General features: G+C 30.3%; 2 protein-coding genes across 5 annotated transcripts; one reads left to right on the top strand and one right to left on the bottom strand.

Moving 5' to 3' along the window:
• Window positions 1-11409: 11409 nt before the first annotated feature.
• Syx5 (syntaxin 5) lies at window positions 11410-33075 on the bottom strand. Of its 4 annotated transcripts, none has more exons than XM_075369498.1 (7): window positions 32954-33075; window positions 24584-24810; window positions 22011-22234; window positions 21133-21383; window positions 18653-18853; window positions 17746-17867; window positions 11410-11992 (listed from the first exon to the last, which is right to left on the bottom strand). In XM_075369498.1, exons 2-7 carry the CDS (start codon window positions 24781-24783, stop codon window positions 11833-11835), a joined length of 1158 nt encoding a protein of 385 aa, XP_075225613.1. In that variant the 5' UTR covers window positions 24784-24810; window positions 32954-33075; the 3' UTR covers window positions 11410-11832. The 4 variants fall into 4 exon arrangements, with proteins under 4 accessions (XP_075225613.1, XP_075225615.1, XP_075225614.1 ...); XM_075369500.1 differs by having other exon boundaries at window positions 32933-32954; XM_075369499.1 differs by lacking the exon at window positions 32954-33075 and adding an exon at window positions 32785-32807.
• A 500-nt stretch (window positions 33076-33575) lies between these two features.
• On the top strand, window positions 33576-47291 carry IFT57 (intraflagellar transport 57). Its single transcript, XM_075369183.1, has 8 exons — window positions 33576-33742; window positions 33955-34117; window positions 35862-35980; window positions 38083-38248; window positions 41607-41721; window positions 41952-42148; window positions 45831-45975; window positions 47070-47291. Exons 1-8 carry the CDS (start codon window positions 33576-33578, stop codon window positions 47213-47215), a joined length of 1218 nt encoding a protein of 405 aa, XP_075225298.1. The 3' UTR covers window positions 47216-47291.
• Window positions 47292-53570: the final 6279 nt, after the last annotated feature.

Raw genomic sequence — 53570 nt, forward strand, 5'->3', positions numbered from 1 at the left:
TTAAATTATAAATTTAACTTAATTTATATATTATTAGAGAATGAAAGGAATTATTAAATAGGGTAAACAAACTTTTCAGTTAAAAGCTTTAAAAAAAGCATCATAACAATTAATATCATAAAGTAACCTCTCATTAACTTTGTTCTCAGATAAGTTGGCAGATGCTTCAGTAATATCTTGTTCATTTTTTGTAAATCTTTTTCCAGCAAGCCATATTTTTGTATTTGGAAATAATAATAGTTCAAATGAATAGTCTGGTAGGTTGGAAAAGTAGAATTTTGTAGCATAATTTGAACAATTTTGCTGTTGTAATTGCAGAACAGTGAGCTGGTGAATATCTTAGTGAATACGTATTTTCTTTTTTATTAAATATAGTCATTATTTTTTTATATCTTCATTTAGATGATCCAGCAAATATGCTTATTGTCAATTACTGTTTTACCCGTCTCCAGAAAGTCAATGAACATTCCAGAAGACACTGGCCATCACCTTTCTTGGTGAGGTTTTCACCTTCTTAGAGCAAGTTCTTAGACTACAAACCATTGCCGTGACTGAAAAAATTTCTCTTGATTACATTGAAACAGTTTCAAACCGTACCTAAAAATATTTACTCATTCACACTTTTGATTATTTGTGAGCAAATGTGGAAGCTACCTTGCAAACAATTGTTGCATATGTAAAATATGTGATGTTTCCATTAATTTGAGTTACCTGCCTAAATAATGTCATACACCTTAGTCTTCTATCTTTCATCACTACATCATAGTTTTTTCAATATTCTCTGCAGTTGTAACCTCAACTGGTGTCCTGAACATTCAGTTTGAGTTAATATGACCACTTTGAACATTTTAAAACCACTTGTATGGTAAGGGGCATGAAATCTGAAGCTTGTTGTCAAGCAGCTAATATGCTTCAGATTCTACAAACATCTACATATTAGCAGCTAATATGCTGTACCGATATACGATAAATCGTATATCAACGATTCTACAAACATTTCAAATATTGGTGTTTACAAAACAGAAAACTAAATCTATTCATGATTCAATCTCAATCATTATACAATTTCCATTAAAAGTAAAAATTATTTAACAAATAAACTATAATCTCAAATCAATGTTAAATATAATTTAACTGATAATATTAATTACAGTTAAAATAAAATTATCCTGAATTATTTCACTTGTAATTGTTTGAGTTTAAATGTACGGTATTTCTAAATTTAAATTTTGACAATTTATGGCCCAGCAATTAAAAATTATAAATGATGCATAGGTTGACAAAATTTATAAATGTAAAGTCAGCACTTTCTTTTAAATGAAACAATTTTGCAAGAACAAATTATTGTAATAAATGAATCATTAAAATTAGCTCACTAGCAGTAAAAATATACACCGATAGAAAGCATCATATAAAAAAATAAAAACAAGTATTATATTTATAGAATACATTAAAGTTGAAAGCTTTATGTAATAATAACGATCAGTCATTTTTGATCATCTGTTGAATCCTTTTGGACAGTGCCATATTTTGCTTTACTTGATTTATAGTATAGGTTAAATTTTTATTTGATTTGTAGTTGCAAGCAGAATGAATGAACCTAAACCACTGTGACTTCTAAGAAATTAAGTCGGCAAGCTCGGAAGTTAATCAATAATGTGTACAAATCATTTAAAAAGAAGCAAATAAAAATTTGGAAAGTAGGGAAATTACAACAAGCATTATAATTCCATTGTATATCTTGATGAAATATATTTTGTCAAATCATATCTAAACAAATTCATGGGGGAATGCTTCAGGGCGAGGACTTCTAATTCTAAAGGCGCTGACAATTTTTATTGACATTTTCTAAAGGTAATAGATTGATTATTATGCATGGTGGGGGTGAAATGAATTTATTTCGGACACATTATTAATCTAGAAAGCAAATGCAACAACTGGTTACCATGATTCTATGAATGCAAATAATTACTTAAAATGGGCTGAAGAAAAATCTTCCTAAAAATTCTGTAATAACTTTAGACAATGCATCTTATCACAGAACATTACAAGAAAAATTACCCACATCCAATACAAGAACTGCAGGACTTGTTACGTAATTATTGCATTCTGCTCTCATCTACTATGTTGAAACCTCAACTATATGAGATAATTAAAAGGAACACAGAAAAATACAAAGTGTTTAATGTTTCATGAATTTGGCAAGAAAAACGAACATGAAGTGTTATCATAACACTTCATGGATAATGATTATCCCTGACACCCAGACTTAAACCCTATTGAAATGCTTTGGTCTGAAGTATAATGATACACTGGCCACACCATAATGGATCACTTTAGTTCATTTTTTTGGCAAGTTCTTTCTTTTCTTGCCGATTTGTTGTTTTTAAGCTTTTCTTTTTTGCCAGTAATTTCTAAGGGTTTCAGACCTTCTTGCCCTTTCTTGTTCAGAGTACACCCGGCTTATTGTTTTCTTGGGTTTTGATAGGAATCTTGTTTCTTTATTTTTTAATTTCTCATAGTTTCCGGTTTTCACGGGTTATGTCTAATTCCTACATGTCTTTCTGTACTTCGTATAACCAGTTGTCTGCTTTTCTTGTTCCAGAAAAGCTTGATTATTCGTCTGATAAGTCTGGTCTCTTCCATTCTGAAAATATATCCTAGAAAGGAAATTCTCTTCTTTCTAAATTTATTAGTTATCAGGATGATCGTTTTGTAAATCTCTTTGTATGGAATAATTCTCCAAATCCCGCCTTTTTTAATGTTTTTCCCCGATGCATCATCGTAGAATCTGTCTCAATCTTTTCCAGTTTGTCGATAAACCTTGTCTGGTACGGTCCAAATATGGTTTCGCATCCGTAAAATATTTCTGGTTGGATAACTGAGTTATAATGTCTTATTTTTGTGTTTATGGGCATGTATTTTTTGTTATAGATGTTTTGTGTTTTTATTGTGGCTTTGATGAGTTTATTTATTCTTTCATTCCAGTTTGGATTATCTTGGAGGTTGTGTGTGATGTTTTCTCCCAAATATTTAAAGTTTTCTACTAGTTCTATGTAATTATTGTTTATTTACTTTGCTTATGCATAGTGGGGCTCTCACCATAATTTTTGTTTTTTCGTATGAAATTTTTAGACCAATTTTTCCCGCAATCTCTTCCAATTGTGACAGTTGGTATCTGGCCTCTTCTATATTTTGGACTAGTAGGGCTAAATCGTCCGCAATGCCTAGGCAATTTACTGAAATATCTTTTCCTATTTTAACGTTATCTTTATTTAATTTTTTTCAATCCCGTATTATAAATTCAAGGGTACAGTTGAATAAAAGCGGTGACAGTCCATCTCCTTGGTCTCAGTCCTGTTTTGATGTCGAATGGATCAGATATTTCTCCCCTGAATTTGGTATCAGTTAGTGTTAGTCCGATGATTTTAACTAGTTTTGGGTGAAGCCCAAAATTTCTCAGGATTTTTGGCAGGGATTCTCGATGTACACAATCATATGCTTTCTTGAAATCAATAAAAGTCACTTCCAGTTGTTTATTCCTTAGTTTATGATACCCTATAATTAATTTTAAATTTAGAATTTGGTCTGGGCAGCCTCGCCATGGTCTAAATCCCCCTAGTTGGTCTTTGATTCTGTTGTAAATTATTCTTGATAGAATTTTGTAAGTGCAATCTATTAAGGAAATTCCCCTATAGTTATCAGGGTTGATTTTATCACATTTTTTATGCAAAGGGTGGATTATTGCGGTTTTCCATTCTTCCGGAAATTCCTCTTTGTGCCATATTTTTACCATTTCTTTGTGGAGATTTCTGTGTATTTTTTCTGACGCGTTCTTCCATAATTCTGCAGTCAGGAAATTTTCTCCACTTGCTTTGTTGTTTTTCATTTGCTTCAGATCTATCTTTACTTCTGCTAATGTAGGTGGAAGGATGTTTTCTCTTGGTGTTTTAATCTGAGTATTTGTGTTTATTTCCAGAAGTTCTTTTGGTTCTTCACAATTCAGAAGTTTTCTAAAGCTTTCTCTCATGATGCTGGCATTTTCTTTATCAGTGTGTGCCAGATTTCCTTCTGAATTTCTTAACATTAGTGTTGGGGCATTAAATGTAGTGTTCTTCAATTTAAAGTTTTTGTAGTATTGTCTTGTATTATTTTTATGGAAGTCTTCCTCAATCTGTTCTAGTAATTTCTTGTGATACTCTCTCTTTTGATTTCGGATTATTTTTTGTGCGAGTTTTCTTTGGATTCTTAGTTTTTGTTCATTCTCTTCTGTTTTTCTTGATTGGAAGATCAACCAAGCCTTGTATCTGTTTGCCAGTGCTTGATCACAGGTAATGTTCCACCACTGGTGTTTCCTTTTTTTATCTGGCAGTGCAATTTCTGATGCTATTTCTTTTAGTTTTTCCACCAGGGCTTCTAGTTTGTTTTCAGTCGCTAGTTGGTCTGTTTTTTCGGTGTATGTGACATTTCCTGTAATTTTATTCTGGTCATATTGCTTTTTACATCTTCTGTACTTTGCAGATTTTTTCCATGGTGTCATTTTGATTAAGTAATGATCCGAGTCTACTTCCAAACCTCTCATCACTTTTACATTGTAGATCTCTTTGTGTAAATTTTTTTCCATACAGACATGGTCGAGTTGAAACTCTCCTAGTTTCCAGTTGGGACTTTTCCAGGTTTTCATTCTTTTGGCTTTTCTGGGTAGTCTGGTGAATTTAGATAAAAGGTTTGATTTCTACATCAATCCACCAGTCTTTGGCCGTTTGCATTTGTTCTTTTCTGTTCAGGCCATTTACCAATGATATCTTGGTATCTTTTTTCCTTTCCCAACTGTGCATTGAAATCCCCTAATAGAATTTTGGTGTGCCTTTTGTTTATTTTGGTAGTTTACCAATGATATCTTGGTATCTTTTTTCCTTTCCCAACTGTGCATTGAAATCCCCTAATAGAATTTTGGTGTGCCTTTTGTTTATTTTGGTAGTTATCGGGTCCAATAAGTTCCAGAAGTTTTCCACTTCCTTAGGGTTAGTTCTGTTTTTAATGTTTGTTGGTGCACGTATGATGACTAGTGTGTAGAATTTGTTTGCTGATTTTATCGTTAATGTTGCGATTCAGTCTGAGTACGCCTGAAAATCAATGACTGAATCAAGTATTGTATTTTTGACAATGAAACCTGTTCCAAACTGCGGGACATTTTTTATGACTTTTTTGCCAGGAATTCCTTGGTAGATTCTGAACCCTTGTGATTTGTAGTGTTCTTGTCTGGTATTTCTCATTTCTTGTAATGCTGATATTACTATTTTCTAGTGTTCTAGTATGTTTGTGAGGTTTTTGAGTTTCCCTGTTTTCATTAGTGAATTAATGTTTAATGTCACAAAGTGGTGGAACTGTTTTGATTTAACTGTTTTTTTTTGGGTGTATTCCGATGCTCCGATTCATCTTTAGAAGTTTCTCTTATTTGTCCACCTCCCCAATCCGATGTTGAACTTCTCTGGTTATTACCAGAAGGGATATAGTTAGTAATAAAAGAACTTTCCATACTGTGAACTTCCTAGGATGTTTCTTTCCTGTGTTGTGGGCAAGCCCACGAGTTTACAACTTTGGAGTTTAGCCAAAGAGGTTTGATTTCGATTTAGTTCACCAGTTCTCCAGTTCTCCATGAGCTATCTAGACAAACCACGTGGAGGCCCGAACGATTTTAAGAAAATAAGATTTTGTATTTGGAGGTTTTAAAATCGTTCCGAAATCATTTCGTCCATTTGACTTTATGTTCAGGATTGTTCAACAGATTGCTAAATATAAATTTTCTAAAATGATGCGTTGTATTGGAAACCTTTTCACGAAAAAGTACAAAAAAATGAAGATGGATAAATTAGGCAGTAGCACATAATTGACAACACTACAGAATCTTTTCAAATTTCTTTGGAAGATGATAGTGGTAGTAAAAGTGACTAAATAGGAAATTCAGAATTTAGCGATTTGGATGATGAGGTTCAACCACTTTAGTTTCTAAAGTGTATTTATTTTTGTATATATATTATTTAAATTTGTGTAAAACATGCAGTAGCTTAGTGCATTATTTTTCTAAAGATATAAAACAATTTATGTAACTTCAGTTAATTACACATCATTTAATTCATCACTGGATCAGTATAATTTTAATTGAAAAAAAGATTTTTTTTTATAAGGTAACGGTTATAACTGGTCATATCAGTTAAAAATGAATATTAATCATACTATTTAATATTAATTAAATAATAATATATTATTTAATATTAATTGTTGATATGGTTAATATTAACAGAATTAAATAATAATTATGATTATAATAATAAATATTAATACTGCTAATTTTGCATAGTGTATAAATATACAGGTGGTTCCATAACGAACTGTTATACTAAATGGGTAATAGAATGTCAACTGGAGCAGGTTCAGCTGACACAGTATTAAATTTCAAGATTCGTGCCCTTAATGTACACTTGTAATCTATGGAGCTGAGTCACTATAAATCCAACCGGTTTTTCTTTCAAAAAGTAATGTTTGATCACAGCACAAAATACTCTTTTCATCCATCTTTCACAAATCACAATATTTGATTAACTGGCAACAACAGAGTTATAAATGTATCTGACTGAAACTTGCTTTCTTCTAGCTGAGATGCAGAAAATTAAGAACGATCTCAAAAATGTATTACAAGTACCATCTTTTGACTTTACATGGACTAATCACATCACGGTTTCATTTTATTTATTCATTTTTTTTTGTCTTGTTTCATAAATAATGAAGATCTACATTATTTGATCATAATTATTTGTAGCTAGATTTCTTTTGCAGTATGTCTGCTAACAATTGGGCAAAGCTTTAAGTGATAATAGACACATCATTTGTAAATCTTTTAAAGGTTACAAAGTAGGATTTATTTTAATCTGATTAAATTGCAATGAATGACATAGATTACCTATGTAACTACCCACCTCTCTGATTTATTTACACCAGCCCAGGTTTGTATCAATGTTACAGCAACTGCATAAATTATTACTTTAATTTCTTGTGGCACTGGCTTAAAAATAGTGTTAAACTTGTATTAAAAATAAAGATGGACTTATTGAACTCTGTGGTTCTCCAAATAATACATCAACAAATTGGTATTACTGCTTCTTTTTCTAAATAATTTTTAAAAATAAACCTCTTGAAATGTGTAGAAAACTTTAAACAGTCCTATATGGTTGGAAATAATAACATTTTATAATTGGAGAGTAGTATTTAATTTGATGACTAGGTGCTTACCTAGTCATCAAATTAAATTTAATATTTAGAATTTCTTTTGTTCGTAAATATATATATTTTTTGGTTTTAAAAATTACAAATAATTCATCAGTTGTAAAAAAAAATTGTATTTAATTCATTCAGTCAGTCACTTAAAATTTTTAATAATTTAAAAATATTATGTAGTCATAATTTTCTGAAAAAAATTTTGCCACTTAGTATTGTTATTCATTCACTTCTGGACTTTTTAATTTAAATTTGTTGTTCATTTTGTGATTTTTAATCATATTCATAACATCAAATTTCTTATAGTTTCTAAATGTAATGATGAAAATACTTTTTTCATTAATTAATAACATTTAAAATTACTATTATTTTGTCAAAATGTAGTTCAAACACAGATCTTCTTTATATTTACATAATCAGCATCTATGTTATAGATGGAGGGAGGAAGTTCATGAAATATGGTAGGTTAAGAGTATCGGGAAGTAAAGGTAACATTTTTATGTTCAAACTAGTTGATTAGAAGAATAAAGTTAATGTTGTGTAATGCTAGGTACTAGGCATTCATTCATAGCTTCATGTAGAAATTTGAAAATAAAATAACAAATTCATACATCATACCATTTTCTAATAATTGTTCAGACTCAACAGAGTTCACTAATTCTTTTTTCTTTAACCACTAGAAAGGTTTTGTACAAATAATAATGACCTTTCATTTCAGTTTTACATAAAATCTCATTTAAAAAAATTTTACAATCTATATCTTTATTGTTATTATATAACTAATATAACTAAACTTTGTAACTAACTTTATAACTAAACTTTGTCTCCCCATAGAATTTTTGTTTGATGATTCTGAAATTACTAAGTAAAATATTTAGCAATCAGCAACATAGCCATTAAACATTCTTCAAATAAGAATTTTCCAGAGGCTCTTTTTTCTCCAACTGGTCTTACTACCTGCTTTTGGGCTTCATTTTCAATATTCTTATCTTAATGACACCACAATTAAAAAGAATGAATTCCATTTACTTCCAAAACACATTCATGAATATATTCTAAAAACAAAAATGAAGTGTGTTAGACTAATGAGGTTACAGCAAAAAAGTATACTTGATTCACTTTAACAGCTCTCCTGTTGTAAACAAATCCAATGATGTTGTAATACTGTCTTCAAAGTTTCGCATACCAATTATAAAAGTAAACATGTAAAAAGATAAGAATGATTCATTTACTATTTGGTGTTTTCATTTGGCATCAATTGAATAGTTATTTATTAATCAATTAAATAGAAGCTATATTTAAAGTTATTTCACTGTTGACAAAAAGATGACAGACGATAAAGTATTACAAATACTGGTGAGGACTTAGAAATTGAGTTATCTAGTACATTACTGCACTAACTCAATCACACATGCTGCAGTAAAATCTCACTACTACAACAACTAGGATAGCTTATATGCTGAACACAGTATAACAAGAGTGATGGATATGTATGAAATACTTAAAAACTGTACATAAAGAAAAGTGGGCTGTAGCGAGCTATAAATTGCTGGTAGTGATGTTAAACTGTGTATGCATAACTTCAAGTTTCAGATATTAGTTCTTATTTCCCTGAAGTACTTTATTCTAACCAAGTATAAGAAAAAAAAACTTTTTTCTAGTTTTTGGATCTATAGTTGATATTGTAACTACATTGTGGACAAAACGTTATAATGAATGTGTGCTAGTTGATGAAAGATGTCTACGCGTTCAGCAATTTTCAAGGTAGGTGGGTGGAGCAATCTTTTCGTAATAAAAATTAATTTATCAGTAATTAGTGTTTATTTTAGGAAAAACTGTTTTTTTAGGTTTGCAATATAATAAACTTTAAATGACAAATAAATGCATAAAATTTATTAATAAATAAAACTTATACAGAATTTAATTCTAAAAATATAATGATTAAATAATTCCAATAAAAATCAAATTTTACTGAAGATGAAACAGAACAAAACAAAAATGAAATGATTTATTCTGGAAATTTTTGCAATCCATTCATTTGTTTGTTTAAAAAAGGGAGTTAAAAATAAACAAACAGAGTATAGTATTTAATTAATTAAATATTTACAAAACAATTTTAAAGCATTCTACAAAAAATAGGATTTCAAGAATACTGTAATAATTGAAGTTCTTTATGTTTATTGAAAACCTAAATTTGGCAACACTATTCTTTTCTGAAACAAAATTTGAATTGAAATTATTAAAGCCGTTCCAATTAACTTATTATTAATCATAACTAGTTTTTTATCTGTGATTTGTGTTGTGTACGTAAGCTTTTTATGTTTTGTGTGTACGTGCATTTGAAAAAGCATGAATACTTTTGTGCTTTTTCAAAAAAGGGAGAAGCCACTCCCTTTTTTATTTATTTAAAAAAGATTTATATGACACAACAGCAACAGCATTACAAAGATTAAACTTAACACATTCAAACTTTTATATTATTCTGAATTTAAGAAACTATTCCTCTCTTCTGAAATAGTAATGGTACTACAAGTGTTCTCCCATTCGTTAATGTTGACTTTTAATGAAGTTAAAATCTTTTTTCTAGACAATAACATGTCAATAATAATTTTTATCTATACAAGAAGATAATACAGGGAGTGAATCTTTTAACTTTAAAATATTAAGAAAACATTTTATTATTCAATTTTATATTTTTTTAAGTACAAATGCCTTAATCTAATTCTCCACTCAATCACCTATTAGCATTTGTAATTTCTTTTGTAGTATTAATATTTTTATAACTTTGAGCAAGGTCTGAATTACACAGTGGGTGATTAAAACCTTCAACCCAAAACTGCCCAACAAACAAAGTTTTTCATGTCAGATTTTAGGCAGTTCTCTATTGTCTTTTATCTGTCTCACAATACTGATCAAGTCACCATTTACTGAGAGCCTTTTGGGATAAACTGTACTGTAAAAGAATGCCCTTATGATTTTACAAACTTTTTGCCATGAGTTTTTAACACGAATGTCTTCTTGTGTTTTTATTGAGAGAATTGGATTAAGACATCTGAGCGACTGATGCTTACTCATGGGTGAAATGAGACATTTAAGTCTCACTAGTAAACTATCTGATCAAGAAAATCAATTCAACCTACATGATATTCTTGCAAAAATATCAGAGCTGACCTACCCCATTCTTTTAATTTTATGTAAGTCAGTTAGCTGCCATGGAACCCATCGCATGCAAATTTTGATGTTGCTCATATATTCTGATATATTTTCATCGAGCAAAGAGCAAGAAATGTTTGGGAAAACAATGTGAAATGTGTCAAGTATTAAATGTTTGTCTTCCGAGATTTTGTCATTAATTAAAAGCTTCAATGAAATGATAAGTGGGCATCCTGGTCAATTTTTGTCAAGAACATTTGTTTATATATTATTTAACTTTTCACATTCCATTCATTCATTATTAATATCATCATTATCACTATAAACATGTTTTAATTGACAATAAATACTTGCAGATCTCACTCTGCGAGAGTTAAAAAATTGAATAATTCTGTACTTCCCAGTCAGCAGTATACTGTACATTAGGGTGTGCATTTAATAATATATAATGCTGACGATTAGATATATATATATATATATATCTTGGATACTAAAATAGGTTAGGAAAATGGAACCACTTTAAACTACAAATAAGGAATAATAACTTGCACAGAAACTATGTGCAAATAATCTTTATTTACTGGTTTACACTCATTTTTAATTAATTAGTTATACAATTCTATAACATTTCTTTGTAAATATGTTATGAAAGAAACTTCCTTTAAACAGAATTTTCTATTGAAAAGGCCAAGTTCCAAGCCCCATTAAAACATAGATTAATGAAACTTTTACGAAAATATTTAACAGAAAAAACAAACTAAGAGATATACTGCAGACCACTTCAAAAATATATATTATATTGTTATTAAATTATTTGGTAGTAAAACAAAATAATTAATGAATTTCAGGGTAAATAAAACCATTTATAAGGTGAATAAAAAAAGAAATCAGGGATTGTTTAAACAATATGCTATTATTTTTATTACTTTGGTTGAAAACAACAATGTATTTTTTTTATTGAATAATAAAAAATCTTTGAAATAACTGAAAACAGAATAATTATATTTATTTTAAATAATTACAAATATAAATATTTATATATTTTTTTTTAAAATGAATAAAAAGTACAGCAGTTATAATTAATTAAAAAATGAAAAACAAACAAAATGACAAGTTTCAATTATTAAGATCTGATGAAATTATATTCATCCCCATACCTTTTTATAATACTTACATCACACCATTTTTTATGTTTATTAAAAAATTAATAATATTTTACTTTATGACTACAAACAGTCTTATATCAGAAATTCATCACTAAATAATAGTAATAAAAATAAATTAGGGCAATTAAAATCTGAAATGTATTGGATTTTATACCAACCATTTTAAAGGATGAGTTTGAATAAATGTCAAAATGATAATGTGATGACTTCTGGAATGATTACAAATATTATTTAATTGCTATGCCAAAAAGACAACAAAAAATATAAAGAAAAATATCAACACTGCAAAAACTTTTATCATAAGCCATCTATTTGACGTAACAGACTGGAAATATTTTAAGATTTCTCCATGAGCAGATTCAACATTTATTTCAGTGTCTTGTATGTTAGCATCAATTCTGAAATAAAAATTATTACATACTTGAAATACATTGCAACATTTACTGAGATTATATAAAAAAAAAGAAAGTAAAATATTACTGTCTTCATGAAAGTGAAGAGAAAATATGCAGAATAAAAAGAAATAAGAGATTCAAAACTTTTTTAATTTATAACAAGTAAACTGACCTTCAAGTTCAACTTTTAATCATAAAAAAAAATTGAGGAATATTTAAAATTCAGGAAATTTTAGTCTTAAGTTTGTTATGGTTACCACAGTGGATAGTTTAAAACAGTAATGGACACTTCTGCATAGCACTGCTGTAAGCAATTGCAAATATTTTGCATCAGCAATTACACTAGTGAAGTAAGGATAATCATACAAGTTTGCAGTTAATATTTTTAGAGAGTTGTTATCACAATTATTAATTTTCAATACTTTGTTCTAAAATGTAGTCTTGTTCACAAATACAATACAAGAACTTTATCCTTACATTAACTTATTGCTTTCATTCAATAGGTGTAAATTAATGTTCCACTAATGGTATGTGTATGTAGACAGTCTTCTGATATGTGCTGTTTGAACAATTTTGCATCAATGAGAAATCATATACGTAACCTTTCTATTACTCTAAAGCTAACCTTTCAGAATCTTCAATGCTTTCCTATTCCTCTCAAATGATAGAGGTTAGAAAAAATTTTGACACCAAGCGTTCTGACCTTGATTTTCAATCTCCTATTGCTTGCAAGGATTGCTTTCCCAATTTAAAACTTAATTCTTAATTTGTCAGCCAAAAACATGTAAATTTTTGGCTAACAATTGAGTCTGGAATTATTCCAGCTGAATTATAGGATCTGATGAGAAAATGCTTATTGTCAAAATACTGTTTGTAGTAATCCACTCAATTTAAAAATTTTGATTATTATTATTAATTTTCACCAGGCTACTGAAATTTACATTATAACATTGGCAATTAATCATAATTAAAACCTTCTGCTTTATTCTTTAATAAGAGAAATAAGTTTTGAAAAAAGACTTAAAAAATACTTAAAAGAAATAAAATTCTTGAAAAACAATGAAAAGTCTATGATCCAAAATAGACTGCTCTGTTAAACTGAAAATATAGAGAGATTCATCCTAATAGTGATGAGCCCATTTGGCAGTCTGTTAGTTTTTTCAAGATTACAGGCCATTACCTCGTGTTAAATATACAGCCTTGTATTCCTCTCCTTCAAATCACATGTCCATCCAAGGAAATTAGTTTAAAGTAATTGAAAAATTTTTTGAATTGGATAACTCTTAACTTACAATCATTAGGCTCTGAAATGTAAAGAAATTTCTGGAAGTCTAAAAAGATTTGTCTGGATGTCTTTAACCTTTTGATGTAAGGAAGAGTTTATCAACAGAATTATTTTCAATTGCAATAAAATTATTTCCAATGAATATACAAGACGCCCCACAAAGAAACTTTCAGGACATGTTTTACTGATGAAAATAATGAAAAAAGTTCAAATAAACATAGGTCTCGAAACAACTTGTTTTCAAGTTATGGCTAGTGAGATTCTGCCCGGATTTTAGCTCTTTTATTAAAAAACCCTACTGTAATTAAGGACTCAAATTAAGGAATAACATTGGTGGTTTCTCATGTAATTTGAGCTGGGAAAGAGGATAAAACAGGTCCCAGAACTGTAACTCCAATAGTTTCTAAGATATTTGACATAAAACATAAAATTCAGTGTCAAAAACAATTTTTTTAGTTTGTAGTACAATAGTTGTGTAAAATGACTAACAACAAATGCAGAAAATTTAGTAACAAAACTAGAGAATTTAATTCTGAGAAAATTAATGTAAATACAGCCAATAAAAAGTAAATAAAAACCTTTTTAACATCGGTTTTTTATTGAAGCAAAACAGATGAAAAATAGACAGAAAATCATATATTTTGTACCTAATAAACGTTATTCTTAATACGGCAAAAATAAAAAATAAAAGTAAAATACATGAAATATAAATGGTAAAAGAATAACAATCCTCAGTTACAATAATTGTTTTGAAATTCCTTTCTTCAAAATGTACCAGCACTCTCCCCTGACGTAAAATATTTCCAGTGGTTTTCTGTGTCACCTCAGGAGTGTTTCATATAAATGGTGGCCCACTGGTCCACCATGTCCAATTCAGTTTAAGAAATTACCATTCAAATGATTTCTAGCTTCTAAAGAAAAATGCGGTGTTGCACCATTGTGCTGGAAAATCATTTGCAATCTAGTTTGTAAAGGTACATTCTCCAAAAGAGCCGGCAAATTATTTTCCAAGAAATGAATGTATTAATTTCTTGAAAACCTTACTCCTGTAAGGTTTTCATTGAAAACACATGGTCCCAGAATTTTGTCGTAAACAATGCCAAACCAAATATTAATGTGAAATCTATGTTGGAAACTAGTTTCCACAGTAGTCTGAGTGGATTGTCTTCGATCCATAAATGACTGACTATTTTTAGAACGGAAGACTCTAAAGTTGTAAAATCTTGTAAAAGTTGCTTATCATCAGTAAACAAAACTGAATTTACCTTATCAGTGTTGTCTAGATGCCAAAGACAGAAGTTTAATTGCTGGGGAGGGTAATCTACTGGATGACAATTTTGAAACTTCAGCATGCAGAAAGGATAAAGATTTTTTCCACAAGATGTGACACTTTGATTTTTTACAAATCAGTATGACATGAAATTTGCCTTGTACTAATGCCTGGGCTATGCTGAATATGCTGTATCACATCATCATTAACACAATTATTAACCTGGTGTTCAACAGAAAACGAAAATGTTGGAAATGACTTTTTTTTTTCATAATTGCTGATAAACTGAAGAAAACGTTTTTGTATTTGGAATCCACCTTCAAGGAAATCTCTCCTGATATTCATGTTGAGCAGCTTAAAAATTTACATTACAAAATTCATAAACAAAGATTATATCGGCACATTCGTTGTTAGAAAACTGAAATGGCATTTTTACACTATGATATGATAACACTATACTTCCTTTATCTGTAAAATTTGTAAAAAACAGATTTAAACAAAGTACACAACTTTCATTGTTGACCAGCTGTTAGTATTGCCAACCAATACAATAATTTAAAAAAATATATATTTCTAAAGTAACATAATTTCAATTTAGTTTTTTACATAATTATTTGGTTTTACCTGCGTAAATTATTGAATATACACGACTAAAATATTGTTTTACAAATTTTGTATTTGTTTTACAATTATTTTCAGTTATCAGAGCTTTTTTTTAAAAAAATGTTTTTCAGGTACAGAAACAATAATACAATTTTCTGTCTACTTTTAGTCTGTTTGTCTGTTTTGCTTCAATAAAAAACTGATTTTAAAAGTTTTTATTTACTTCTAATTGGCTGGATTTACATTAATTCTCTCAGAATTAAATTCTCTTCAAGTTTTGTTACTAAATCTTCCGCATTTATTAGTCATTTAACAATGCTAAAACAAACCTAAATAAAACCTGTTTTTCAACGTAGACTTTTGTGTTTCACATTGGATTTCTTAAAAAACTACCAGAGTTACTGTTCTGGAACCTGTATTAACCTATTTCTCAGCTAAAATGACAAGAGAAACCACCAACTTTACTCCTTAATTTGGGTCCCAAAAATTACAGTAGACTTGGAAGAGCTGAAATCTGGGTGAAATCTGTTGCTACCCATAACTCGAAAACAAAGCATTTCAAGAGCTACGTTTATAAGAACTTCTTTCATTACTTTCACCAGTAGAACATGTCCTGAAAGTTTCTCTGTCTCTTTGTGGAACACCCTGCATAAGTAGAAAAGAGCAATTCTTATTTTAATTTACAAGGGTTAATCAATTCATAGATTAGTTTCTGAAAATTTCCAAGATTTTACAAGTGCTGGCAAAGACACTACTTTGAGATGCTAACGATGCTTGCCAAAAATGCTGTGTTTATCTCGCTGTCAGACATACGAGTTATGTACAATTAATTTCTAAATAGAAGGCTTAGTAAAATGATCATTGTTGGACACTGTACATCATTAAACATTGTATTTGGTCTAAATTTACAGCCACCTAGCTTCTATTTATATCTTGGTCAGATTCAATTGAGGTCCTTGCCTTTACAATATTTTCTTTCCAATTGTTCCTAAAACTTGAAAATGGAAGAACTCTCTGCAGTAGAAAGGCGGTTAGTCTATCCTTGGCTCATGCAGTAACAATACATAAGTCTAAAAGACTAAACTTGTCAAAAGTTATTGTACAATTAGGCTCTAGAGAATCTGTGAACAGACTTACTGTGAGAAAACTTACTGACTTACGACTTAGTGTGAGACTTACTGTGTTAGTTAAGCCTAATGGCGAGGACTGATTCGATATTAAAATCTTGCTGGTCAGAACTCATTTCATTCAAAGGTATTAGCATTAAGCATATCCCCTGTCTCTGGTTAATAAATCTTTGTTCTCATTTTCCCCCTTTTTTTTACAGAAGATGTAGTTTTCTCACTTTTTTTCTTTTTACAAGTAATCATAAGATTTGCATTCATCAAAGAAAATTTATAACAATTTAGAGGTTGCTTTGGGCATTGCTATTAGCTCATGCAACATTTACTGCTACTCATTCACTTTGTTCAGTCCCTACATAAAAGGCAATTTCTAGTATTTTCAATGTTCTATGATACAAATACCTACCCAGTTGATTATGATAATACTGCTTTGTTGGGCTTTTCACTTCACTGAACCTGTTCGTCTGCTAATAGAAAAATTTAATTGTCATTGGGGGGGGGGGGGGGAGGTCCGCCTATCTATATGAAATTAGTATATAAAAAATTTGCTAGTCTTTGGTAAATATTAAGAACTTATTTATCATAATAAACATTATATTTTAACTAACACAGATATATACATTCTTGATTAAAATACAATTCATAAAAAAAGAAGCAACACTGTATCACTGCTCATGGGCTTATCAGTAGGCTTATTATAGGAAAATATAATGTCAAAGTAAGCAAGCAGGCATGATTAACACTGGAATGTGCTGGCTTAGTTGTTTTCAGTGAGCTCAAAGAAACAACCAGCCAATTACTGAGTATTATGTTTGTTTACTTCAGTTTCAATCATAAATGGAATAGATTTTAAATGCTTCAAACTCTTATTAAAAAAATATATTTATAAGCTTCCCTGTCTAAGAGATAAAAAATTGCTATACAAATTCAAAACACTGTAATCTACTATGATACAGAGAATAAATTTTCTACACGTGAGTACTTTTCTTTAGTTTTCAGAGACATTGTTTATAAAAAAACCTATTAGCAACTGAAATTTTTCGTAGTGAGTATATTTATTTTTATTATAGCAAAGGAATATGAATTTATTTGCTTATATTGTTCAATTATGTTTGAAAACTTTTTTCATTTTCTTAAAATTTTCATTTACATGCACATCAGAGTTTGATGGGTAGGCTATTGAGACCGTGTAATAGATTAAAATAAAAAAAAGCAATTAATTATCCATGAACGATTGACATACAAAATTAAAGTTCATAGCAATAAATATAACTACAGCACAGTACATTTGTAACATATACTACATATATTTATTTGTAAATGAGGATAATACTAATCAAATTTTTGTGTGACAACTAGAACTTTAAAAACTTTATTTTTTTTTACAAAAAAAAAACCCTAAACAAACCTGAAAAAACTGAAACATCAAGTATGACATTATTCAGTTTGTTCAAAAATGATTTAACAAACTCACCTTTCTACCATTTCTTCTTGTTCCTTAACCATATGAGCCAATTGTTGAAATATTCCACCAAGTTCTACAATAGTGGATTCAATATTTTGCATTGTCTCAGCACGACTGGTCACATATTGATCCTGTAATGAAATATAATTAAAACTGTGAGATTTAGTCAATTATAAGTTATATACTGAATACTAACTGCAAAAAGTGGACCAATTAAAAAATAAAAATAAGTTTTACAGAAAATTAAAAATGGATGAAGAATTTTTCTGAAGTAAGGTCTTTCTTGACAAGGCTGAGAGAACTTGATCAAGCTCAAGTTCCCTCAGCCTAGTTTCTATTTTATACTGTACTCCAAAGGTTTAGGGCTATTTTAGGTTTTGGGCAGCAGCCCAAAACCTAAAATCTGACATTAAAATGTCTATAAAAAAATTCAAAAATAAATAAAAATACTACAAAAACAACTAAAATTTTGCAATAATAATTCTTTTGCAATAACAAAAAAAATATCTTTCTAGCTTTAAAAAAAACTCATATTTGAAATACTACACTATACATGAACATTGAGTGAATATGTGTCTGGTAATCTAGCTAATGTTAAAAATTTGTAATGCTGTTAAATTTTTACTTCCAAAGTAAAAATAACCAGAAAAATGTATACAAATGATACTGGATAATATTCAAATAAGAAACCATAACTCAGAAAACTGAGAGAAGTTTAAAGAACAGTCAATAATAAGGAAATCAGTGCCAGTGGTTTATCACAAGCAAAAGCTTGTTTAAAACATATAATAATTGTTTATTAGTGTTGATTTGTTTCACATAAACAATGTCATTTTATATCAGTGTTTAAAAAATAAATTCAGGCAACAAAAGTTTATTAAATCTAAAGGAAATAATTAAGAAATATACTACATACCATATCATCATATGCAAGAGCCTGTGCTTGCATCTGCATAGGCATCAGCATGTTATTACGTGGTTCCAAGTCAATGCTAACTTGATCATCAGCAACAAGTACAGAACCCTGATGATGTCCAGAAACAGCAGATGGGGGTAGCGTTTGTGATACAGATCCTTGAGAAAACTGATCTCTACGGCTCTTTGCCTGCTTCAAATTCTGTAAATGAAAGACTTTAGATTAAGAGTATTGAATTCAAAAAAAATTTTTTACATTACAGTGCATTAACATCATCTCTTCAAGATGTTACAGGGAAAGGATATTAACACTTAAAGACTATTGGAGTCTGAAAATTTTAGCTGTTCTAGAATGCTCATCTTTTGTACCAATGTTTGAAATTTTATAAATCTAAAACTAACAGCAATTATGAAATGATTTTTACAGGTGGGAAATTAGATATTCTAGTTTTTAGCATTATACAATATTAATTGTATTTAAACAAAAAAAAATACATATTTTATTTCTGAGCAGGTGTTTTAATAAAATCCTTTTTTAGAATTTTTAGAAATATGGGACTGCTCTCATGGTACAGCACTCTAATACAGAATTCAGGTATAGCCAATCCCTGATTATCTGCAAGCAGTTTAATGTGATGCCTCTCAGAAAAAAATATATATTAAAAACTTATAAAGAAGTTAAAAATTTTTAATTTTTTCATCAATCTGTGATAGGTATTTTACTCCTTCACTCATCTGCTACCTGAATGTGTGCTTGTTTTGAATATGATAACGCTGTACTATAATTCATTGTGGATATGATAGGATGATAGTTCATTGTGCAAAACTATTATTCTAAGCAACTACAAAGTTCAATAAAAGAAAGCGTTTTCAGACACTAAAACAACAATCAGTTGCCACTGATCTTATTTTTTAAAAATCGGAAAAAGTAACATGAACAATTTATTAATGTCTATGTATTGTTTTCTCTAATAGCTAAAGAAGTTTTAATAAGTGTTTTTTAATGCATAACAGAGTACACACACTATTGCACATTCAATCTTAGTTACAAATTATTAATTTTAGTGAAAACTTGTTATATGTTAAAACATATTTGGAATAAACTTCTGGATATCATTTTTAAAGGTAGGTCATAGTGTAGTGTACTGTATTTTATTTTATTATTTACCATTATACTGTAATACAGTAATGCATGTAAATACTGTACTGCAATATTAGGTCATTTTAACATATATTACTCAAATAAATATTTTTGGATCAACAGTGATTTTGGATTATCAATGATGGATTAACACTCTTTATGTTAAATAAAAGTAAAAATGAGGTAAATCAATTTCTCATCTCAAATTTTAACAGATATAAGCTTAAAGGTGGAAAAATAAAACTCATTAACAATTTTGATAAAAAGTATCACGTACAAGATTTTACTTAACCATTTTATAGGAGTACAAAGCATAGAGATAAAGAATAGATCCTTTTATACTATGATGTTATGAAAAGGAAATTATTTTACATTACTGGAGTATGGAGCATTCATCAATAGGAACAAGTAACCAGAAAACTGCATTGTAATGAGCAATGAGTAACTGACAATTGGGAGAAAGTTTAGAACATTTGGATAACGTTTAAAAAAGGATGACCAGAAAAATTACTTCACAAGAATAAAATGCTAAGTGAGGCAACACACCACTTTCCCACAACTGAAATTCAACAACTGCAAGTGAAGGCCATTTAGTGATAAACCATCAATCAGGTGTTACTGATGATGTATTGACTTCAAACACACTAAACAAAACAAGGGTGTTTCTTCCAAGTTTTTTTTGTCTTCAGTCATTTGACTGGTTTGATGCAGCTCTCCAAGATTCCCTATCTAGTGCTAGTCGTTTCATTTCAGTATACCCTCTACATCCTACATCCCCAACAATTTGTTTTACATACTCCAAACGTGGCCTGCCTACACAATTTTTCCCTTCTACCTGTCCTTCCAATATTAAAGCGACTATTCCAGGATGCCTTAGTATGTGGCCTATAAGTCTGTCTCTTCTTTTAACTATATTTTTCCAAATGCTTCTTTCTTCATCTATTTGCCGCAATACCTCTTCATTTGTCACTTTATCCACCCATCTGATTTTTAACATTCTCCTATAGCACCACATTTCAAAAGCTTCTATTCTTTTCTTCTCAGATATTCCGATTGTCCAAGTTTCACTTCCATATAAAGCGACACTCCAAACATACACTTTCAAAAATCTTGTAGTTACTACACTGTAGAAATTAAAAATTATTTTTAAAATGAAATATTGAAAAATAATCATAAAAAATAGTATTATTTTAGAAAAGTTATTTCTTAAAGTTTAGATACAAATAAAAACTTCTAAAAATCAATTTTTTTCTGACTTGTAAGTTTCATTTTTAACTGGTACTGAATAGATTAAGTTACTTAAAACCATACAATTATTATTTGATAAAATTAATTAATACCTCTGTTCTAACTTCAAGAACTTGTTTAAATTCTGTTGACATAGCAGCTAACTTTGATTGTAATGCTAAAACAACACTAGAAGAATGTGACAAATGTTGTTTTCCAATTTGAGCAGCTTGCCGTTGGCTTTTAGAAACTTCTTGCAATTTTGCTATTTGTGTATTTAGATTATTTAAGCTTTCTTTAATAATGTATGTTAATTCTTGAATTTCTGCTGGACGATCATTGAATAGAGATTTCCGCTTAGCCACTGTAATAAAAAAAATAAAACAATAAATTCCAGAAAAAAAGTTTTTTTAGAATAAAAATAATTAACCATTATCTGAGCAGATTGGGAAATATTGCTGATTAAGAGTATTTGAACAGGTTTGAAAAAGCAAACACTTAAATGGCAAGATAAATTCTGATCTATGTAAACATTCTAAATTTTCATAAACTAACTGTTTAAATTCTTTTGAATACTAAATTACTTGTATATCATAGACAGACAGAAAGTTATTATTTTTTAAAAACTGTCTGTCCTAGAAAAGAAGTTTCAATGTAGAATAATAAAACTCATTTTTTCCTATCAAAGTGTCTATTATCTACACAAAGTCTATAGTATCTATACAAAGGGACACAAGTCCCAAATCCAAGCTTCTTCTTTCAAAATAAAAGTTGTGGAAAAATTATTACCTCAAAAACAAGAGATTCAATGCAATTTGTAAGAACTCAGATAAATTTTCACCAAAATATTGATAAAGACTACGTGAAAAATTCTTAACAATAACTATCTGGTCAAAACCTATACTACCATTGCTATCAAGTTTTACTTGATTAAATACTTTTACAAGACAATATGCAGTACTATAAAAAAAGAAGAAAAATGTATACTTACATAAAGTTAATTTTTCTAATTTCGCATATGCACTGCTAATGTTTTTGCCAATTGTTCGAGCAATCATCATAAATTCACCATAGCTTTGAATATATTTTGCCTTGTTTGGATTCTGAGCAGCCACAGCTCGGACGATTTGCCTTCCTTGTAATGATCGAATAGCATTGGCAAATTCAACAGTTCTATCCCTTGAAGACATTTTGAAATTATCTGATTCTTTCACTCTGTATAAAAAAAATAAATAAAAAATAAACAGAACAAATAAATAATAAGAATTATAAAATGCAAAATTTACTGTATAATTATTACAGCACAAAAACACAAAACCTGAAATAATTTTTTTAATAATCAATTAGAATAATAATTTTAAAAAATGTCTGGCCAAACAATAAAAGTTTCATAGTTTGGCTACATGAACCGAATATGCTGAATGAATATATTGCATATGTACATTTCACCTGTTAAACCATTAAAACATATAAGCAAATCAACTTTTTCAAGAAGTCAAGGATTAACCAGCAACTGGAACAGGTAAATGCAAGAAGAAGAAGAATCTATCTTAACAGATGCAGCACAAGAACAATTTTTATCCAATCTTTACCCTCTTTCAACTAAAATATACTAATATATATATATGTTAATTGCTTTTTGATTAACTCAATGAATCACCTGAACAGAAAGTAAAAAATTTAATTTAACAATATTTTTTTACGTACTAGAAAAATTATAGTAGTAATATAACTTTTTAACAAAATCTGGGTAATATATATATATTTTTTAAATGACGCGTAAATATAATAAATAATACACAAAAAAAGTTTTATGAAAAAGAAAATATTTTTTAAGTAAAGCAAAATTTTTATTTAAAAAAATAAATATTTATTCTGATCGGAACATAAAAGTACATTATATAGGTCATATCAGTATAAGACAAATTATAAGATAAAAATAAACATGTTTAAAGTAGATATTAATTATTTAAATATAAACACATGAAATAATGTTAAATTAAATATAACAAATTACTATAAAACAATTCACAATTCAGAAGTCGCTACTGAAAACTATTTTTAACATGTATTTATATAATGTTGAACAAACGCAGATAAATGTTTTTTATTCTTAATTATTATTATTTAAAAATTCATTATCTATTATTCAACAGAATAATATTATTTCTGTAAAAGAAAATCTATTAATTGTATTTTAAATAAATTTGTGAGAAGATTTTTCAGATTGTCGACCATTTATTAAATAGCTCAGAAGCATAATAATGCCCTTTCTCGTAAGCTGAAGTTTTTTTCCTTGGTGCATAACGAAGTGTTATCAGCACCCAGACATGATATTTATACAGTAAACAAATAAATATTAAAAAGGGAAATTAAAAATTAACTTAAAAACAAAACAGCAGTAATATAAAAATAGCATAAATGGAAAATGCCTATGAGTCAGACAGAAAATTGTTATATAACTCAGGAATAACATCACCTCAAAACATGAATCACCTGTTACACTATCATAAGGCGAGGCTGGTTTTTTGTGATCCCATACCAAACATGACCTACAGGAACTTTTCTATAAGTATAAAAGTACTTTCATCACTGAAAAATAAACACAATTATGACCATATACAAGGCAATTCAATTTGAAGAATACTTCGCCAGACTATTTCACTGGGGTTACATAAATAAGGATCTGCTACACAACAAATAATTAATTCCTCACAAAGTTTTACCTTTCTGTCATAATTATGTTCATGAAGTATTTTGGCTGATATCATTTAAATCTCAATTCCTTTAATCTTTCGTAAATTTATTCTAGTATTTTCAGCTTATCATAGTCTTGATATTTGAGGACTCTACTAATATCACTATAACAAGTTGTTTGTTTTCTAAAGCGCAGCTATTCCTTCGCCTACCTGATCGTGCAGCACATCCAATACCTCAGGTATTTTTAAATTTTATGTTTGGCTTACCTGAATGTTGAAGGGCCGGTGGGTAATTTCACATAAATTCTTATTACTTTTATATCAACACTGAAGTATAAAAACTGTTTTTTTTGTGCTTGAAAAAAAAAAATATGTATCATTATTCTCAATACAGATACAAAAATTGGATTGAGCAACATAATAGTTTTTACAGTAATTATATCATGTGCTTACTACCAACTGCAAAATCAAAATTTCCCACCTGTTATAGAATTGAAATATACATGGGGAGGAAACTGACACTTAGCCCCATGTGTGTGTCTGTATGTGTGCGCACATGCAGACACACACATACACACACAAACATAAATATATATATATAAAATTATAATAAAATTTACTATAATTACATCTTTAATATAAGAGGAAACATTCAATGTATCATCCTTGTAAATTTGTGGCAGCACTTAATCACTGAATTATATGTTCTTTCTTCTTAGTTTTTGCACGTGCATATGATGATGTTTGTTTATATGATGTGAATATAAATATTTAAAAAGAAAAATATTTTTTAATTTTAATGCAACAATCCATTTTCATATAAATATAAGACGTTGAATTAAAACTAAATTATCCTGAAACTTACTTTGGAATAGCTCCTAATCTTCCGTTCCTATCAGTATGCTCAGGCCCATCATAAAGTCCAGGTTGTGGTATAGAAATAGGAAGGGGCACTGCAACAGGATTCTGGAAAGATGTGGTCCAGGAGTTCTGAGGTCGATCAGTAGTAACAATTAATGGTGCTTGCTCAGACTCTGAACCACCACGTCGTCTACGAGCTGTCATTTGTTCATTAGGCCTCCTGACAAGGCGCTAAAATACAGTTTAATTTAAATTAAATAAAATATCTAACAAAATATCACCAGATTTCACACAATTTTATAAATTTAACATGGCTGTAAAAAAGTAAGCTGACTTCAAATGAAAGTTTAATGAACAGTTTAAAATTATCAAGTAATTTAAAAATAAATTTCAATCTTAAAGAACCAGACTGTAGATAAGCTGGAATGAGTTTAAAGTTGCTCTTAAAATGTCCAATAATCATTACTATGAGCAATTTTCTAGTGCTTTCTTTAAGAGTTGAATGTAATGTTTCACATCAACATGCTGAACTGTTTTGAAATGTATCAAGTGATATAAGCCACAAGAAGTGGCACCTTCACTAGATTTACAGGTATTAGTTGTATAGTAGATATCAATACTACTCTTAAAGAAGCCAAATTATGTTTTACATCCACTTAGGTATAAGAGAGACTGGAAAATAATTTAAAAAATCTAAATGAATTACTTTCTGAAATTGAATGAGCATTTTTATCACTTACTACAAGTGCAAGTTTCTAAATGTGTGTCTGTTAGGTGAATAGAGTATGAAATCATCAGTTATTAATTTAAATAGAAGTGAATAGACAGATTTTAATGAAATCCCTTTTTGAATTAAATAATCACAAATTCCAATTTTATATAATGTTTGCTTGGTTCATTATGTAAAAGCTTTTCAAAAAACCATAACTGTAAATCTGTAAAACTAATAAAATGCAATATAAATAAATACCATAAAATTAAAGCAAACAATGGCTTATTAATTACAAACAAATTGTGAAGCATAATGAGGTCTTTATGGAATCTGTAAAATAGTAAAGAGAAAGTTTTTTTTCTGTGATCAAAAGATATCAGACTTTTTTTTTAGATATGTAGCAGTTACTGTGTTATGACATTTGTGGAATGCAAGCAAATAATGACACAGTATATGCATATTGCAATGATGAACAATTTTTTTTTTTACAGTAAACATTGAATACTCTGAGTTTAATCCATATAAAATACTCTACTGAACATCAAAACAATAGAAGTAGATTAAAAAATGCATAAAATGATTGTATAATCAACAATGAAAATGTTTTAGGCTCAAAAATAGGTTATTCTTATGTATTTCCATCTGCTGAATTTAAAAATCACCATAAAAATGACCGACTAGCTCTTGCTTTGGAGATACAATGTCATGTAATTTTTTACCCGATCTACATTTCTAGTTTGGGGTAATTTTGTTTTTGGAGTTGTCATACCTGTTAAATGAGAAAACACAACGTTCTTCAGCTGTTTGTAGGTTATAAACATTATTACTGTTGCTGTGATTGTAAGTTTCATATTGTTTGTGTTGTAATTAGTGCAGAATTTCTGGTTTTCAAGTGAAAAATTTGTTAAATCAAAATGCCATGAAAATGTGTAAATTCAATGAAAAATCTTTGTTACATTTATGGTGAAATAACATTTTTGTCACATAAACGCAATCTGACACTTCTTGTGAAGACTGCCTATCAATATTATTTTGGTATGAAGGTAGGCAACCAGGATAAGTCATGGGCTGCATGTATATGTTGCAATTCTTGTTCAGTTACACCATGAGAGTGGCTGAAAAATAAAAAACGATCTACGGCTTTTGCTGTGCTTATGATTTGGAGGGAGCCTATAAACCATACATATAACTCCTATTTCTGCTTGAATACCTATAAAGGCAGGATTGTCAATGAAGAAGAGGTACAGTTCAATATCCTCATCTTCCATCTGCAATTTGACATACTCCACATTCAGATAGTTAACCAGTTCCTACTCCTCACCAAATTTATGAACTTGAAGTAGAAAATGAAAACAGTGTGGAAGAAGAACCCAACAAGTCTTCCATATGCCATGACTGATTTTGACGAAAAAGAAGATAAACCACACAGACTGAGTCAAGCAGAATTGAGTGATCTCATTCGAGACCTTGATTTGTCAAAGGAGAAGGCAGAACTTCTAGGGTCAAGACTACAGCAATGGAATGTTCTACAACATGATGTCAGGGTCTCACAGTACAGACATCATCATAGGGATGTGCTTTCTTTTTTTTGAGAAGAAAAACAATATTGTTGTTTTTTGGGACGTTAATGGCTTGATAAAATGTTTGAATCTGAATCATGATCCAATTGATTATAGGCTATTCAGACTCTTCCACGTGTGGTTTGAAAACTGTATTAATTCACAACGGGAAGTGTCTTCCTTCTATTCCTGTTGGTCATGCAGTTCACTTGAAGACTTATCAAACATGGCAATCCTCCTAAACTCAATCAAATATGCTCAACACAAGTGGAAAATCTGTGGCGATCTAAAGTCATTGCTGTACTCTTTAGGAATGCAACTGTGGTACACTAAATACTGCTGCTTTTAATGTATGTGGGACAGTAGGGATAAGAAATCAATTATATTCAAGCAGACTGGCCTGCATGAAATCTTAACTCTAGTGAGAAAAATGTCATTGCTGAGCCTCTTGTGGACCCAAAAAATGTTCTTCTTCCATCCCTTCACATAAAGCTGGGTTTGACGACAAATTTTGTCACAGTATGAACTGAGAAGAACAGGGCTTTAAGTACTTTAGACAAATTTCCTACATTAAGTGATGCAAAAGTTAAGGAAGGTACTTTTGTCGAGCCACAAATTTGACAACTTATAAAGGATCCTGCGTTTGACCGAATTTTTGAGGGGAAAGAAAAGGAAGCTACAGAAGCCTTAAAGGGATTCATGGAGATGAAAACTACAGTCAGTACAGTTGTACAAGTACAGTCAGTACAAGTACAGTTGGTGACAGTACTTCTGCAAAAATACCATCTACTTGGATGCAACATGTTCCTTAAAATCCATTTTCTCCACTCACATCTAGACTTTTTCCTTCCTAGTTGTGGAGCTGTCAATGATGAACACGATGAAAAATTATTTCAGGATGTTTCTGTAATAGAATAAAGATATCAGGACCATTGGAATTAAGCAGATTACTGCTGATCTGTGTGTAGGGATGCTCCAGAACCCACTTACAAGAGGAAACCAAAAGACAACGATCTCATGAAGCCACCACATGATTCTCTTCAGAATCAACCAAATGCCATGTATTCTTTCATAAGTTAAGAACTCTTAGAATATAATTGTCATTAAAAAAATGGCAAATGGACTTTCCATGTTGTTGGTATATGTAATTAAAATGTATCATTTCCTCTTAATCCGTTAAAATAAAATACTTCCACCTATTTTTTATCACAGAAAGAGCTAATAAAAATTTTCCTTTGTCATATTCCTTTTTCTCAACCCAAAATTAGCAAGATTTGACTCATGAAGTGAAGGAAACATTAAAAACAAAAATTTTTGTTAGGCAGTGAATTAGCTAATTTATGATAGTATTTTTGTACAATTTATTTCTTTCAATATAGACATATTATTTTTTGCATTAACAACTGCAGATTATTAACAGCATATTAAGAAATGATGAGAGAAAAGTAACAAAATTAAATACAGCTAAATAAAAAATGGAAAATAAGGTAAAAAGAAAAAAATTAACAAACTATTTGCAAGGAGTAGATCATAATATTCAAGTACTTGAGGAATTACTTTATAAACACCTATGTTTTTCAACTGACATATACATGGAATAACTTCTTAAGATTTCCTATCCAGTCGACAAAATATAAAATTTGTCTTTATACTTCACCTGAATACATCCTGACCACATAGGGGAACCATGTGACTTTCGGTCGCCACACCACCCCCTCTGTACCTAGCCCTGATGGGCTTTACCAGAGGACATCTTCAAAACCTCAGCAAGAGGCATCTCTCAGCCTTGTTCTTGCCTCAGTCAGGATGCCACCAATGCGAATGCAGATGTAACATTCCCATCAGTGTACTACTACCTACTAGATAACTCTAAAAAAAAAAACACAAGTCCAAGTCTTTAACAAGAATGAATAAACAACTACAAATGAAATCACAAATACTTACTGAAATAGTAAAAAGTTGAGTTCAAAACACAATGTTAGTGCAAAACATAACACAAAAACAAGATACAAAATATAAACACAAGAACAACAAAAACATGTAGGATAAGTCAAATCCCAGTGGAACCCTAAACTTCTTCAGCAATCCTTTCCCTAGCAAAGTAAATGATGAAATTCTCAATAATCGCCCACTCAGCCTGATCCCTCCAATTTACATGTAGATCTAACGCCGACCCGATAATATCGAGCTAGCAAATATTCTCAATGCGCATTAGCTAGTATTTAGGGCATATGTAAAGAACATGATAGGCATCATATAACTGTCCACAATGTGAACACATATCAAAGTCCACCAGGCCGAGTCTCTGTTAGTGCCATGCCTGCATCATATAATGCAATGTTAGAGTGTACCCAAGAGGTGCCCTGCAAACCAACAACTGGAAAGAGATCATGCATATAGTGCCCACTCTCTGTTTCATCCCATCTGGCCTGCCACAAAGTACTGACATATTGTTCAATTTCCTGCACTTTCTCTGAAGTCAACACATTGGATTTCTTAGCAACATAATGCTGTTGCTTCTCAGATACAATCAAATCTATTGGTTTCACACTTGCAATCACCAAGAATGCCTCCTGTGAAATCGAACAGTAACCACTCATTACTGTTAACAATATAAGGCGTTGAGCCCTCAATAATATTTCCTGATAGCTTTTGAATTTTAGCCTATCTGTCCAAACAGGTGCCGCATATAGTATAATAACCTCACATACAGGATACTCATGGTCTTGAAGTTAAGACACCAATCAGGATTGACCACACATCATATTCCAAAGAAGGCACTAGAGGCCTTCTCCGTGATGTACTGAAGATGCTTCTTAAACTGCAATTTCTCACCATGAAACACCCCGAGGTACTTCTGAACCTGAAAATACTTGATATGCTGGCCTGACATCAAAAAACATACTTGCTGACTCGCTGCCAAATGGCCTTTGAGTAGCATCATTGTGGTTTTCTGTGGGCTGAACGTTATCTTATATTGATGCCCCCACAGCTCAAGTATCCTGCAAGCTTGAGTGGCTCGGAGTTTAAACTACCTCTGCGAGCATCCTTCAACCAGCAGGAACCCATCGTCAGCATAAGCCACAATACGACACCTGCTGGGCAATCTCAGTAATAGGAGAGAATTAAACTTCATCACCCACAACGAAGGACCTAACACACACAGCCCTGGAGACATCCGTTGGACAGCGTCTTGTCAAGTTCATGGCTGCCCTCGTAGAGCAGCACATCCTGATGACTGAAGAGATTTTGAATAATCTGCAATTCACTCACAGTACACTCCCTCTTCTGGAGTTGGTAAATGGCAGAGGGCCACCACAGATTATTAAATGCCCCAAAAATGTCGAGGAAAATTCCAAGGACATATTCCACCTCACTGGTTGTTACCCACACCCATCACACAAAGTGTGGTGTCCTCAGTACTCTTTCTGGGACAAAACCCATACTGATTCTTCATCAATAAGCCTTGTTAGGTCAACCTCTTGTTTATATGCAGTACAGAACCTTTTCAAAGATCTTGCCAATAACCAGTAGTAATGTCAAGGGTCTATACAACGAACTAAGAGAGGGATCATTATTGCCACCTTTAAACAACAATTTTACAATCTCCTTCTTCCAACACACAGGGAAGTATCCACTAAACAACAATTTATTGAAAACTTGTGTGACCACTCTCACTCCAACTGAGTGAACATGAACCTCCACTGTTATTCCATCAAAGCCTGGGGCCTTACCACTACCTAAACTGCAGACAGCTTGACACAACTTGGCCTCGGTAATCTCCAAGGACACTGCACCCTCGTGAAACTGAGCAACCTCATGCCGCACTTGCAGATGGTATGTGGTCTCTCCAACTTCACTGTCATGGGTAGTAAATCATCAATTAATTTATGTAAAATTTCACACATGTCTGAAATTACACCAAACCTGGTCGAGAGTTAACAGAAGAACATTCTTTCATCGTTTATGTCTCAAGACCCTACGTACTACTTCCCAGGGATCCATGTTCCCCTGCTCATTCACAAACGAATTCCAGGAATCCCTCTTTGCAGTTTGGACTTTATGGAAATATGGAGATCTCCAATCTCTATATTCAGCAACAATGACCGCCCACTGTTCTGGATTACCCTCACGCTGTGATGCTCTCTGTTAATGACACACAGCCCTCTTTAAGGCTGTTTATTCCCTACTCCACCATAGTGGAAACCTTTCTCGACTGGAACTATGGGGAATTTAACACTCGGTGGCGTCAATGAAAGCCGCCGACAAACCCACTACCAGGTTCTCCAAATCCAAGCCATCCAGACTTCAATCCAAAACCCAAAGCCGAAAGAAAGTCAACAAATTTTCTCCAATCTGCATGACTATGTATAAAATGACCCTGCTGAACCAAAACATTACTTGGTAGTACTCACTCAAACCACCAACAATTTCATATACAATCAATTGATGATCACTTGAGAAATCTATTTGTTATTGAGAGGCTTCAGTAACATAAAAGCAGTCTGTTCTAGATCTCAAACTTTTAGCCTGTCAGAATATAAGTATAATTATTTGGTATTTCATTGTAGTGAAAGTGGCAGTGAAAAAAATTCCAAATAATTAGTAATACTACTGATACCTGAAATGAATCACACAGGTGATTCATTTTCTCCTAAACTACTAAAAAAACTTAACCATAGAAAGAAAGCAAACATCAAACATTCTCAATGATAATCAAGGATTTGATTTTTTTTACAACCATAACAATAATATAAAACATTTGTCAAATTAAAATAAGCTGTAGTTAAAATATATATGAAAACTGGGTTCAATATGCAACAGATGTTGCATATATTAAATGGTAAAATAAATATGCCATGTATTTATCAAACGACAAGTTGTATTAAGTCTGACTTAAAAAAAACTTATCACACTTCATGTGGTAAGTGAAAAATGACTACATCCATTTTCATTTATTATTTATAAAACTAAAAACTATCATAACAGAGTCAAACCATGTGAAATCAACAAATCTATAATTAAAAGGTTTGAGATTTTTTGTATATTCATACTTATATTACAAGGGTTCAAAACAATTTTTTTTTTTATTTAATTGTTTGTATGCCCTATGTGTAATTTTACAATGTCCTCCTCACATACCAATTTTTTTTTTTTTAAGCATTTGCAGTCTTTCCAATATTTCAGAAATTAAAACAGTCTCTTTTAATTAGAGACTTAAAAACAAAACCCATTGTATTCTACATAAAAATTACTACTTATAAGTTTAACATTTTCCTATCTTGTTTATTTATATCCTAAAATTAGATCTGAATCAGAGCACTTATAATGAAAACAGTTCATTTTTTGCAAGCATTTCACTGTGAAAGGAAGGAAAATCAGCTGTGAATCTAGCAATTTACACCAATGCAAAACAGTTTTCAGAATTACGTTTTCTTTACACAGATAATAAAGACCCTGCTGATTGCAGTTTCTTATGATAATGAAAATATTAAAGCATCTAAAGATTAATGTACACCAAGAACGCTACCACTTGTGATTCGCTATCTGGATAAGTGTATTATATATAGTGGCAATATACGAATATTTAAGGTTATAATCAAATTATGGTAGATTTAAAATCGTAATAACTTCACAATCTAATACGTCTACTATGACATAATAAAATGATTAAAAGTTTTCACAATAAATTTCATCCATTAAACAAATGACAAAACACATCTACAAAGACCACGTAAATTAAAAAAAATGGTTGGTACCAATACGTAACACATTTGAAATGACGTATTATATATATATATATATATCGACATACGTACGCTGATTTACAGAATTTGTGCTTGTATATTAAAGAATAAATGACAATCATCAGGGCAACTGTCACTTAGCTTAAATATAGGTAATTAAAATTTACACTATAATCAATCATAAAACCTTGGAATCACAAATAAATTAATTCTCCTCACGTTATGAAATCATTATCTAATACTTCTTACAAAATAAATACTAAAAACCACTTTTCTGCAGAATAACTTAATCTCTGACACCGAACACAAGAGTATAATTATTAAAAAATACTTACAAATTACTTTGATTACATTACCTAATTCTCACACGTCGTGTCAACGAATCTCAGCTGACAATTCATCTGTACTTTCGCGAACATTTATAACTAAATTTACCGTTAGAAATTTTTGTGTATAATTTTATTTTCACAATATTCCGACGATTTACTACTAAACAACAAAAACCATAATGCTTCCACATTAGTTAAATTGTTTTTGAATAGCGTTATTTTTAAGTTTGGAATATCTTGTGATGTTACCTTAACGTAATTTATTTGATTTCGGAAATATGTTTTTCAGAGTTAACTAAAGGATTATTTGAGTTCATTTTTTTGCGGAAATTGCAATAGATAATCAGATTTAAGATTTAAATAAATGAATTGAGATATAAGGGATATTTTACAATGAATTTTATTTTGGCAACGCATGGATTCAAACTGTTTAGCGCAAAAACTAATGACAGTATCTGTCTGGTTGTGTTGGTAGTATGTCTGTTGCTATGGTAACAAAGCACTGTCAAAAAATAAACACTAGTTTTAAGAACGATTTCAGTACGAAGATTTACATATCATTCAGTAAAAATCATAATATAGAAAAAGTAGTCTCTTAACAACTACCTTTTACTTTTTTAATCTATTGCTTAAGTTAAATATTGAGAAAATGTTGCTCAGAGAACAACTTTCCTCAAGAGGAAGCACTGCAGATGATACTGCTGATCATCAGACATATCTTCCTTTTCAAATAATGGAAGACCTTATGGATAAACTTAATGTTTTGAATTATGATGAAGAATTTCTTAAGGATTTAAAAATGAGACCATTAAATAAGTATGAATTTTACAAACCTATATTATTTTTTAAAATAATATTTTAATACTACTTAGAGTAAATTTTGTAATATTAACATACTTTAATTAAATCAAACTTAAACTGTACATTATTTGACTCTAAACTTTTTTTACTATCTCTAAAAAAAATTACACAGTGTATTAAAAATCTTGTCAATTAAAGAGTAACTAGCTGATGGTAACATTTTTCAGGCATTATTTTGCATTGCAAACTAATACAGGAGAACAATTTTTTATGTTTACTTCATTATCTGCATGGCTTATAAGAAAAGCTGGTTGTAAATTTGAGCAACCACAAGAGTATGATGATCCTAATTCTACAATTGCAAGTATTCTTGATGCAACTCGAGAATTTGTGAGTATTTGAAAGTTCAAAAAGCTGAATCTCATTTGCACTAATACTACAGTGTTTCAAATATATTTTTCAAGTAGTTGTAATCTTAAATTGGTGTTTGTGTGTGTGTGCATGAGAAAATTTTTCCTAGAAAAATAGTGACTAAATTGATTGTAGACTGGAACTAACTAATGTTCCTTTCGTAAAATTTCTGCATTAAAATGGTGTTTCCCTCTGTAGTATAAAATACAGATGGATATAATTGTAAAACAGATTTTCAGAGTGTAAACATTGCATGGGATTATTTTTATTTGGTGTGTTAACAATCAGAAAAAAAATTGATGGGAGGAAATTTGTTTAATTATTGGATTACTATATTAGATTTACCACAATCTTTGGATTACCCACATATTTGGTTTCAGTATAAGTAAGTAAAATAATTAAACAAAAAGAATTTAATTATGTAATTAATTCTGAAAAACTTATGTAGCTAATTTTAATACAATTAATAATAATCATTATAATATTAGATAATATTTGAAGTTTACTGCACTTTAGATAGAAATTACTATTAGTTAAGATACAAGCTTGGAGTCAAATTCAAAATAAACTACTAAGTTCTAGGTACTAAAATGTAATTATTAACTTTTGTACCAAAGTTAATAATGGTTATATAGATATTCTGTTATATTAAAGAATTAGTGCAATCATAACTTACTAAAATAGGTAATGCAGAGCTTTTGTTTTTTTTTTTTATTTTACTATACAGGTAATAGAATCCTGATAAAGAAATGTTGACTGGTCAAATAGTGTAGTAGTTAGTATGTTGTCATCCAATCATTTGGTTTCTGATTAGATTTCTAGCAAGAGAATGCTATTTTTCACCTATCATTTTAATCGTTTTCTTCATTAAAATGTGCACAAAAAAATGTCTGAGATTGTATAATAATAAAAATTGTAGTTTGAATACTGCTATATGTTAAATAAATTAATATAATAATAATAATCTTTCAGATCTTTTGAAGAAAATGTCATGACATGATTTTCCCATTTATTTTGTTATTTTGATATTATCCCAATTACAGATACACTGTAAATTTTATAATACATGAAAAATTCTCAGCCCCAAATGGGATTGACTCAGAAACAACCATACACTCAATTTCTTGTTCATTTTTTAATTCTTTTTTTTATGTAATCATGTTCTATTTTGTTGTCTTTTTATAAAAACTTTTCAAACGGTACCGTAAGAAACTTGTATTTTTAATAGTTGGACAAGTTTATTTTAAAGTAAACCTTAAAAAAATCATCATTGATTAATCTATTAAGATATTTCAATTTTGTAAATTAGAAGGAAATCTATTTTTTTAAACAGCCATTATTATTCATTATACATGGGTAATAACTCTCCAGTTAATAGTTACTTTTTGAACTTTTTTTTGACCCATTTTATTTTATTTAGCAATGAAGTTTATCTGTTGTCAGTCAGTTAATTGCTGCTACTGTAACAAGTGAAAATGGAATATTTAAGTTTTAAAGCATATGTCACAATGTACTGTAAAATTATACTTTAAAGATAACTATAAATGCTTAATAAATGCTATAATTTTTTATAAATGTTATATAATTTTATGCTTGTAATTATGAAAATAATAGAAGTGCATCATGTCATGTTTCTAAAAAAAATTATATACACATACTCCATATTATCTGTATAAGTAAGAATACCATAATAGGAAATAAATGATTTCATTTTACTTTTCAGGGAATTCTGGTTGATTTTCCACCAAATAAATTAAAACAAGGTTGTGGAAAGCATGCTGTGTATATATTAAACAGTCTTGCAGACAAAGCATTAGAACAACTGAAATTTGTTTGGCATAAGTAAGCATTAATAATAATAATAATAATAATTTTTTTTTAGGAGGGAGGTGGAAATGCATTTATGAATGGATTGCTGGAGTCCCACTGGTGGTCTTGTCAAATTGCCATCAGCAGACTACCAACTTAAACCATCCCCCTTTGTACCAGAAACATTTTGCATATCACGTTGGGCAAAGTCCTTCTAGCCTAGCTTGAGAAGGCTGCCATCTAGTTTGTATTTTGAGAATGTCCCAGACAAATTGGGCCACACACATTGCAACCATGTTGTGGTTGCTCAGTGCTCAGTGCTCAGAACTCAGAGATCAGAGATCTGCCTCTAGTAACCTCAATCTCTGCCACCCACTAAACACACTTGAAAATGGTGTGCTCAGCATCGTCCAGTACACCGGGGCAGTAGAGGCAGTTGGGGGATGGTATTGAGATAAGTGCAGAGATACCTGTGACCCGTTAAAAACTCTTCACTATTACTTCACTTCTCCATGCCAGCGCTCTGTCCACAGTCTGACCAGAGGGATAAGCCTTGTGGTCCATTGTCCTCTGGTCTCTAGCGATCCCAGGTCTTTTGCCAGGCAATGAATGTGTGAATCTGTTATTCGCACCATCCCCGGCGATGTCTCCTGGTCATTGTCTGCCCCTTGCCTTCGGTAGGCCACCTGGCATTCCCTTGCCAAAAGAGAATGGGTATAATGCCACCGATCACCAGAACGGGGCAGGCTTGGAAACCGTCCGATACGCGGAACAAATCCAACGCGATACGCGTTGGACCTGTGCGAGGCACTTCTGATTTCTCTCAAATCTTAACACATGGGCCTATACTTCCGCCCCGTATAACAGGGTGGAGTGCACCAAGGACATCAGCAGTCACAGTCTGCTGGCCTTCGGTCCACCGACATTCGCCATGAGCCGGATGAGAGCGGTTATCGCTTTTGCGGCTAATGCTCTTTATTTATGTAACAATTATTACTGTTATTATAATCCTTTAAATTTTCTATCAAAATTTTTTTCATTTCATTTTTTTAGATTTAAGTGGTACAGTACTAAAGGTTAGCTAAATAAGCCATTTAATTAAAAATAAAACATAATAACCAGTATTATTGCTTTATAACTTAAATGATTAGTTGAATTATTTTATTTGACTTCCTATGCATCCTTTATTTTCAAAAATGATTTACCCAGACGTAGAGCTAGAGGTATTATGGATTAGGTAGTTCAGATGTCCAAATTTATTAGTTGTAAGTTTGTAAGTGGATGTTTATTATACTATATTAAATTTCTTTGTTACTTTTTAGAGCTGCTCCTAAGTAGCATTAGTAAATGTGGTCAGTAGCACCTAAATGTAAATACCATGCAATTATCCTTTTATGTCTTAATGATTTGCCTTTTAAAATTATGATCTGAAGAAACTAGTTTATATGGCTTCAGTTCTGGGTATTTATTTCTATTTTTGAACCATTTAATTTTCTAAAAAATTTGAGGTTTTCAAGATGCTGTGCAGTTATTAGGTTGTAACAGAATGTGGATTTAATATGCTGTAAAGATAGTTATTTTTTTATTGGTTTTTATTAAATAATTAAAAAAAGTAATTTCTTATTAATTATAATGCCTTTATCTTTATTTTAATAATTGTGTATGAATAAAGTTGTCAGTAAGATTTTATTTGGCACAGCAGTGTAAAAACGTATTGGAGCAGTCTGAATTCTAACCATACCTTAGAGCAATGTAACCATTCAAAAAATCATAAGCAACAATTTTATCTCTTTTGTCATGTGCTGGTGATGCATCATCTGCTAGAATTTTTAATATGTTGTTACGTCTCAATTTAACATTTAAAAAAAAAAAAATTGTAAAGCCGTGTTACTGTGTAATACTTGAAGTTATGAATATCATTTTTTAAAGAGGTGTATAATTTTTCAAATTAGCGTAATTTATTTTTTGAAAACTTCATATGCAGTGACTTGAACTTTGGTGTAACATCAGAGTTCAAACAGATGCTATATTTCACTGTACCAAAACAGTGATCAGATTTTATAATTGTTTTCTTTCAGTAAATAAGTATAATATTACTAAAACTCTTCAAATAAAAACATTAATACAATTTTTAGGCCAAAGCCACCACCAGAGTTAGATGAAGATAGTAGTGTTGTAGAAGATGATTCAGAGCTACTTTTAGAACGAATTGAAGAAGACATGGCTGCTGAAGATTCTGAAGACGATGAAGATAATTTGCTGAATATTGATGATCTACAAAATATTCCTAATATTAGTAAGGTACAGTTAAAAATCTGCTAGATTATTTGAATCAGAAATAGGTTATGCCTATTAAGTGAATTTAATACATTTTTACATTAAAGAAAGTAAAAATAACTATTTTAGTTCTTACCTTTTATGTCCAACTCAGTTTTGATAGAACGAATTAAAAATTATTTTTTAAATTAAAAATTTATTAATATACAAGCAACTTAACTCATATTTGGCATTAATTTCAATAAGCTGTTTGATAGATTAAGAATTATTCTAATTTAATTTTACAATATTAATTTTTACATAAAATTAAATTGGAAATACTTTCCATTTTTATCTGGTTTTAGGTCAGTTTGTTCTATTTTTCATATTTTTAAACAGGGTTTTTCTTTTTCTTTTACTTTTGTCTTACACACATGCACAAGCATATACCATACACAATACATACTACTTTATAAGTTAATACTACTTTTATCTTTTGCTACCACCTTGGATAATTCTTTGTATTTTGATTTACTGCATTTAACTGCAACTAATTTTCTTGAATTATTACATAGATAGTATGAATCTAAAAAAAAATTACAATTAAATTGTAAACCATACGGCAAGAGTTTTGCAGATATCATTTCTTCAACCCCCACTGGGTTGGTCTAGTGGTGAAATTGCAAATCATCAGATTTCAAAGTCAAGACTTCTAAGGTTCAAATCCTAGTAAAGGCAATAACTTTTTATTTGGATTTGAATACTAGATCATAAATACTGGTGTTCTTTGGGGTTGGGTTTCAATTAACCACACATCTCAAGAACGGTTGACCTGAGACTGTACAAGACTACACTTGATTTACATTCATTCATATCATCTTCATTCACCATCCTCTGAAGTAATAATACCTTATGGTGGTTCTGGAGGCTGAACAGAAAAAGATATCATTTCTTCCGCTCAAAATAACAAAAATTTCTTCAATATAAATAAAACTGTTTTTAACAAAATCATATGATATCAACACTACATTTCTATTATAAAAATCTGTTATTAATTTAGAATTTTGTTTAAAAAAAATTTTAAATAAAACTGTCACCGGCCCCGATTTCAGTTATATGTAATATATATCACATTTACAGAAATAATACAATTATTATTATTCATTGTTTAATAAATAAAATGAAACCGGTAAGAGTTATTTAACATCTATTTTTTTTTTTAAATTCTAAATAACAGATTTTGATAATAGAAATTTTGTCTTAACCTTTCTTGATATCTGTATCATTTTGTAACAGTTTTATTTATATTACAGAAATTTTTTGAGCGTACGAAATGATATCTGCAAGACTCTTACCATACTATTTACAATTTCATTGTAATTTTTTTGGATTGCATTTTGTTAATTATTCTTTTATTTTTTTTGAATTACTGATTTTTATGTTATGGATTTATTATTATTAAAATTTATTGCCTTTCTAGAATAATCAAATATACATTTTTTGAATTTCTCAGCCAATTTTTTTTGCTGATAGTCATACCATTCACTTCATACCATATTTTCCCTTTTTTAATAAAACTATCTTCACAAACTGAAGATTCGTGTTGTAAAATTGCACTTAATAGTTTGTAAGTGTGTAACCCTCGATTTTTATCGTAAATGCAGACACACTTTTTACATTATTATTAAATGAACTTATTTTTTATTTCTCCATCAATTAGCTCAAATAGTTCTAATTGTAGAATAACAATTTTACCAATCGAAGTTTTCTGTTTTATGTAACAAATCTTTGTTCCCACATTTGGAACACCTTCCTACTGTTCGTGTTTTTTGTGTTTTATAAGCAGCTATAATCTTTTTTTAATGAAGTGATTGAAATTAAAAAAAATTTCATTATCAGTTCTTTCATTTAGATAGAGCATTTACTATTAAAAAAAATCTGTAGTATATTTTCTTTTAAATTTAATTATTTCAAGTACATAAGTTTTTGTATGTTACCTAGTACTATCAAGTACTGCTACCTAGCGGCACAATTCGTAAACTCACTTTTTTGAGGAAAAGATGACATTGTCCTGTGGTTCATCAGATAAAAGAAAAAACATTGCCTAACAAAATTTGAGATTTTTTTAAAAATACAATGTTTTCATGCTTATTTTTTATTTTTTCCCATTTTTATTTCACTTTAAGGTTACATAATGTTTAGAACTGTAACTATAGTTCATTGACTGCCGTGCTGACCAGTTCTGCGGACTCTTACTGACAAAGTTTGAATGAATTTCTTGATATCAGAGTGACATCAGGCTATATATGTTATGACACTATGGCCAACACTAGGAATGATGATGAAAAAAATCTTCAACTCATCTGTGGAGGCAATGTCATTTGATCTCATTTAATTACTGAATCTGCATTCAATCGTAATCAAAACTGCATACAATGCAGGATTACTAATCTTTTCAGAAAATATTACTTGTAGCCCACAGAATACAGTTCCTCAACATATAATCTTTGATATATATTACAATTTCTATGTAGAATGTTTTACAATTTTCCAAGAAAATTAATGTAAAAAAACATATATTATTTTTATTAAAAAAATTGTACTGGCTCATCAAAGGAAATGAAAACTGGCACAAATAGTTTTTGAAATTCCATTTATACAAATGTGGTGTCATTTATTAAACAAAAACTTGCTTTACAACTTTGATAATAAACCATAATTTGAAAAATCATGCAGTTATTGAGATGGTAAGGATTAAAATATTTCTGCCAATTTTGAAATTTGAGAAGGAAAAATTTCCAACACGTATACCCAATTTGGTTGAATTATCTAAATCTATTTCTGTGACATGAATTTTTATTGAAAAACACAGAATTATAGATAGCCAGGAAACAAATGAGACTGAACACTTCTTCATATATATATTTTTTTTGTTAAGATTTTTTTTTGTTAAGAGTACCATTTCCCAAAGTTTGGTACCCTACTTGTTGGACACTGTATGTTTGGTATATATGACTATTTTCCTGCTCTTTTTTCTATTTTAAAAATACTGTTCACATTTTAATACGATGAGCTGAGATTCAATTCAAAAAAGTATAAATGCATTTTTAAAACTATATAATTTATAAACTTATCAATTAAGATTCAAACTTATTTATAATTAAATTAATTATACAAGTAAGTTGTATATCTGAGAATAACAGTGTGTTAACCTGTTACTTCAAGGTTACAACTTTCAAGGAGCTTGGTTTTATCCAATAAAACTCTCTCATTTGCTTTTTCTATTAGCCTGCATAAAAGAACATCTAGATTAATTAGAAGTTAATGAAGAAAAAATCTATCACTTTAAATAGAAAAGTATTTCTTACTACTTATTATTGACGACCCTACTTTCTCTTTTTAGGTGGTGATAGATGTACAAAAGCCAGAAGAAATACTGGAATCTAACACAAATACAGAAGAGTGGCGTTTAGAATTGGAACATGTATTACCACTGCTAAAAGTTACTATCAAAACAGGCTAGTATTATTTTTATATTCTGTATATTTTTTATTCCATTTTTTGAATAATATGTCTACATGTTGTAATTTTAACATCAATAACAATACTAATTGCAATATAATAAGTAAAAAAGTTTAATAGTAGCTCTGAAAAAACTTTTTGCCGGTAAATAGTTTTTTAAATTTGCTTTTAATAAAATATTATTCTAAATACAAAAGATAACTATGCAGTAATTACTTCTTAACAGATGCTCGAGATTGGAGATCACATTTAGAACAGATGAAGCATCATAGAGGAGGAATGGAAGAAACACTTAGTTCTGCTAAATCTCAGTTAGAAAAACTAGAAAGAGATATTGGTGGAACAATGGATAAAATCCAGAGCAGAGAAAAATTTTTAAACTCTCAGCTGGAAAATCTTCTTAATCAGCATAGAAGTATGCAGGTATATGTTTTTAATCATTTTCAAAATCCTGTTATTTTTATGGTTTCTGTTATTCCTGCTTGTCTGTACTAGTATCCTGATTTTCTCTGTCCTCTTTTCATTCCACTTTTCTGAATTTCTTGATTACAATCTTTTGAATTTCCTCTTACACACACCCCAAAAACCAAGAGATGAGATGCAGACAGGTTAAAAGAAAATAATTACTAAAGTTAAATAGGTTCAGACCTAGAAGCTAGAAGATTGAGTTGGAAATGAATGGGTAAAGTTAAAAATGAAATAGCAGAGAGAATAAAAAATTAAAAAGATAAATCAAGGCAGGAAATTGTGTAGACATTTAATTAATAGGAAATGTAAATTAACAAAAGAGAGATGTAATGATGTATAGAAAAATTATTGTTAGAAGGTAGATAGATCTAGCACGTAAAACAATTAAGAGAAAGTGTTGGGGGGATATGAAGTCAAGATGTATTACTATGAGGGATTTGAATGGAAAACCTTTCTTACAAAGAGAAGAAAGAATAACAGGTAGCAGTAATAGAAACATTGTTTGATAAAAGTACAAGAGGAAGAAAAGTAATTTGATTTCAAAGGATATTCCATATGACAATCAGAATTTGATAAAGCTCTGAAACAGATTTAAAAAAGGCATAAAAATACTAGGAATTTGTAATACTGTCTGAAATGTACATTATGTGAGAGAAGTAAGACTGAATAATAAGATTTATGAATCCATTAGTATGCAAATTGTATGCATATGAGAAATACCCTATGATTTAAAATAAAAATAGAATAATTGTTACCATACCAAAGAAAGCAACAGAAGCAGTTTAATGTAAGAATTATCACACAATCAAATAACATCTCAATCAAAAATACTTATTGTGATAGTTTACAGGCAAAATAACAATGGAAAAGATTATTTGTCAGACAAATTCAGTTTTCAAAAAGAGCAAAAATTCAGTAAAGGTCACCCTGGCCCTTAGATTAATTTTAGGCAGGCTTAAAATGAATAACGCCATCCATGTATAAAGTATTTATTAACTAGGAGAAGATAATTGATATGAAAATGTAAGAAAATTGTAAGAAAATTGTAACTTAAATATAGGAAAAGAAGAATCATTTAATCTGTAAAAGCCAGTTAACAATTATAAGAGTTGATGAAGAGAGACAACGTCTAATTCAGGAAAGGCTGAGACAAGGATGTAGTTCATCCGCATTAATTTTCAACTTTTATACAGAAATTAAGGAAAAGCTTGAGGGTGGAGTAACTTTCTACAGGGAAAAATAAAGATGATTTGCTGATAGCATTGCTCTATTACATCAAAGATGAGTTAGAAGAAATACTGAATGGCAGCTGGGGAAGAAATTCAAGGTAATGAAATGTGAGAAAGAAGGATAAGAGGAACTAAATATTGATATATGGGAACACATGATATATCAGAAGTGGGAAGATTTTGTTAGTTAAGGACTAACTTACAAAGATTGGGTGGTTCAGAAGTGATTCAGACTGGCATGATCAATGAGAACTTTCATGTCTGCTAGTATCAAACATATATTTAAGAACTAGGAATAAATTCTTGAATGTTTAAAAATTCATTACACTTCTTGAAGTGTATTGCTTTATGATAGTGAAAAATTGACAATGGGAAAAAGAGGAAGTAAAGAATTGAGTTGTTTGAAGTGTGATGATGCAGAAGGTGTTGAAAATTGGGTGGATTGATAAAATTCAAAATAAGGTATAAAGAAGAGAAATGATATTTGTGTAATCACCTTGAAAAGATGTTGTGGGTTATGTTTTAAGACATCCAGGTTTAGTTAATTGGTGATGTTGAATATTTAGAAGATAAAAAATTGTGAGTAAGATAAGGATTGTAATATACAGAATGTCCAGAAGCAGCTTAATTATAGAAAACTGAATGACTACCCTACCAGAATAAATGTAGTTGATTACTGTATAAAAGAAACTACTCTGAGTTGTGTTGGAAATTTTTGTCGGCCATCTTGGATCTGCCATACTGAATTTGAATTTAAGTGTATTTTGTAAATGGCATGATGGTCAAATTACAAATGATTTCAATATATAGATTTGTACAGGAAAAACTTTAGTGAAAACCGCATCAATAGTTTCATCCGTGTTTTAGATATTGACCATTTGTCCAGATCAGGGTAATAAAATGGCCATCCCCAACCACTATTCAAGATAAATATTTTTGGTAGAAAGGGGGATAAATTACAGAACACGTAAGATTGCAATCTCATCCTTGAAACTATTCTGCAAACCATTTTCCAAAATCTCTTCTAGTTATTACAATAAATCCGCTGTTTCTAATTTTGTTAGAAATTTCGTTATTCTACTACATTGCATAGAGTATGGGATTGCTGTGAATTCTAAGAGTGAGAAGAAGCTTTTAGAAAACTGCTGTTGGAGTGATGTTAGTAAGAGTGAACTGTACTCATGTTTCAACTGTACTTAAATATGTTTTTCTGTAAGGAGAGTTTTTTAATAATTTTAACCTTATTTTCGATTTGATTTTTTAGTTTAATTTTACTATCCGGGGTGGGGATTTTTGCACAATCCATCAGAGTTAGGCAAGTTTTTATACTTTGTTTATTCTATTATTTTGTCTTTAATATTTTATCAACTCTGTCTGTGATATTAGTTTTGGGTTTTATTTTGCCTTTTGGCTTGTTTTAGTAGATTTTTATTATATGATTAATATTACATTTACACCTTGTATAGCTTATTATTTTGGAGTTATTACCCTTTTAATAATAACTACCGGGTGATGATAACGCCCCAGGCGTTTTTTGCCCACAAGCAACCAAAAAAAAAATGTACTCATATGGGTGATGGTTTCTGTGACATTTAACTTATTAGTTCAGTTTGTAGATTTTTGCTAAGATTTCTGGGACTCTCTACTTCTTAAACAGTCTTGCTCTTCTAACAGAAGAATTATTTCGACACAGAACTTTTTGAAAACTTAAAGAAGGCAAAGCGATGATGAATATTCAACATTTAGTATGTATATGTAGTCAAATTACAATTATTTGTTGAATAATTAAAGAATATCTTGTCTATGATGGAAGATTATTAATCAAAGATTTATATGTCAAAGTTGAATAGCAAGGTGGTTGTCAAATTTTAACCATATACTGTTGAGAAATGCTGATGAAAAGTGAAAACTATTTTTTCATCTGACCAACTAATAACAATCAGTTAATAATAGTCAATCAGGAGAATAATCCAGGGATGAACTTACATCAGTAATGATAATAATAAGAAACTTTGAGTGAAGATTTTCAAATCCTTATCTTTGTCTAGATGGAAGTCTTCTGGCAGGCTACTTTAAAAACAATGGTAGCTTCATGACAGTAGTGAAGGGAAGTCTTCTTTGATGGTGGCCTACTGGAAGTTATATTGGTAAAGTAAGCACCTGAATCTAGGTAGCAATTATGTGGAGAAGCAATGCCAATATGTAAGGCAGCTTATGGTTATAACATTTTTTCCTCTATTTTTGTTTCTGTTTATCAGCTTATTAAAAGGTGAATTTTAGAATATCCCTAACTTGTACAGTATTAAATATCTACACTTGACATTATAGATAGGTGTTATTAGAATAGAAAAAAATATATATATATTTTTAGAATATGCTGCAATAATACTTTTACTTTACATTTTTAGGATGAACTGGCTAAAGTTACTGAACATTATAAAGAAGTAAGTGGAGGTGTAACTGAACGCCAGAGATTATTAATAAGAATAACTGATGAATTAGAGCTTGTTAAGCAAGAAATGGATGAGCGAGGATCAACAATGACAGATGGATGTAAGTTTTAACACACACACACACACACACACACACACACACACACACACACACACACACATATATACATATATATATATATATATATATATACACATACACTTATAAAATACGCTTATGAAACTTTTTTGGATGTTTAACAGTTACAAATGAAATTAATGCAATCTCTTCTAAAAATAGTGGCTTTCAGTTCAACTGTGTGAGGATTTTCAAAGAAAATTTGACTTTTAAGATTAAGACCGCAATAAAATAGTAGTTTAATAGAAACTGATAACACATGTTAGTTCATCACTCATAACAAATATGTCATCCAGTTACATATTATTAATAAATAGCAATCATTTAATTGGTGCAAATAAAAAATTTGTCAAAAATGTGATCAAAAATTTCTAAGGAAATGGTGACAGAAGGCAAATAACAAAGATTCTGAAAAAGTCCCTCTCGTAGATCCTAACTTTTTACATATTGTTCTTATCCTCTGCCTTAAGACTGCCTAAGGACTGCATTTTTGAGAAGAAAATTGGCTGTAAATGACCTGTGTTGACGTGCAACAAAATAGACACACAGTTTTAACATTAATTACCAACTAAAAAAAAATTGACAGACCACATAGTACTGCAAATTCCATTCCAAATGAAACAGAAATAAGTGGACTACTATAAGTGCTACATAATTCACACTAGCAAATCATCCAAATATAAAAAAAGCTGTTTAAAAAATTTTCAGTTTCCTTCCCAGTCCCTGTGTATACAAAATGCTTGTTTGATAAACTGTTTTAAAACAAGCTATTAGCCTGGTTATAATTCGTTAATTAGTTCTATCTAAAACTGGATTGCCAAGTAACCCCCAGTGATAGTGTTGTAAATTAACCCCCAAAAATCAAAAGAATGGTAACAACGAAATGGGCATACAAGCCTAAATATACTTTTCCCAAGATTTGAAATTAAGTTTCAGTAATTTCACATAATATTTTTTTTTGCAATGGATGATTTACAAAAAAAAAAAAAGAAGTAAAATATGATGTGGAATACTGAATTGATAAATATTTTATATGTAGAGAATATGTATTTTATATATATATTTTTTTGTTCCAGCTCCTTTAGTTAACATAAAGAAAGCTATTGCAAAAATTAAATCAGATATTGCAGAGATGGATGTAAGAATTGGTGTACTTGATCACACTATACTACAAGCAAGATTGAAAGATAAAAATATGCTGAATAGTCAAATTTCAGCTTAATTAATTCAATGTAAATTTGAAAATAATTTATTCAACAAAAGTTATTTTCAATTGTTTCAAAAAAGCAATATTAATCATGATTTAAATTAACCAAATTGAATTCAAATTTTGAACTTTTTAAGCAAAATATTCCTTTAACTAAACTTCCTTTTCTGTGTAAGCAATATTTTATTTAAGTTTATAATTATCAAATTTTTTGTTCAATAAAGTTATACTTTTTCATTTCAATTCCTAGGTTTTTTTGGTATTACTTCCAAATGGGACTGAACTCATCATTATTTTATTTGATGGAGAAGATTCTTTAGGACTATCATCCTTATGTTTTTAAGCTTTTTCATTTTTTGAATAATTTTTAATAACACATTTGTATCTACACATAAACACATTTGTATCTAAAATGTTATACAACTTTTCTCACTGAATTTTGGGTGTTGATTTCAAATATGCTATTGAAATTGTGTTATCATGTAAAGTTTTACTAAATTGTAAATTTATAAAATTGTTTTTATGATACTCATTTTTATCAACTACAGGTTGCAACTAAGAAGAGTGTCTGCATTTTTATTTTAAAATATGCATACATGTTTAAACAAAAAATAAAAATACATACAAAATATATATACACTGTATCATGAGAAATAGACACATACAAACTTGTCTATACACGGCTACACATGGCATTTGTCTATTCATGGCATTTGCTACACATGGCTTCTGCAAAAGTTCTTGGATGTTGCCATCCAGACAATTCATGATATGTCTGTGGTAAATTTATGCCTAAATTTCAAAAAATGACGATTTCTGAATTGATAAACAACTCTTATATATTTTAAATTGATAAACAACTTATATATATTTTTTTTGATTGTGCATTCAGGTATCAAGATAAAATTTGGGCACCTCATGTTATTTACATATTGTGCTCAATAACTTGAACTGAATGGTTGAAGGGGAAATGACGAGCCATGCCATTTGCTGTACTGATGGTTTGGTGTGAACCTAAGGACCACTTCAGTGGACCTGCTACTTTTATATGACAAATTTATTTGGATTTTCATGCAAAAATAGAAAGTTTATAAAATTTACTGATGTATCCTTGGCTCTAAAGCCAGTACAGTACTACATGGAGAGGAGTTAACCTGTATCTCTACCACCATCTAATCTGACATTGCTAGAAGAACAATCTGAAAATGAAGTGTAGTTGTGATACAAAAAGTCATTACCAAGTAATAATGACCATTTCTGGTCATTACTTGGTAATGGCCAACAACTGGCCATTACGGCAGAACTTTGTGGCTGGTGAAAAAATAGTAAAGCATTTGTCATTAATGAATCATAATGCTGCCACTTTACATAAAACTCAAGACTTGTGAAAAACTTTGTAAAGGCGCTAGACAAAGATGCATCAGGATTTAATCATTTAAAAATAAGTTTTCCTAAATTGAGTGATAGTAAGCTCAAGGAGGGTGTATTTATCGGTCTGCAAATCAACAAACTGCTTAAGGACTCAACTTTTGTCTATAAACTTAGCAAATGTGACCTAGCTGCATGGAAGTCCTTCAAAGACGTTAATAGTTTACTATGCAATAGAAACGATGAAAACTATGATTTTTGGTTGATAAACTGTTAGAAAACTACAAACATTTAGAATGTAAGATGTAATTCATCTCCTACACTAGCATCTAGACTTTTTTCCCAAAAATTTGGGCTCTGTCAGCAATGAGCAAGGAAAGCAATTTCCATCAGGATATTTGGACCACGGAGCATTGGTACCAAGGAAGATGGGATCCTGGAATTATGGGAGACTATTGTTTGTTTTTTGTTTAGAGAAACTGATTAAACATTGTACAAGCAAAAAACTGTCAATATATTTAAAAAATTAAAGACATGACAATTCCAATAATTTAAACTTTCAAAAATTTTGAATGAATACATATATATATTTTTTTAAATATTGATTTCACAGTGACAGTGATTTTGCACTTATTGGTAAATAAATTACATGTATCTAAAAAATGATAAATAAATATTATATATTTACAATTTAATATTTATGTATTTATAATATTAATATATTTATTTATAAAATTGTAAATATATTAATATTTATTTAATATAAATATATAGTGTATATAAAAATCTCTTTAAAAGACTGTAAAGAAACAGAAAAGTTCTGGGATCTACTTGACCTGTCTATAAATAAGATCCCCAAAAACCATGTTAAAATATTGGAGGGAGACTTCAATGCTCCACTATGCAGAGAAAGAAGATACCGCAACATAATCAGAAAATGGCTTGCCCAAAAGAAAACAAAAACAAAAATGGACAGACTCATTGATAAACCACAACCTAATACCAAAAATCCACACATGTTAAGAGGAAATCTCAAAAACTCAAAACCTGGAAACTCCCTGACTACACTAAACGAGACTGGCAACTAGACCATGCCTTCATGGACAAACACCACCACAAGGAAATCTACAACATAAAAGTCCTCAGAGTAGTAGACACAGGCTCAGATCACTATGTATTCAAAATCGAAATTTAATTTAAACTTGCTCCCCAAAGAATGCAACAAAACCAACTGCACCAAAAAGCAACTGAAAAAATAACAATCATGGATGAACTCGAAGATCATCCATTTAAACAAATTGCAGAAGAATTAAACCCAAGAAAATCCTGCAAAAAAACATAAATGGTGGAACAGCGAATGTGATGAAATAGTGGAGAAAAGACATCAAGCATGGCTATTTCACCAATCTCAAAAATCAGAAACATCCTTCAAAAATGTAGTAAAATAATGAAAAGAAACCACCAGAACCCTAAGGAGAATGAAAAGACAACATCATAAGGCACACTGAAGTCAATAGAAGAACAACAGTCAAGAGACTTACAAAACCTTAAGAACCGACAGAACGCCTAAACTTGAATACATATTCCAAACGTGGCCTGCCTACATAATTTTTTCCTTCTACCTGTCCTTCCAATATTAAAGCGACTATTCCAGGATGCCTTAGTATATGGCCTATAAGTCCGTCTCTTCTTTTAACTATATTTTTCCAAATGCTTCTTTCTTCATCTATTTGCCACAACACCTCTTCAATTGTCACTTTATCCACCCTTCTGATTTTTAACGTTATCCTATAGCACCACATTTCAAAAGCTTCTAATCTTTTCTTCTCAGGTACTCCAATCGTCAAAGTTTCACTTCCATATAAAACTATGCTCCAAACATATACCTTCAAAAATCTTTTCCTGACATTTAAATTAATTTTTGATGTAAACAAATTATATTTCTGACTGAAGGCACATTTCGTTTGAGCTATTCAGCATTTTATTTCACTCCTGCTTCGTCCATCTTTAGTAATTCTACTTCCCAAATAACAAAATTCTTCTACCTCCTATTTTTACATTCAGTTGTCCATCTTCGTTATCTCTACTAAATTTCATTACTTTCATTTTGTACTTGTTTATTTTCATGCAGTAGTTCTTGCATAGCACTTCATCCATGCTGTTCATTGTTCCTTCTAAATCTTTTTTACTCTCAGCCTGAATTACTATATCATCAGCAAATCGTAGCATCTTTATCTTTTCACCTTGTATTGTTACTCCAGATCTAAATTGTTCTTTAACATCAAAAGTAGGTCAAAAGTGGGTCAAGTAGGTCAAAAGTAGATCAAGAAGGTCAAGTAGCTCAAAAGTAGGCCAAGTAGGTTAAACATAGGTCAAGCAGGTCAAAAGTAAATCAAAAGTAGGTCAAAAGAAGGTCAAGTAGATCAAAAGTGGGTCAAGTAGGTCAAGTAGGGTTACTGCTAGTTTAGAATATGCTGATTTAAGAATTTCCTTTTTAACATTCTCCCATTCTTCTACATTTTCTACCTTATCTCTTTTACTCAGCCCTCTTGCGATGTCCTCCTCAAAAATTTTCTTTACCTCCTCTTCCTTAAGCTTCTATAATTCCACCGATTCATCTTGACATGTTTTCTTCAGTATTTTAAACCCCCAATCTACATTACATTATCACTAAATTACGGTCGCTGTCAATGTCTGCTCCAGGGTAAACCTTTTGCAGTAGACGAGTTGATTTCTAATTCTAAATCTTTGCTTAACCATGATATATTCTATCTGGTACTGTGCACTACCAATTCTTCTATTATTATTATTCCAATTATTATTAAATTTTCATCCCCTTTTATGTGTTTAATTGCTTTGTCAATTTCTTTGTATACACAGTCTTACCTCATCATCATCATGGGCACAAGTAGGCATAACAATCGTTGTCTGCTTAGGTTTTGATTTAATCGTTATTACAATGATTCTGTCGCTATGTATTTTGAAATACTCTATTCTCTTCCCTATCTTCTTGTTCATTATGAAACCTACTCTAGTCTGCTCTTTATTTGAAGCTGTATTAATTTTTCTAAAATCATCTGACCAAAAGTCGTTTTCCTCTTCCCACTGAACCTTGCTAATTCCTACCACATCTAAATTTAATTTATCCATTTCCCTCTTTAAATTTTCTAACCTACCAATCTTTTTCAGACTTCTAACATTCCACACTCTGACTAGTATGCTATTTTTTAATTTTCTGGTGACCCCTTTCTTAATAGTCCCCATCCGGGGATCCAAACTAGGGACTACTTTACCTCTGGAATATTTTACTAAGGAAGGCGCCTCAATCTTTGTTATATGAAAATGCAGAGTTACATTTTCTTAGAAAAAAGCAGCTGTGGTTTTCCATGTTGATATGGCTGATAAGTCCTCCTGACCTATGCCCTGAAGAACTACTGAAACAGCTGCTGCCCTCTTTCAGGAATCATTTCTTAGTCCGTTTCTCAACAGATACCTCTCCGATTCGGTCCAGTTACTCGTTATCACTGAGCACTCAAGTCCCCTCACCGTCGGCAAGGCCTCATGAGATTCATAGAGGGAGGTTTAATGGTTTAAAGAAAGCTTATGACTGCAACCACAAAGAATCCCTACTAAAAATTCTAAGACACCTCGGACGACATACCAAATTATCAGCATGATAAAATTGACCCTCACAAACAGTAAGTTGAAGATAAAATTCAGAGACGAGTTCTCAGAACCATTTGAGATCAAAACAGGATCTCAAATCTTGCCAAGAAATCTAATTGCTATTATTCAACTGTGCCCTAGAAATGGTAATGAGGGAATGGCTCAAAAAATGTTCCCTAAAAGTAAAAATAGGCCGAAAACTCAAAACAAACTGTCTTGGTTTCACCAATGACGTTGCACTGCTAGCAAATGATATGAATGAAGCTAAATCACAGATATTAGAATTTCAAAACATTGCAAATAAACTTAGCCTCAAAATATCATTTGAAAAGACAGAAATTATGTCCCAAAATTCAACACAATTAAAAGTAAATATAAACTGTAATAAAATCAAAATAGTAACCCATTTAAATACCGCAGAGGAAAATAACAAACAACCTAAATGAAAAAACCTTCATTAAGATAAGAAGAAAAATAGCTAAGCTCAAAAATTAACCTGGTACACATACAGTAAAAAATGCCTATCAATAAAAACAAAAATAAGACACAACACAGTAATAAAACCAGAAGCCACTTATGCAGCAGAAATGCTCTTCCACCTGAATGAACAATCAAGACGAGACTCCGGAAAATAGAAGAATTGGAAGAACCTGTGTTGATTGAAGTACCAGAAAGACTGGCAATGGTGGATTATGACCAACAAAGTCTTGTACAAAGCATTAGAATCCATCACTGATACCAAGCATGTAAGAGAAGAATAGGATTGTTTGGACAAATCATGAGGGTGCAAAATTCAAGACTTTTGAAACAGCTAGTATAGTACAATCTCTACTTCAAAAACACCAAGACAGGATGCAGATGGATCAAGAGAAACAGGATCTGAAGGAAATTACACCAAAAGACACGTCAGATAAAACAAAATTAAACAAAAAAATCAAGAACAAAAACACTCGTGTCACACTCATAACAGACATTTTCAACTCTAAAAAGGGCACAAATGTGGGAATGTATGAAAAAGTACTGGGAGGACCGGACCGCAAGGCCCAAACAGTCTTATCAAGGAGACTTGGATAATGGACTGTTTAAAATGTTCCATGCGATTATAAAAGATAATACACAGTAATTTAGTAGAGAAATGCGAGTATTGTAGACTTCTTTGAATTTTGTTTGTAGGCAGTATATCAATGATTACTGTTGATTCTAAAGTAAATATTGTTCCTAATTTTCAGTAATTGTGACCCAATTTGCTTCTGCCCCCCCTCTAATACAATAACATGTATACAATAATTAATTTATTTTGATGCAAAAGCTATATACTATGACCTTAATTACAAAC

Source organism: Lycorma delicatula, chromosome 6 (assembly GCF_047948215.1).
Source record: "Lycorma delicatula isolate Av1 chromosome 6, ASM4794821v1, whole genome shotgun sequence".
Lineage (NCBI taxonomy): Eukaryota > Metazoa > Arthropoda > Insecta > Hemiptera > Fulgoridae > Lycorma > Lycorma delicatula.

Coding starts and splice junctions, on each gene's coding strand:
- Syx5 (XM_075369498.1), bottom strand. CDS start 24,783: ATGACAGCTCGTAGACGACGTGGTGGTTCAGAGTCTGAGCAAGCACCA. Junction 22,235..24,583: donor AGATTAGGAGCTATTCCAAA/GTAAGTTTCAGG, acceptor TTTTTTATACAG/AGTGAAAGAATCAGATAATT. Junction 17,868..18,652: donor CTCTTGCATATGATGATATG/GTATGTAGTATA, acceptor ATTTCATTACAG/GATCAATATGTGACCAGTCG.
- IFT57 (XM_075369183.1), top strand. CDS start 33,576: ATGTTGCTCAGAGAACAACTTTCCTCAAGAGGAAGCACTGCAGATGAT. Junction 38,249..41,606: donor ATATTCCTAATATTAGTAAG/GTACAGTTAAAA, acceptor TTCTCTTTTTAG/GTGGTGATAGATGTACAAAA. Junction 45,976..47,069: donor ATCAACAATGACAGATGGAT/GTAAGTTTTAAC, acceptor TTTTTGTTCCAG/CTCCTTTAGTTAACATAAAG.